The following is a 72,089-nucleotide window of genomic DNA, read 5'->3' as shown; positions in this document are numbered from 1 at the left end:
ATTAGAGAGATGTCTATCTAAGTGGGAGTTCTTAAGTAATATGATTAATTGAACTTAAATTTATCATGAACTTAGTCCTGATAGTATTTTGCAAATTATGTTGTAGATCAATAGCTCGCGTTGTTGCTTCCCTGTGTTTATTTTTTGTTCCTAGAGAAAAATTATGTTGAAAGATGTTAGTAGCAAAGATGCGGATTGGATCCATGATCTGAGGATTATCCTCATTGCTGCACAGAAAAATTATGTCCTTGATGCACCGCTAGGTGACAGACCTATTGCAGGAGCAGATGCAGACGTTATGAACGTTTGGCTAGCTCAATATGATGACTACTTGATAGTTTAGTGCACCATGCTTAACGGCTTAGAATCGGGACTTCAAAGACGTTTTGAACATCATGGACCATATGAGATGTTCCAGGAGTTGAAGTTAATATTTCAAGCAAATACCCGAGTTGAGAGATATGAAATCTCCAACAAGTTCTATAGCAAAAAGATGGAGGAGAATCGCTCAACTAGTGAGCATGTGCTCAGATTGTCTGGGTACTACAATCGCTTGAATCAAGTGGGAGTTTATCTTCCAGATAAAATAGTGATTGATAGAATTCTCTAGTCACCATCACCAAGTTAGTAGAACTTCGTGATGAACTATGGTATGCAAGGTATGACGAAAGTAATTCCCGAGCTCTTCGTGATGCTGAAATCGACGAAGGTAGAAATCAAGAAAAACATCAAGTGTTGATGGTTGACGATACCACTTCAAGTGTTGATGGTTGACGAGACCGCTAGTTTCAAGAAAAGGGCAAAGGGAAAAAGGGGAACTTCAAAAGAACGGCAAGCAAGTTGCTGCTCAAGTGAAGAAGCCTAAGTCTGGTCCTAAGCCTGAGACTAAGTGCTTCTACTGCAAAGGGACTGGTCACTGGAAGCGGAACTACCCCAACTATTTGGTGGATAAGAAGGATGGCAAAGTGAACAAAGGTATATTTGATATACAGATTATTGATGTGTACTTTACTAGTGTTTATAGCAATCCCTCGGTAATTGATACTGGTTCAGTTGCTAAGAGTAGTAACTCGAAACGGGAGTTGCAGAATAAACAGAGACTAGTAAAAGTGAACAAAAGGTATATTTGATATACAGATTATTGATGTGTACTTTACTAGTGTTTATAGCAACCCCTCGGTAATTGATACTGGTTCAGTTGCTAAAGAGTAGTAACTCGAAAACGGGAGTTGCAGAATAAACAGAGACTAGTAAAAGGCGAGGTGACGATGTGTGTTGGAAGTAGTTCCAAGATTGATATGATCATCATCGCACACTCCCTATACTTTCGGGATTAGTGTTGAAACTAAATAAGTGTTATTTGGTGTTTGTGTTGAGCATGAATATGATCTGATCATGTTTATTGCAATACGGTTATTCATTTAAGTTAGAGAACAATTGTTGTTCTGTTTACATGAATAAAACCTTTATGGTCATACACACCAACGAAAATGGTTTGTTGGATCTCGATCGTAGTGATACACATATTCATAATATTGAAGCCAAAAGATGCAAAGTTAATAATGATAGTGCAACTTATTTGTGGTACTGCCGTTTAGGTCATATTGGTGTAAAGCGCATGAAGAAACTCCATACTGATGGGATTTTGGAATCACTTGATTATGAATCACTTGATGCTTGCGAACCGTGCCTCATGGGCAAGATGACTAAAACGCCGTTCTCCGGAACTATGGAGAGAGCAACAGATTTGTTGGAAATCATACATACAGATGTATGTGGTCCGATGAATATTGAGGCTCGTAGCAGGTATCATTATTTTCTGACCTTCACAGATGATTTGAGCAGATATGGGTATATCTACTTGATGAAACACAAAGTCTAAAACATTTGAAAAGTTCAAAGAATTTCAGAGTAAAGTGGAGAATCATCGTAACAAGAAAATAAAAGTTTCTACGATATGATCGCAGAGGTAAAATATTTGAGTTACGAGTTTGGCCTTCAGTTAAAACAATGTGAAATAGTTTCACTACTCACGCCACCTGGAACACCATAGTGTAATGGTGTGTCCGAACGTCATAACCATACTTTATTGGATATAGTGCAATCTATGATGTCTCTTACCAGTTTACCACTATCGTTTTGGGTTATGCATTAGAGACAGCTACATTCACGTTAAATAGGGCACCATCAAAATCCATTGAGACGACGCCTTATGAACTGTGGTTTGGCAAGAAACCAAAGTTGTCGTTTCTTAAAATTTTGGGGTTGCGATGCTTATGTGAAAAAAATTCATCCTGATAAGCTCAAACCCAAATCGGAGAAATGTGTCTTCATAGGATACCCAAAGGAGACAGTTGGGTACACCTTCTATCACAGATCGGAAGGCAAGACATTCGTTGCTAAGTATGGATCCTTTCTAGAGAAGGAGTTTCTCTCGAAAGATGTGAGTGGGAGGAAAGTAGAACTTGATGAGGTAACTGTACCTGCTCCCTTATTGGATCATAGAAATCTGTTCCTGTGACTTCTACACCAATTAGTGAGGAAGTTAATGATGATGATCATGTAACTTCAGATCAAGTTACTACCAAACCTCGTTGGTAAACCAGAGTAAGATCCGCACCAGAGTGGTACGGTAATCCTGTTCTGAAGGTTATGTTACTAGACCATGACGAACCTACGAACTATGAAGAAGCGATGGTGAGCCCAGATTCCGCAAAATGGCTTGAGGCCATGAAATCTGAGATGAGATCCATGTATGAGAACAAAGTGTGGACTTTGGTTGACTTGCCCGATGATCGGCAAGCAATTGAGAATAAATGGATTGTCAAGAGGAAGACGGACACTGATAGTAGTATCACTATCTACAAAGCTAGAATTGTCGCAAAAAGGTTTTCGACAAGTTCAAGATGTTGACTACGATGAGAGTTTCTCAGTCGTATCTATGCTTAAGTCTGTCCGAATCATGTTAGCAATTGCCGCATTTTATGAAATCTGGCAAAGGGATAAACAAAACTGCATTCCTTGATGGATTTATTAAAGAAGAGTTGTATATGATACAACCAGAAGGTTTTGTCAATCCTAAAGGTGCTAACAAAATATGCAAGCTCCAGCAATCCATCAATGGACTGGTGCAAGCATCTCGGAGTTGGAATATACGCTTTGATAAGTTGATCAAAGCATATAGTTGTATACAGACTTGCGGTGAAGCCTGTATTTACAAGAAAGTGAGTGGGAGCACTACAGCATTTCTGATAAGTATATGTGAATGACATATTGTTGATCGAAAATAATGTAGAATTATTCTGCAAAGCATAAAGGAGTGTTTGAAAGGAGTTTTTCAAAGATAGACCTCGGTGAAGCTGCTTACATATTGAGCATCAAGATCTATAGAGATAGATGAAGACGCTTGATAAGTTTTTCAATTAGTACATACCTTAACAAGATTTTGAAGTAGTTCAAAATATAACAGTCAAAGAAAAGAGTTCTTGCCTGTGTTACAAGGTGTGAAATTGAGTAAAGACTCAAAGCCCGACCACGGCAAAAGATAGAAAGAGAATGAAAGTCATTCCCTATGCCTTGGCCATAGGTTCTATAAAGTATGCCATGCTGTGTACCAGATCTATTGTATACCATACACTGATTTTGGCAAGGGAGTACAATAGTGATCTAGTAGTAGATCACTGGACAGCGGTCAAAATTATCCTTACTGGAATAAGGATATGTTTCTCGATTATGGAAGTGACAAAAGGCTCGTCGTAAAAGGTTACGTCGATGCAAGTTTTGACACTAATCTAGACGACTCTAAGTCTCGGTCTAGATACATATTGAAAGTGGGAGCAATTAGCTAGAGTAGCTCCATGCAGAGTATTGTAGACATAGAAATTTGCAAAATACTTACGGATCTGAATGTGACAGACCCGTTGACTAAAATTATCTCACAAGCAAAACATGATCACACCTTAGTGCTCTTTGGGTGTTAATCACATAGCGATGTGAACTAGATTACTGACTCTAGTAAATCCTTTGGGTGATGGTCACATGACGATGTGAACCATGGGTGTTAATCACATGGTGATGTGAACTATTCATGTTAAATCACATGGCGATGTGAACTAGATTATTGACTCTAGTGCAAGTGGGAGACTGAAGGAAATATGCCCTAGAGGCAATAATAAAGTTATTATTTATTTCCTTATATCATGATAAATGTTTATTATTCATGCTAGAATTGTATTAACCGGAAACATAATACATGTGTGAGTACATAGACAAACAGAGTGTCACTAGTATGCCTCTACTTGACTAGCTCGTTAATCAAAGATGGTTATGTTTCCTAGCCATAGACATAAGTTGTCATTTGATTAACGAGATCACCTCATTAGGAGAATGACGTGATTGACTTGACCCATTCCGTTAGCTTAGCACCCGATCGTTTAGTATGTTGCTATTGCTTTCTTCATGACTTATACATGTTCCTCTGACTATGAGATTATGCAACTCCCGTTTACCGGAGGAACACTTTGTGTGCTACCAAACGTCACAACGTAAATGGGTGATTATAAAGGTGCTCTACAGGTGTCTCCAAAGGTACTTGTTGGGTTGGCGTATTTCGAGATTAGGATTTGTCACTCCGATTGTCGGAGAGGTATCTCTGGGCCCACTCGGTAATGCACATCACTATAAGCCTTGCAAGCATTGTGACTAATAAGTTAGTTGCGGGATGATGTGTTACGGAACGAGTAAAGAGACTTGCCGGTAACGAGATTGAACTAGGTATCGAGATACCGACGATCGAATCTCGGGCAAGTAACATACTGATGACAAAGGGAACAACGTATGTTGTTATGCGGTCTGACCGATAAAGATCTTCGTAGAATATGTGGGAGCCAATATGGGGATCCAGGTCCCGCTATTGGTTATTGACCGGAGAGGTGTCTCGGTCATGTCCACATAGTTCTCGAACCCGTAGGGTCCGCACGCTTAAAGTTACGATGACAGTTTTATTATGAGTTTAGGTATGTTGATGTACCGAAGGAGTTCGGAGTCCCGGATGAGATCGGGGACATGACGAGGAGTCTCGAAATGGTCGAGACGTAAAGATCGATATATTGGACGACTATATTCGGACTTCGGAAAGGTTCCGAGTGATTCGGGTATTTTTCGGAGTACCGGAGAGTTACGGGAATACGTATTGGGCCTTATTGGGCCATACGGGAAAGAAGAAAAAGGGCCTCAAGGGTGGTCGCACCCCTCCCCTTGGTCTGGTCCGAATTGGACTAGGGAAGGGGGGCGCCCCCTTCCTTCCTTCTCTTTTTCCCTTCCTCTTTTCCTATTCCATATGGGAGGTGGAATCCTACTAGGACTAGGGAGTCCTAGTAGGACTCCACACTTGGTGCGCCCCCTCCTAGGGCCGGCCTCCTCCTCCCTTGCTCCTTTATATACGGGGGCAGGGGGCACCCCAGAGACACAACAATTGATCCTTGAGATCTCTTAGCCGTGTGCGGTGCCCCCCCCTCCACCATATTACACCTCGATAATACCGTTGCGGAGCTTAGGCGAAGCCCTGCACCGGTGGAACATCATCATCGTCACCACGCCGTCGTGCTGACGAAACTCTCCCTCAACACTCGGCTGGATCGGAGTTCGAGGGACGTCATCGAGCTGAACGTGTGTAGAACTCGGAGGTGCCGTACGTTCGGTACTTGATCGGTCGGATCGTGAAGACGTACGACTACATCAACCGCGTTGTGATAACGCTTCTGCTATCGGTCTACGAGGGTACGTGGACAACACTCTCCCCTCTCGTTGCTATGCATCACCATGATCTTGCGTGTGCGTAGGAAAATTTTGAAATTACTACGTTCCCCAACAATATGGTCAAGACATGATGCTGAATTTTATTGTATGAGATGATAATGTTTTGTAACCGAGTTATCGGCAACTGGAAGGAGCCATATGGTTGTCGCTTTATTGTATGCAATGCAATCGCCATGTAATTGTTTTACTTTATCACTAAGCGGTAGCGATAGTCGTAGAAGCAATAGTTGGTGAGACGACAACGATGCTACGAAGGAGATCAAGGTGTCGCGCCGGTGACGATGGTGATCATGACGGTGCTTCGGAGATGGAGATCACAAGCACAAGATGATGATGGCCATATCATATCACTTATATTGATTGCATGTGATGTTTATCTTTTATGCATCTTATCTTGCTTTGATTGACGGTAGCATTATAAGATGATCTCTCACTAAATTTCAAGATAAAAGTGTTCTCCCTGAGTATGCACCGTTGCCAAAGTTCGTCGTGCCCAGACACCACGTGATGATCGGGTGTGATAAGCTCTACGTCCATCTACAACGGGTGCAAGCCAGTTTTGCACACGCAAAATACTCAGGTTAAACTTGACGAGCCTAGCATATGCAGATATGGCCTCGGAAAACTGAGACCGAAAGGTCGAGCGTGAATCATATAGTAGATATGATCAACATAGTGATGTTCACCATAGAAAACTACTCCATTTCACGTGATGATCGGTTATGGTTTAGTTGATTTGGATCACGTAATCACTTAGATGATTAGAGGGATGTCTATCTAAGTGGGAGTTCTTAAGTAATATGATTAATAGAACTTAAATTTATCATGAACTTAGTACCTGATAGTATCTTGCTTGTCTATGTTAATTGTAGATAGATGGCCGTGCTGTTGTTCCGTTGAATTTTAATGCGTTCCTTGAGAAAGCAAAGTTGAAAGATGATGGTAGCAATTACACGGACTGGGTCCGTAACTTGAGGATTATCCTCATTGCTGCACAGAAGAATTACGTCCTGGAAGCACCGCTGGGTGCCAGGCCTGCTGCAAGAGCAACACCAGAGGTTATGAACGTCTGGCAGAGCAAAGCTGATGATTACTCGATAGTTCAGTGTGCCATGCTTTACGGCTTAGAACCGGGCCTTCAACGACGTTTTGAACGTCATGGAGCATATGAGATGTTCCAGGAGTTGAAGTTAATATTTCAAACAAATGCCCGGATTGAGAGATATGAAGTCTCCAATAAGTTTTACAGCTGCAAGATGGAAGAGAATAGTTCTGTCAGTGAGCATATACTCAAAATGTCTGGGTATAACAATCACTTGATTCAACTGGGAGTTAATCTTCTGGATGATAGCGTCATTGACAGAATTCTTCAATCACTGCCACCAAGCTACAAGAGCTTCGTGATGAACTATAACGTGCAAGGGATGAATAAGACAATTCCCGAGCTCTTCGCAATGCTAAAGGCAGCGGAGGTAGAAATCAAAAAGGAGCATCAAGTGTTGATGGTCAATAAGACCACTAGTTTCAAGAAAAAGGGCAAAGGGAAGAAGAAGGGGAACTTCAAGAAGAACAGCAAGCAAGTTGTTGTTCAGGAGAAGAAACCCAAATCTGGACCTAAGCCTGAGACTAAGTGCTTCTACTGCAAGCAGACTGGTCACTGGAAGCGGAACTACCCCAAGTATTTGGCGGATAAGAAGGATGGCAAGGTGAACAAAGGTATATGTGATATACATGTTATTGATGTGTACCTTACCAGAGCTCGCAGTAGCACCTGGGTATTTGATACTGGTTCTGTTGCTAATATTTGCAACTCAAAACAGGGACTACAGATTAAGCGAACACTGGCCAAGGACGAGGTGACGATGCGCGTGGGAAACGGTTCCAAAGTCGATGTGATCGCCGTCGGCACGATACCTCTGCATCTACCTTCGGGATTAGTATTAGACCTAAATAATTGTTATTTGGTGCCAGCGTTGAGCATGAACATTATATCTGGATCTTGTTTGATGCGAGATGATTATTCATTTAAATCAGAGAATAATGGTGGTTCTATTTATATGATTAATATCTTTTATGGTCATGCACCCTTGAAGAGTGGTCTATTTTTAATGAATCTCGGTAGTAGTGACACACATATTCATAATGTCGAAGCCAAAAGATGCAGAGTTGATAATGATAGTGCAACTTATTTGTGGCACTGCCGTTTAGGTCATATCGGTGTAAAGCGCATGAAGAAACTCCATAATGATGGACTTTTGGAATCACTTGATTATGAATCAGTTGGTACTTGCGAACCGTGTCTCATGGGCAAGATGACTAAAACACCGTTCTCCGAAACTATGGAGAGAGCAACTAATTTGTTGGAAATCATACATACAGATGTATGTGGTCCGATTAAAATTGAGGCTCGTGGCGGATATCGTTATTTTCTCACCTTCACGGATGATTTGAGCAGATATGGGTATATCTACTTAATGAAACATAAGTCTGAAACATTTGAAAAGTTCAAAGAATTTCAGAACGAAGTTGAAAATCGTCGTAACAAGAAAATAAAGTTTCTACGATCAGATCGTGGAGGAGAATATTTGAGTTACGAGTTTGGCCTAAATTTGAAACAATGCGGAATAGTTTCGCAAATCACGCCACCCGAAACACCACAACGTAATGGTGTGTCCGAACGTCGTAATCGTACTTTACTAGATATGGTGTGATCTATGATGTCTCTTACTGATTTACTGCTATCGTTTTGGGGTTATGCTTTAGAGACGGCTGCATTCACTCTAAATAGGGCACCATCGAAATCCGTTGAGACGACGCCTTATGAACTATGGTTTGGCAAGAAACCAAAGTTGTCGTTTCTTAAAGTTTGGGGTTGCGATGCTTATGTGAAGAAACTTCAACCTGATAAGCTCGAACCTAAATCAGAGAAATGTGTCTTCATAGGATACCCAAAGGAGACTGTTGGGTACACCTTCTATCACAGATCCGAAGGCAAGACATTCGTTGCTAAGAATGGATCCTTTCTGGAGAAGGAGTTTCTCTCGAAAGAAGTGAGTGGGAGGAAAGTAGAACTTGATGAGGTAACTGTACCTGCTCCCTTATTGGAAAGTAGATCATCACAGAAACCAGTTTCTGTGACACCTACACTAATTAGTGAGGAAGTTAATGATAATGATCATGAAACTTCAGATCAAGTTATTACTGAACCTCGTAGGTCAACCAGATTAAGATCCGCACCAGAGTGGTACGGTAATCCTGTTCTGGAGGTTATGTTACTAGACCATGACGAACCTATGAACTATGAAGAAGCGATGGTGAGCCCAGATTCCGCAAAATGGCTTGAGGCCATGAAATCCGAGATGGGATCCATGTATGAGAACAAAGTATGGACTTTGGTTGACTTGCCCGATGATCGGCAAGCCATTGAAAATAAATGGATCTTCAAGAAGAAGACTGACGCTGACCTGTTTATAAAGCTCGACTTGTTGCGAAAGGTTTTCGACAAGTTCAAGGGATTGACTACGATGAGACCTTCTCACCCGTAGCGATGCTCAAGTCTGTCTGAATCATGTTAGCAATTGCCGCATTTTATGATTATGAAATTTGGCAAATGGATGTCAAAACTGCATCCTGAATGGATTTCTGGAAGAAGAGTTGTATATGATGCAACCGGAAGGTTTTGTTGATCCAAAGGGAGCTAACAAAGTGTGCAAGCTCCAGCGATCCATTTATGGACTGGTGCAAGCCTCTCGGAGTTGGAATAAACGCTTTGATAGTGTGATCAAAGCATTTGGTTTTATACAGACTTTTGGAGAAGCCTGTATTTACAAGAAAGTGAGTGGGAGCTCAGTAGCATTTCTGATATTATATGTGGATGACATATTGCTAATTGGAAATGATATAGAATTTCTGGATAGCATAAAGGGATACTTGAATAAGAGTTTTTCAATGAAAGACCTCGGTGAAGCTGCATATATATTGGGCATCAAGATCTATAGAGATAGATCAAGACGCTTAATTGGACTTTCACAAAGCACATACCTTGACAAAGTTTTGAAGAAGTTCAAAATGGATCAAGCAAAGAAAGGGTTCTTGCCTGTATTACAAGGTGTGAGATTGAGTAAGACTCAATGCCCGACCACTGCAGAAGATAGAGAGAAGATGAAAGATGTTCCCTATGCTTCAGCCATAGGCTCTATCATGTATGCAATGCTGTGTACCAGACCTGATGTGTGACTTGCTATAAGTTTAGCAGGGAGGTACCAAAGTAATCCAGGAGTGGATCACTGGACAGCGGTCAAGAACATCCTGAAATACCTGAAAAGGACTAAGGATATGTTTCTCGTTTATGGAGGTGACAAAGAGCTCATCGTAAATGGTTACGTTGATGCAAGCTTTGACACTGATCCGGACGATTCTAAATCACAAACCGGATATGTGTTTACATTGAACGGTGGAGCTGTCAGTTGGTGCAGTTCTAAGCAAAGTGTCGTGGCAGGATCTACGTGTGAAGCGGAGTACATAGCTGCTTCGGAAGCAGCAAATGAAGGAGTCTGGATGAAGGAGTTCATATCCGATCTAGGTGTCATACCTAGTGCATTGGGTCCAATGAAAATCTTTTGTGACAATACTGGTGCAATTGCCTTAGCAAAGGAATCCAGATTTCACAAGAGAACCAAGCACATCAAAAGACGCTTCAATTCCATCCGGGATTTAGTCCAGGTGGGAGACATAGAAATTTGCAAGATACATACGGATCTGAATGTTGCAGACCCGTTAACTAAGCCTCTTCCACGAGCAAAACATCAGCACCAAGACTCCATGGGTGTAAGAATCATTACTGTGTAATCTAGATTATTGACTCTAGTGCAAGTGGGAGACTGAAGGAAATATGCCCTAGAGGCAATAATAAAGTTATTATTTATTTCCTTATATCATGATAAATGTTTATTATTCATGCTAGAATTGTATTAACCGGAAACATAATACTTGTGTGAATACATAGACAAACAGAGTGTCACTAGTATGCCTCTACTTGACTAGCTCGTTGATCAAAGATGGTTATGTTTCCTAGCCATAGACATGAGTTGTCATTTGATTAACGGGATCACTTCATTAGGAGAATGATGTGATTGACTTGACCCATTCCGTTAGCTTAGCACTCGATCGTTTAGTATGTTGCTATTGCTTTCTTCATGACTTATACATGTTCCTATGACTATGAGATTATGCAACTCCCGTTTACCGGAGGAACACTTTGTGTGCTACCAAACGTCACAACGTAACTCGGTGATTATAAAGGAGCTCTACAGGTGTCTCCAAAGGTACTTGTTGGGTTGGCGTATTTCAAGATTAGGATTTGTCACTCCGATTGTCGGAGAGGTATCTCTGGGCCCACTCAGTAATACACATCACTATAATCCTTGCAAGCATTGTAACTAATGAGTTAGTTGAGGGATGATGTATTATGGAACGAGTAAAGAGACTTGCCGGTAACGAGATTGAACTAGGTATCGAGATACCGACGATCGAATCTCGGGCAAGTAACATACCGATGACAAAGGGAACAACGTATGTTGTTATGCAGTCTGACCGATAAAGATCTTCGTAGAATATGTGGGAGCCAATATGAGCATCCAGTTTCCGCTATTGGTTATTGACCGGAGAGGTGTCTCGGTCATGTCTACATAGTTCTCGAACCCGTAGGGTCCGCACGCTTAACGTTACGATGACAGTTATATTATGAGTTTGATGTACCGAAGGTTGTTCAGAGTCCCGGATGTGATCACGGACATAATGAGGAGTCTCGAAATGGTCGAGACATAAAGATTGATATATTGGAAGCCTATGTTTGGATATCGGAAGTGTTCCGGGTGAAATCGGGATTTTTCCGGAGTACCGGGAGGTTACCGGAACCCCCCGGTAACTTAATGGGCCTTAGTGGGCCTAGGTGGAAGAGAGGAGAGGAGGCCAGGGCAGGGCCGCACGCCCTCCCCCCCCCCCAGTCCGAATAGGACAAGGAGAGGGGGGCGGCGCCCCCCTTTCCTTCCTCCCCTCCACCTCTTCCCCCTCTCTCTCCTAGTCCAACATGGAAAAGGGGGGGAGTCCTACTCCCGGTAGGAGTAGGACTCCTCCTGGCGCGCCTCTCCCCTTTGGCCGGCCGAACCCCCCTTGCTCCTTTATATACGGGAGCAGGGGGCACCTCTAGACACACAATTGATCATTGATCTCTTAGCCGTGTCCGGTGCCCCCCTCCACCATATTACACCTCGATAATATCGTAGCGGTGCTTAGGCGAAGCCCTGCGTCGGTAAAACATCATCATTGTCACCACGCCGTCGTGCTGACGAAACTCTCCCTCAACACTCGGCTGGATCGGAGTTCGAGGGACGTCATCGAGCTGAACGTGTGCTGAACTCGGAGGTGCCGTGCGTTCGGTACTTGATCGATCAGATCGTGAAGACGTACGACTACATCAACCGCGTTGTGTTAAACGCTTCCGCTTTCGGTCTACGAGGGTACGTGGACAACACTCTCCCCTCTCGTTGCTATGCATCACCATGATCTTGCGTGTGCGTAGGAATTTTTTTGAAATTACTATGTTCCCCAACAGCACCCACCCCCCTCTCACCCATACCCACCCCACACATCCCCACCCCACACAAACCCGAAGCTCAGTGCCTCTCCTCTGCCCTCCTTTCTCCCCCTCTCAAATCCTTCTCAGATCCAGAGATATTGTCCGTGGATATCAAAGCCAACCCCTCCCTTAAGGTAATCTCCTCCGATCCCCTCGTTTTCATCCATAGGGATTGTCACATTTGATCAAATCTTGCAAGTTTGGGGAAACCCTAGTTTTGGCTTGGATTTGGAAATTTGTGTTGAATCATGTTATGTTTCTTTGCTAATTTGGCATGGTTAGGCCTCATACTATGCTAGGGTTAGGGTTATGTGTGTTTGATGTTGGTGTTAGGGTTATGCTATGGTTAGGATTGTGGTTATTGTTAAGTGGGGGTTAGGGTTTTGTAGGCATGGCTTCATCCGGTTCCATGACGATGCCATCGTGTGCTAACCAAGAAGACATGCCGAACAAGTGGGAGGACGCATCTTTGGACAAGGTGAAGGAGAAAGATGTCCACATCCCGCCATGTTGGTGTGGAGATGTTTGCAAGGTGAAGGTGTCCACCGACCGAAAGAAATCATGGATGGAAGGGCGGAGATATTTTGTATGCCCGAACTATGCTTATGATCGTGCACTTCCAACTAACGCCTATGACCAACCACCGGTAAGCTCGAGAAGTAAAATGTTACTCTCAAATGTGTGTCAACACTAACAAAATTTTTGTATGCAGTCACCGCCTCCTCTATGCAAGTACTTCACGTGGATAGATCATGAAGTGCCAGAAGATGTCCAAAAGTACCAATACCAAGATTGTCTTAGGCGGCAGCAGCGGTTCGAAGAATCATTTCGAAGAGGCATGGAGGAAGAGCGTCGTCAGAAGGAGAGGATGGAGCGGAAGAAACGAGAGGAGGAGAGGGCACGCCAAGCGAAACTTGCTCGTGAGGGGGAGAGGGCAAGAAAGCTTGCAATAGCTCGCAAGGCGCAAGAGGAGGACTCGGCACATGACAAGAAGGGTAAATGACCTCGCTCTACTCAATAGTTCGCTTTGGTGCACTTGTCGTCAACTATCTTCTAATGAATGTGTCGTGAACTTGTGAGGTTATGTGAGATGTTGGTGAACTTTCTTCTAGGACAAGCTGCCATTTGTCATTTGTAATGAATGTGTCGTGAACCATGTCGTACTAATGTTTGAATTGTCTTAAGTTATGAACTCATCGGCATAAAATTTGTGTTTGTTCAAATTGTTGTGATGCTCCAGTTATTGTAAGTATTATGGTGTTCCGGTGAATTGAAATTGTTGTAAACTCTGTTTTTCCAGTAAACAAAAGTGCAACGCCTAGAACACAGGCGCTGCACTCTACGGTGCAGCGCCAAAGAGATAGGCATCACACAGTATAGTGCAGCGCCTGTTTCTTGGGCAATGCACACTAACTTAGCAATTTTCGGGTATGGTCAGTGCTGCAAGTCTTCTGTGGCTCTCTGGATAGCCATGGCCAGTTGTCCAGCGCCTAGGGGACCGGCGCTGCACTGTATATTGCGGCGCCTCTGTGTTGGACGCTGCACAGTACAGTGCAGCGCCTCACTGTTGGGCGCTGCAGTGCTGTTAACTGCTAAACTGCAGAAACAGATGCCATTTTGGCTGCAAACTTAACTCACAAGTATGAATGTAGTGCTGTAAACTGCAGAAACTGAACAAAGAGAACTAATAACTTGAACATCACATAATTTAGGACAATTCAACATCACTACAAGTTCGCAAACACAAGTACCACACTAGTAAAAGTTCACCAACATATGACATAACCTCACAAGTTCATCAACCTAATGAGACGGCTAGAATAGCACTTCCATAGTAAAAAAAACACAAGCACTAATGCTTTCCGCGCGTGTTCCTGGTGCCACGCCTGCAGGCAATCTTCTTCTTCTTCCTGTTAGGACGAGCCTCCTCTTTCTCCACTTCCTCCAACGCCTCATCATCCAAGCTAGCCATCCGCAAGGTCCCTACGACCACCTTTGGGTTGCCTCTGTTGTCAAAGTCGGAGGGCATGTATCGGCGTATGGGCTGCCTAGGCTTCAACATATATGCGGACCGAACTTGAGCGTCCGCCAAAGTCATGTCATCATCAAGCTCATGGCCCTATCACACAATCAAACAATATGGTGAAGACCAGCATCGTAATCAAGTGAGAATCACATCTAAAGGATTAGTCATACCTCTTGGGTGACCGCACCCTCATCATCTAGATAAGCATATGAGGAACTCACATCGTCCCCCTGATGGTGAGATAAGGGGTCTGATGGTGTACCAGACCTAGAGGTAGATGGTTCATCAAATTCGGGATCACGACAACCTAGAAGATTCGATAACCGCCTTAACTTCTTGGCCTGATGTTGTAACATGAATAAGTGTATAAGATATCAAACTCCGCAACATATGTAACATGGACACCTGAATGCGATATGTACCTTGAGGAATGCTCGTAGTGAACCATCATCATTGCCTTCTCCAACTGGTGTCTTCTCTAGAATAGACTGGCTTTCAGCAGCTGCGTTCTTGATCTCGTTGCGCTGCGGATGAGAACGAATGAACACGTTAGCCATTCAAACATGTGTAATACGGCCAACGGGAAAGTAAAGAAGGGAACACTTTACCACATAGTTAATCACCGGAACAGCAGGTACTCCTTGCCCTTCCCTGACATCTCTGTTGTACTTCCCCTTTGATAGATCCTCAAAGTTTACGGGTTCTTCAAGAATATCCTCATTGTATGCCGGCGGGCATATCTCAACTCGAGTATTTTCAAGAAGCCATCGTATGTAGTTATCAAAAGCAAGTGATTTATGCTCATGAAGCTGGGCTCGTGCACTGCTACGAGCTTGCTCCACACAAAGATGGAAGCGGGTAACATACGAAGCATGATACTTGTCCCTGTCCTTTATCTTCCGCTGCCTTCTCCTGTCCAACCTGCATGGTACAAAACCAAACATTAGCAGAATCAAGAAGGAGTGGCGATGCTTAGTCAATATGGTTCATGCTCTCTTACCTATGAAGTGCTTTGTCCGTATCCACCCATTCCGGCGGAGGTTGGAACAGACCAAACTGACGATACACGTGATGTGGCAAGTGAAACTCAACCGCCCAGTTGCATATCGGTGGGCACCGCATGAGCCAGAGATCCCTATCCCCCAAGCACATCGGGTTGGTGGTAAACTCTAGAGTGTACCCTAATGTGTCATTCATGCCATATGGCTGCCATACCACCTATGAAATAGGGCAACAACACAACATTGATGACTATTTTTCAGGCAAGCATGAGAAATGACTGTAGTAATGTCCTTGTTACCTGCTCAGGCGTAATCGTGTCCAACTCGGCAATGTACTTTTGGTACATGAGATTGACATCGTTCGTCATCTCGGATACCACATCCCACTTGTAAGCCCAAGTGGGGAGCCGTAATGCCTCTTCTTCATCCCAAGGATTAAACTTGACGCTCTTCGGGCATCCAATAGGCAGACGCCCCCAGCTCCATACAGAAAGTATAAGCATATTACCACCAATGCCTGCACTATCTGTGATCCTGCAACACGCATCATCCAACTGCATATGAAAGAAAACAATGTTAACTTGACAACAAGCTTGCATTGCTAATGAAGAAATGACTTGATAACAAAACAGACCAACTACCTGTTGGTACAAGTAGGCAAGAGTCGCTGAACCCCAGCTCCATCCGCTATCGAAGACGGTCAACGCCTTCAGCCACATCCATGGAGCGTTCTTGCCCGTGTAGTCAGGAAACAAAGTCCTCGAGACAACGTACCACATATAGACACGAGCATGTGTCTGGATCACATCATCAGTGGCATCCGCAGGGCAAGTGGCAAAGTGTTCCTGAATCCACGTGAAAGCAGCTCCGGCTGCTTTCCTTTCCTTCTTCTTCTTCTCTTCTCCCTCCTCTACATCAGCCTCAGCCTCGGTAGGAGCCATACCGATAAGAGCAACCATCTGCTCGCGCCACCCATCGGAATTGGTGCTCATACATAGAGGCTTCCCGTCGATAGGAAGCCCGGTGATCAAGGCGACATCCTCGAGCTTCACGGTCATCTCCCCAGTCCGAAGATGGAAATTATGTGTCTCCGGCCTCCATCGATCAGCAAGAGAGGACACTAGTGGAGCGTTGAGGTTCGGCGTGGACCGGCTGACCAACTGAATCCACGGGAGGAGTCCTGCCTGCTGGATGTAGGGCGTGTACCGCTCATCATAGAGCATGGCACGACCAGAGACCCCGTGATACCGAATCTTCAGAGGTTCAAGCTTCTGCAAAAAAAACAAGTAATCACAAATCTTAGGGCATGTCAGTTTCAACTAAAGGCAAATTTGCAAACTATTTAGACTACTCATTATTACTATCTCCTTCTCGCGCATCATGTAGGTCCGGTGTCGTGTGTTGTAGGCATTGTCGAGAAGCCAAACCATCCTTACAAAGTTCAAAAAATAAACATATATGAGTTCATCTTCATCTCAAATATTGGTATACACTAAACATCTAATATGTGTCCAACTACAAGAAGCTCAACATCTCCTTCTCACACAATGAATATGTCATATGTGTTCAAATAAACTCAACATCTCATATTTTAAATAAACTCAACATCTAATTGTTGGGGAACGTAGCAGAAATTCAAAATTTTCTACGCATCACCAAGATCAATCTATGGAGTTTACTAGCAACGAGAGGGAAGGAGTGCATCTACATACCCTTGTAGATCGCGAGCGGAAGCGTTCAAGAGAATGGGGTTGATGGAGTCGTACTCGTTGTGATCCAAATCACCGATGATCCTAGCGCCAAACGGACAGCACCTCCGCGTTCAACACACGTACGGAGCAGCGACGTCTCCTCCTTCTTGATCCAGCAAGGGGGGAGGAGAGGTTGATGGAGATCCAGCAGCACGACGGCGTGGTGGTGGAAGTAGCGGGATTCCAACAGGGCTTCGCCAAGCGCTGCGGGAGGAGGGAGATGTGTCACGGGAGGGAGAGGGAGGCGCCAGGGCTTAGGGTTTGCTGCCCTCCCTTCCCCCCACTATATATAGGGCCAAGGGAGAGGGGGGGCGCAGCCTTGGCCCTTCCTCCAAGGAAGGGTGCGGCCAGGGAGGAGTCCATCCTCCCCAAGGCACCTAGGAGGTGCCTTCCCCTTTAGGACTCTCCCTTTATCTTATCTCTTGGCGCATGGGCCTATTGGGGCTGGTTCCCTTGGCCCATATAGGCCAAGGCGCACACACCACAGCCCATGTGGCCCCCCGGGGCATGTGGACCCCTTGGTGGACCCCCGGACCCCTTTCGGCACTCCCGGTACAATACCGATAATGCGCGAAACCTTTCCGGCGACCAAAACAAGACTTCCCATATATAAATCTTTACCTCCGGACCATTCCGGAACTCCTCGTGACGTCCGGGATCTCATCCGGGACTCCGAACAACTTTCAGGTTACCGCATACTAATATCTCTACAACCCTAGCGTCACCGAACCTTAAGTGTGTAGACCGTACGGGTTCGGGAGACACGCAGACATGACCGAGACGACTCTTCGGTCAATAACCAACAGCGGGATCTGGATACCCATGTTGGCTCCCACATGCTCCTCGATGATCTCATCGGATGAACCACGATGTCGAGGATTCAATCAATCCCGTATACAATTCCCTTTGTCAATCGGTATGTTACTTGCCCGAGATTCGATCGTCGGTATCCCGATACATTGTTCAATCTCGTTACCGGCAAGTCTCTTTACTCGTTCCGTAACACATCATCCCGTGATCAACTCCTTGGTCACATTGTGCACATTATGATGATGTCCTACCGAGTGGGCCCAGAGATACCTCTCCGTTTACACGGAGTGACAAATCCCAGTCTCGATTCGTGCCAACCCAACAGACACTTTCGGAGATACCTGTAGTGCACCTTTATAGCCACCCAGTTACGTTGTGATGTTTGGTACACCCAAAGCATTCCTACGGTATCCGGGAGTTGCACAATCTCATGGTCTAAGGAAATGATACTTGACATCAGAAAAGCTCTTAGCAAACGAACTACACGATCTTGTGCTAGGCTTAGGATTGGGTCTTGTCCATCACATCATTCTCCTAATGATGTGATCCCGTTATCAACGACATCCAATGTCCATGGTCAGGAAACCGTAACCATCTATTGATCAATGAGCTAGTCAACTAGAGGCTTACTAGGGACATGGTGTTGTCTATGTATCCACACATGTATCTGAGTTTCCTATCAATACAATTCTAGCATGGATAATAAACGATTATCATGAACAAGGAAATATAATAATAACCAATTTATTATTGCCTCTAGGGCATATTTCCAACAGTCTCCCACTTGCACTAGAGTCAATAATCTAGTTCACATCACCATGTGATTAACACTCACAGGTCACATCACCATGTGACCAACATCCAAAGAGTTTACTAGAGTCAACAATCTAGTTCACATCACTATGTGATTAACACTCAATGAGTTCTGGTTTGATCATGTTATGCTTGTGAGAGAGGTTATTAGTCAACGGGTCTGAACCTTTCAGATCTGTGTGTGCTTTACGAATATCTATGTCATCTTGTGGATGCTACCACGCGCTACTTGGAGCCATTTCAAATAACTGCTCTACTATACGAATCTGGTCTACTACTCAGAGTCATCCAGATTAGTGTCAAAGTTTGCATCGACGTAACCCTTTACGACGAACTCCTTTTCACCTCCATAATCGAGAAAATTCCTTAGTCCACTAGATACTAAGGATAAGTTCGACCGCTGTCATGTGATCCATTCCCGGATCACTATTGTACCCCTTGACCAACTCATGGCAAGGCACACTTCATGTGCGGTACACAGCATAGCATACTGTAGAGCCTACGTCTAAAGCATAGGGGACGACCTTCGTCCTTTCTCTCTCTTCTGCTGTGGTCAGGTCTTGAGTCTTACTCAATACTCACACCTTGTAACACAGCCAAGAACTCCTTCTTTGCTGATCTATTTTGAACTCTTTCAAAATCATGTCAAGGTGTGCGTTCTTTGAAAGTATCATCAGGCGTCTTGATCTATCTCTATAGATCTTGCCCAATATGTAAGCAGCTTTATCCAGGTCTTCCTTTGAAAAACTCCTTTCAAACAACCCTTTATGCTTTCCAGAAATTTTACATCATTTCAGATCAACAATATGTCATTCACATATACTTATCAGAAATGTTGTAGCGCTCCCACTCACTTTATTGTAAATACAAGTTTCTAACAAACTTTGTATAAACCCAAAAACTTTGATCACTCCATCAAAGCGTAAATTCTGACTCCGAGATGCTTGCTCTAGTCCATGGAAGGATCGCTGGAGCTAGCATACCTTTTAGCATCCTTAGGATTGACAAAACCTTTCTGGTTGTATCACATACAACCTTTCCTTACGAAAACTGGTAAGGAAACTTGTTTTTGACATCCATCTGCCAGATTTCATAAATGCAGCTAATGCTAACATGATTCCGACGGACTTAAGCATCGCTCGGACACATGGATAGCAAGCTTCCACGCACCCCTGTCCATAGCTAGCTCTTTGGTGATACTCCAATCCTTCAGGTCTCTCTTAACGGACTCCTCCCATGTCAAAATCGGTCTACCCCGCTCTCTCTTGACATTCACCGCACGCTTTAGCTGTCCGCTATGCACTGGAGCTTCTGGAGGCCTGCGCTGAATATGCCCAAACCATCTCAGGCGATGTTGGACAAGCTTCTCTTCAATTGATGCTACCCCAGCTCTATCTCGTATATCATCATTTCGGACTCGATCCTTCCTCGTGTGGTCACACATCCATCTCAACATACGCATCTCCGCCACACCTAACTGTTGAACATGTCGCCTTTTAGTCGGCCAACACTCAGCGCCATACAACATTGCGGGTCGAACCGCCGTCCTGTAGAACTCGCCTTTTAGCTTTTGTGGCACTCTCTTGTCACAGAGAATGCCAGAAGCTTGGCGCCACTTCATCCACCCGGCTTTGATTTGATGGTTCACATCTTCATCAATACCCCATCCTCCTGCAACATTGACCCCAAATACCAAAAGGTGTCCTTCTGGGGTACCACCTGGCCATCAAGCCTAACCTCCTCGTCCTCCTCACACCTAGTAGTACTAAAACCGCACATCATGTACTCGGTTTTTGTTCTACTAAGTCTAAACCCTTTTGATTCCAAGGTTTGTCTCCATAACTCTAACTTCCTATTTACCCTCATCCGACTATCGTCAACTAGCACCACATCATCCGCAAAAAGCATACACCATGGGATATCTCCTTGTATATCCCTTGTGACCTCATCCATCACCAATGCAAAAAGATAAGGGCGCAAAGCTGACCCCTGATGCGGTCCTATCTTAATCGGGAAGTCATCAGTGTTGACATCACTTGTTCGAACACTTGTCACAATATTATCGTACATGTCCTTGATGAGGGTAATGTACTTTGCTGGGACTTTGTGTTTCTCTAAGGCCCACAACATGACATTCCGCGGTATCTTATCAATGGCCTTCTCCAAGTCAATGAACACCATATGCAAGTCCTTCTTTTGCTCCCTATATCTCTCCATAAGTTGTCGTACCAAGAAAATGGCTTCCATGGTCGACCTCCCAGCATGAAACCAAACTGATTTTTGGTCACGCTTGTCATTCTTCTTAAGCGGTGCTCAATGACTCTCTCCCATAGCTTCATTGTATGGCTCATCAGCTTAATTCCACAGTAATTAGTACAACTCTGAACATCCCTCTTGTTCTTGATGATTGGTACTAATATACTCCGTCTCCATTCTTCTGGCATCTTGTTTGCCTGAAAAATGAGGTTGAAAAGCTTGGTTAGCCATACTATTGCTATGTCCCCGAGACCTTTCCACACCTCAATGGGGATACAATTAGGGCCCATCGCCTTGCCTCCTTTCATCCTTTTTAAAGCCTCCTTGACCTCAGACTCCTGGATTCGCCGCACAAAACGCATGCTGGTCTCATCAAAGGAGTCGTCCAGTTCAATGGTAGAACTCTCATTCTCTCCATTGAAAAGCTTGTCGAAGTACTCCCGCCATCTATGCTTAATCTCCTCGTCCTTCACCAAGAGTTGGCCTGCTCCATCCTTGATGCATTTGACTTGGCCAATATCCCCCGTCTTCCTCTCTCGGATCTTGGCCATCTTATAGATGTCCCTTTCGCCTTCCTTCGTGCCTAACCGTTGGTAGAGGTCCTCATATGCCCGACCCCTTGCTTCACCAATAGCTCGCTTTGCAGTCTTCTTCGCCATCTTGTACTTCTCTATGTTGTCTGCACTCCTATCCAGGTATAGGTGTCTGAAGCAATCTTTCTTCTCTTTAATCGCCTTCTGGACATCATCATTCCACCACCAGGTATCCTTATCTTCGCTTCTCCTTCCCCTGGACACTCCAAACTCCTCCGAGGCCACCTTACGAATGCAAGTCGCCATCTTCATCCACACATTGTCCGCATCCCCTCCTTCCTTCCAAGGGCCCTCCTTAATGACCATCTCCTTGAACGCCTGAGCTACCTCCCCCTTGAGCTTCCACCACTTCCTTCTAGCAACTTTCGCACGCTTATCCCGCTGGACACGAATCCGAAAGCGGAAGTCAGCAACCACCAGCTTATGCTGGGGTACAACACTCTCTCCAGGTATCACCTTACAGTCTAGGCACGCACGCCTATCTTCTCTTCTCGAGAGGATGAAATCAATCTGGCTAGAGTGTTGGCCACTACAAAAAGTCACCAGATGTGATTCTCTCTTTCTAAAGAGGGTGTTAGCTACAATCATGTTGTAGGCTAGAGCAAAGCTTAAGACATCTTCTCCTTCTTGATTCCTGATGCCATAGCTAAAGCCCCCATGCGCCCCTTCAATACCTGTGTTAGATGTACCCACGTGGCCATTGAGGTCTCCTCCTATGAAGAGCTTCTCACCAATCGGTACACTCCTAACCATGTCTTCCAGGCCTTCCCAGAACTCCCTCTTGGTGTACTCATTGTGGCCTACTTGCGGGGCATACGCGCTGATGACATTGAGAACCAAGTCCTCAACTACCAGCTTGACCAGGATAATCCGGTCCCCACGTCTCTTGACGTCTACCACTCCATACTTGAGGCTCTTGTTGATCAAGATGCCTACGCCATTTCTGTTTGCAGCCGTCCCCATGTACATAGCTTGAAGCCGGTATCCTCCACCTCCTTCGCCTTCTGTCCTCTCGATTTGGTTTCTTGGACGCAAAGGATATCGACACCTTTCCTCACCGCTGCATCAACTAGCTCCCGAAGCTTCCCTGTCAGAGACCCTACGTTCCAGCTACCTAAGCGAATCCTCCTAGGCTCGGCTAGCTTCCTTACCCTTCGCACTCGTCGAGTCAAATGCGAAGACCCTTGCTCATTTTCCACTACATCCGGGCGCCGATGTAGCGCGCCACTAAGGATGCGACGACCCGATCCTCGCTCACTTGCCACCGTATCCGGATCAAGATACGGCGCGCCATCTGGGGGGTGACGGCCCGGCCCTTGCCCATTTTCCACCACACCCGGGTTTCGATGTGGCGCGTCGCTGAGAGAGTTACGCCCCAACGAAAATCTTTTGGATTTCATCTCCATAAGAGTGGCTTAGTTTTTACGCTGGCTCGACAAGCCTATCACAACCCTCCTCCTTTACCCGGGCTTGGGACCGGCTATGTTGAGACAGCATAGGCGGAGTTTCAAAAAGAATGCCAATGCATTTTGAAAATCAAATATACAATTTAAAAGTGAATGGGTGTATGAGAGATGGTCTATGTACTAGGTGCAGGCCATAGCTCGGGAAGGGCACGTCCAGCTCGACGAGATTAGTTCTGAACTGCTAGACATTCACTTGCGACGATGTTGTTCAATGGCAAGTGTGTGTGGGTTTAGCGTTTAGGTAGTGGCCGAGACCATCACCTTGGGATTGGCCACGTTCAGATACATTGCGATTAGGTGGACACCGCGACCATGGTTGGCAGGAAAGAGGATAAGCGACAACACAGATATGGGCAATGTTGAAATATATAAGGTGAACCTGTGGAGGGATCTTAAATTATGCTTCTACTATACTAGAAGCATGCATTTCTTTTTCTTCCGTTGCAACGCACGGGCATGTTTGCTAGTAGCGCTAAAGTCTCCATCTGATTTAACCGTCAAAGTATGTTGATCCAAAGACACAGGCTGCCTTATTAGTGTTTAACATGGAAGTAGTTACCTCTTAATAGGTGTCTATAATGAAAAGCGGTGTTTTGACTCTCTAGTGAACAGTAAAATTGTTTTAAATAGCAAAAAAACAGAAAAAAAAAACTGATTTTTTTATGCGATATACTCACGTGCGTGAAGTCCATGCAAAGTTTCATGAAGTTTGGACATTTCAGTAGCTCTCAACAAAAAACACAAATTTAGGGTCTGTGAGAAAGTTTACTGTTCACGCACTGTTTGAACCGATTTTATTTTTTGCCACGGGCTTCTCAGATGTCCGAACAAGCTGAAATTTGACACGGACATCACGCACTTGAACATCTTGCGTGCAAAAAGGAATCTTTTTTTAGTTTTTATTCTTTTAGTTTACTTTTTACTAGGAGCAGATGAGCCCCGGCTCAGGAATGAATAGTCGTTGATAATTAGGCCTCATAATTCTTCTAGAATCTGCTCCATCCCCCCAAAGACTACACCAAAAATACTGAAAATGTAGGACAATAATCGCCTGGACCAAGGAAAAGTTCTTATTGAATATAAGTTGAATTCTCGAAAATTCTATTGTTAAGGTGACCCAAATCTTGTGATTTTAAACTATGGTTGTTGAATATTTTTTATAATCACGTTGTATGACGTACCGTGCGGTGGTAACTAGTGATAGATAGGAAAAGAAGAAGATTAACCGATTGGATCTAGATGTGGTGGACCGATTCACCAGCCAAAGTGTGCAATTTATCATCCAAATGCATGATGCATACCAACATGCGAATAACTTAATGAACGAATTTAACTTGAATGAATGAGGAAAAAACAGGCGCATCGTTTTACTAGTTGTTACACACAGACCCTCCATCTCCATCACAAAGGTGGACAGACGGGGACGCACTCAAGCACGTACTAGCACTAATTTCACGGCTCATCTGTAGAGCAGTAGAGCGTCTCCCGTACAATGTCGAGGGTGGAGGCATTCAAATCATTGCCATCTTGGGCGCGACGACGAGCGGGTTCTGGCGCGCGATCTGCTCGCGGCCGGCTGCCCTGTAGTCGAAGAAGCAGCCGTGCGCGTCGGCGTGGCGGTGCGCGCCGCAGTAGATGGCCCCGCACCGGCACACGAACCCCAGCAGCCCCACCTTCCTCTGTCACGCGCTGCATCGCTTCTTCTTCTTCGTCGACGACGGCGTCTCCTCGCCTCCGGCTTTCGTCAGCGTGATGGTCAGCGACCGGAGGCCGGACATGACGGCGTCATCAAAGGCCACGACGTCCAGCAGCTGCTGCTCCTTGTAGCATTTGGAGCAGAGATCGCTGGTCGTGGCGCCGCCGAAGAAGCCGCAGCCGTTGGCCTGCTGCTTCGCGTCCATGTTCCTGGTCGTCGAGCAAGAGGTCGATCGATTTACGATCAGGCCTCGCGCTCACGCACGTACGTACCCACTCTCACCGAGACGATTAACTGCTCGCCGAGCACGGCCTCGGTCTGTTGGAGATTTCGTCCAGCAGCGAAAGCCGGGATTGGCTCTTGGATGATTACAGGGCGTACGTGTGTCTATCGGTGGCCTTTTATACTGCCGAGCCCATCGACGATGATGTTTGGGATCGGGCAGACCTTCTCACTCTCGTGTTCGCTGCCCGCGGAATCCGACGAGTGCGAGGAAGCCACTGCTAGACGACAGCGCCACCCAGGCAATCCGGTTTCACCACGGGCCGTCTTCTTTCTCAACGCCAAGAAACACTGGCTGGTTCTTCGATGTTTTTTTTTTTTGAACAGACTTCGATGTTCTTTGTAATGCTATATGATGTTTGATGTATAGATATAAAATTCCTGCAAAAACGAAAACGCATGCCATATTTCTTAATGGAAACATGTTAGTGTCTCAGTTAGCGGCAATAAATAGGGCCACAGTTAGTGCTCTGCCTAAGAGCATGTGCAGACTATAGCCACGGACATCAAATTCAGGCTTTCTGACGGGCACATCTAAGTACCTCAAGCTTGATACCTCAAATTCATACAAACCATGCAGAATAAAAAGCAACGTAGTATGTAGATGCCGTATCTACCTAGACTACTCATCATCGGAGATGTTTACCGTCTCCGTGTTGGGCTTCGGGTAGATGGGCGCCTGCGGCAGCTCCAGCTCGTCGTTGGACTCAGTGCAGGCGAATATTTCGTCAATCTCCGGCCTTTGCTGGCAGATGAAGCGCCAGTTGGCCTCCACCGTGGCCTCATCCAAGATGGGCTCCAGAATGACGATCTACTCTGCCATCTCCTTTGTTTGGGCGACCTCAAACTCCGCCATGGTGTCCTCCATGGTGAAGCCCGCAACCGGCTCTGCCTCCTCCTACAGACCAGCACCATGGGTTGGGGCTCTTGGTCCGCCTCCGGCTGCTGCTCTCTGTCCTCCTCCTTATCTGGCTCCGGCGAGTCCGGAGGCAGGTCAGTTCGATTGGGGCGACGCGCCTAGCCCGGATCTCCTCGAGCAGCTGGAGGTGACGCTCTGGTATCAGCACAACGTAGGTGGTCACCCTCTGCCGGGCCATGGCTTTCACGGGCGGCAAGCGAAGAGAGAGGCCGGGAGGGAGAGAAGTGGATGCGGCTCGGGCTAGAGGCACGGGAAGGGAGGAAGCGAATGTGGCTAGGGCTGGGGGTCGCCGTCCGACTTAAATAGCCGAATTTTGGCCCTCGGGAGGCGAGCCAGAGCGGAGCCACGTGACGTTAAGACACTCATGGAGGAGACGATCATCAGACCGTTACGTTTCCAAGTGATATTGTGTGAGACTCGAACGTCAGTCCGACGTAACACGCCCGGACCGCCCCATATCCGCGTGAGATTTTGGATGGATATGAGGTGTGCCGGTCAGCTCGGGCGTTTGAGGCCGGTCGGATTTTTTTGATCGGTCTGTGGCCGGGCTGCCCGCCCGGACGTTTGAGACCAGTTTGAGGCGCCGACTGTAGATGCTCCGAATCCTAGCAATTCCGCTAGCCGGTCCAATAAATCCGGAAGGAAGAAGTAATATAGACCGATGGTTGCATCTCATGCACAAACAAGTTAATGTTCTAATAGGGTCCTTTTTTTTTTACCCCCTTAACTGGCAAACGTTCGCCAGGAGGGTTGGCATTTGTGAATGATTTTGCTGGCAGTTTTAGTTGTGAAGGATGACAGTTTCTTCACAGCAACATGGTAGTTTTTCTCAGAGAAGGCAATTTTTTGTTTAAAACTGCACGGTTTGATCTCGTCTCAAAACTAAAACAACCATCAAAATGGGTTCATTTGCCATCACTCTCCCAGCGAACGTCAGCTACGTAAGATTTTGCTTTTTTTGCAGAACGTGGCAACACGGGGGTGAGATGAAATTTTCTTTTTCAAAGGAAGGGATGGTTCGTATATGTGAACTTATCTAAAATGGGCGGCCACTAGATCACACTGCATAGCGCACGCTATAGCAGCGTCTTTTTGGTTACCAAGCCAATTGCTTACCCAAGGGTGTAGGTTCAAGTCCCATGCCATGTGTTTTTTTTCTTCGATACACCATGAGCTAGGTTGTGATTGGCCAATTTTCAGAAAACACTCTACACATTAATTCAAGTGTCAGCGGTCCAAGACACGCTGATGTGGCAGCCACATGGCCGGTTTTCCCCCCCGGAAACCGGTTTTGACCCTATATGATATAATAAACTTGTTTATGGACCAAATTGATCACTTTTTAAGTTGTTGGTCTGAAGCGTGCATCTAGTTTGAGTTAATGAAGTAATGGCACATTTCACTTGGCAGTTTTGAAAGGAGCCCACTTAGCCCCATTCCCTCCACAGGACCCAAGAGACGACATGGTCAAAATGGAAAGACCAAAATCCAAATGAGTAGCCTCAATTGATTGGAGCTCTTTTACAGTACCCTTAGTTTAATATGGTCCATCCATTCTCTCAGATCCGACGGATATACCTAAAGGGTACTCCATTGTAAGCATGAAGGAGTACTACAACCGAAAATCAGGGAGTACCTAATTCGAAGGGTAGATTCGTCATTTAGGAGAGCCAAACTCAGGATCAAGATTTATGATATTTTTGAAAATAAATTAATGACTATGATATCCTATTCCCGCAATCAGATCTATATCTTGCATGCATGCACCGATCCGATAATTGTGGCAAGTTATTTGCGTGGGAGAGAGTTACGATACATCCATTATCACGCAGATCTGGAGCGACCTGATTTTGGAATTAGTATCATTCGACTTTATTAATCCCTATTTCTTTGCGTTGTTAGTTTAGAGAAACACCAAATCATGCAGCCAAGAACAATCCAAAATAAGGATTTCTTAACCAGGTCAGCTGCGATCAATACTCTTGATTCTATCGTTGCAACACCCTTGATTGAAAATGGGAAATTACAAATTAGTAATAAGTAACAGGCAACGAAGGCTGATTCAATCGCAGCGGCGCCGGCCGATTAGTCGTAACGGTGATAGCAGATTCAGGACATAGCTGGCGACGGCTGATTGGATCGTTGTGGAGCAGACCGGTTTCAGAAATTGAGTAGGCTTAGGTTAAACGAAACACCAACATAAATTGTAAAATATCTATAATACCCTTTAATATCCACGGTTGGATTTACTTGGTACTCCACAGGACCCTTAGGGAGTACCAGGGTACTGTAAAATAATCCATTGATTGTGAGGCTTTTAAAATTAGGGAGTATAGTGATTTTAAGGATGACCCTGCAATCCTGTTCCAATGTTGGTAAAATTTGCTTCATCGTATTCTCCAGACAATCCATACTCATGCACAGGTTATTTTTGGCCAATGTATAGAATTAAAAGGAATGTTAGAGGAGCTCAGATAAACCTTCTGAACAGGAAAAAATAAAACCTGTTCTGTACAATCTCTCAATAAATAATCGATGGTAGAACAAAAAGATTGTTACATGGCAACATATAGCTACACCTGATTCCTACTAGAGAGGGAGAGAGATGAACTTTCAGCTTTATCTACAGCTAATCCTAGTTCTATGTTACACAATAAATGCCAGCAATATTTCCCCGAAAGAAAGGGCACCCATGCTCTCATGGATCTCCCATTCATCAGCATTCAGTTGTCACCATACTTTGAGTCTTGACAGCCTGACAAAAACATCTAGTCTTTGCTACTTATTATATATACATCAACCCGATAAACTGTGGGGTATCATACATGCAAGTGCAACTGCTGCTCAATTACTAGAAGTTCAGACGGCGTCTGCGAAATATTGATGTTTTCTGTCACATGACTGTTGGTGTAGGAAGGGATCTGCATGGATGCGGTGTTCCTTCCACTATTACCACGTGCAGCTGATCCTTATAAAGTTTCTAGCTGCGCGAGATTTCATCTCCCTCTCTTATATTTCCTTTCTTTCTCTGTTATGCTTTAATCAGTTCTTGATTGGTATTGTGCAAAGGAGCTGTGCACCTGAACAAGATCCCAGATATCAGTGGCATTACCCATTGCATGCAGCACCTTTTTTTTTTGAGACAATGCATGCAGCACCTTATATGCTTAGAAGAGAACCTCCTTTCCATTGGGCCTTGGCAGTGGGCTAGGCTGAGGGTTCGCCATCGGAAAATGCATGGGGTTCGTTGAGATGGCAAAGGAACCAGGATTGGAGGCTAAACCAAACGGTTGAGGGGCGAAATTAGGTGCGACTTCCTGGATTGTTAGTGGCGTCAGTCGAAAGGCTGACGATTCGAATGGCCTAGAATTGTTTGGTTCACTGGCAATGAAAAGAATTAAAGTATCTTAGGATCTCTAGCAAATGAAACTGGAAACGGTTTATTAGGTACTAACAGAACAATAAATAAAAGGAAGCTACTCACCCAATAGTATTTCTTCCTTTCACATATGGTTCACTCTTGGAGGATGTTTTGTCCCTGAAACCGTATCCGTTATCCTGTCATTCAACAGTGATATCAGTTATATTTACGCCAATCTCGGGATCTTTATAGAGGGGGGATGCCATGCAGGAAGAGACAGACTTACATGGACTTTAATCCCCGCAAACGCATGTATGGAACCATGTTTGCTGTAGTGACTTGAATTCCGGATAAATGGATGGTCCAACAACTCACTTGCGGTCGGCCTCTCTGCTGGATTCCTCTTGAAACAGCATTGCAGAAAATCTTTTCCCTCTAGGGATAAATTCTCAGGAATTGGTGGGTCTTTATGCAAAACCTTAAACATTGCAGCAGGCTGTAGTACAGATAAGGTTCCTTAGAATAACGTTTTAGAATATAAAGTTGTGATGTTCATACCCAGATTACCAAGTTATGGATTCCGATAAACTAATAACATCATTTTTGTTAACTTCTGTAACTATTTATGTGATCTGGTGCTACTCCTATAAAATTAAGATTATACTACCACAGAAACACAGGCCTTCTAGCCACATTTTTTCTTGTTACAGCCCCAAAATGAGACTATGAGAAGTAAAGCTTCAAACTTTCAAAACTCACAATTTGTGTAACATGGACCTTTTCTTTGAGAATATCATGCATTTATTTGCATGCCAATTTCACAAATTCAGTGAGCAATCACATGGCTGCATCTATACCACATAAACATGTAAGAAGGGTTATACATATAATGACCATGTATGTGAAACTAACGCGAAAAATCTTTACTTTCAAACCAATATTTTCGTTGGGTGAAGCTCTTCCGTTTTGGTTAATTTTATCCTTGGCAAATGAAAATGATTTTATGCATACTAGGAAAAGTCATGAAATGCATGTTAGTAAGCTTACTGTAAAGCTAAACGCTCCAAGTTATTACCCCTTCAAGATCACTCCAAGGAGGTTTTCCATCGAACATCTCAATGATGGTGCAACCAAGACTCCAGATATCAACAGCGAGATCATATCCTACATCTTTAGCTAGTGTAGCCTGAACCATCTGCAGAAGAAGAAACAAACCAAAATGCAGTCAGAATCAGCTGAATTTGTGTAGCCTCAAGAATGCTAATTAACTCGATTCTGCTGAATAAAGAGTCACCAAAATACTTTATCAGTATTGTTTGTAACATGGTAATTTAATTTCCATAAGGGACCTAATAACTTGCATTGTGCACTAGAGAAATGCAGTGCTATTGAGGTTGTTTCAGCCTTTCAGGTCACATATCGGTTGTCTACTTTTGTTAGGGGAACCATCTTCCCCGTGACGAGATAGATATAACAAAAATTACTGCTAAGGTTGTTGCTTTAACTGCTTTCAGGCAAAGAAATGACAACTAATCCCATCTACTTAAGAACAGTTCACATTTCTTTTGTTACATAAACCGAGTTTGGAGCTGTAGCGGCCCATGTAAGATGTAATAGACACATGCTTTGGATAGTGTACTTTTACTTTGCAATGTCATTACATATTGCAGGTCTGCAAGCAAGCAATCGTATGTATGCAATCCAGAAGTAAAGTGAGCTTGAAGAACCACGACAGTGGTATAAGGTTAAAGAAAAACATTGTGTGCAAGAACTATCTAGGCATACCTCTGGGGCCATCCAGTATGGTGTTCCCTTCAATGAAAGATTTGGGGCTGCAGTACTTAACTGGTAAAACAGAAAAGTGTCAACAGGGTATAATGAGAGGATATTTAGGATATGTTTCCAACTATTTAGCAGAGTGAGCTTTCAAAAATTTGTGGAGTGGCCTTTCTCTTAACAAAGTTATTGCGGATGATACGATAGCACAACAAAAGATGACAATATACCAAATAATTGTGCAAACAATGAACACGATTAAATTAATAGCATCTTTAGTTTTAGCTGTTCGACTCAAAAACAAGTCCATACATCTGTAATTATTGGTTCTGATGAAAAGGCAGTGCTCCTGCCAGTTTCCCAAAAATAAATCAACCAATAGGACTATGCAAAATGCTACCAAACACAATTCTATTTGTTTGTAGTGATCAATAACATGCAGCAGACGAGAGATATGCACTCAAACTACTTTTAAGCACATCCAACAACTAGCCACTAATCGTAATGCTAGACATATTTAGATGGTTGCCTCAGTTGGTATTCAACTAATATTTTTGCCAATGCGCCTCTAAAAGTTAAAATGGATAGACATAGCACAGTACCATGTGAAAAAACTGCTATGCAAGGATATACTCACATGCTTGGCCATTCCAAAATCGGCCAATTTCACTACACCATTGATATCAACTAGCAGATTTGCTCCTTTGATATCCCTGTAAGAGTAAATTCACTTACTTTTACATACATGCCACAGAGTGATATCAAATGCAGGAGTGCATATCAACAAAAAATAATCAAGAAGTTGACCATAAAGACTTGGCAGAATGAAAAATTCATCCAAGTCCTCCTCCAATGTAAATTCATCTAGAGCAAGTACAAAAGCGAATGAACATTCACACAACCATTCTACCTAGTAATTAAACTCAGCCAGAACAAAGTAAAATAAACAGACAAGGGTAAGTCGTGCATGATGGTTGATGCGTGAAAATCTAAAATAGCAGAAGGATAAGGATACAGAAAATCACATGCAGTGGTGAGAGGCAAACCATGAGTTCACATAACAGCTGATCTAGCAATAAAAAATCGTATAAACAAGTATATGTATGAGCACACACCTATGCATAATCTTTTGGCCATGCAAAAAAGCTAGGCCTCTAAGAATATGTCGGGTGAAGTTACGGACAACTGATTCTGTTATTGCTCCATAATGTTGTTTGACATACTTATTAATCGAACCCGGATGTACATATTCCAGGTAAATGTAGAAACGATCTTCAATCTGCAAGGGTCTCCAAGAATAAGATGTCGTTACGGAAGCACAAGAAATACTTAGCTCAGCATACTGGGGAACTTACAGTGTCACTGCCATAATACTGAACTATGTTTTCATGTTTAAATTGACTTAGGAACTTTATTTCCTGAAATATATGAATATAGATCAGCAAAGGCAGCTTGTAACTTGCATGTAAATCATTATCAAGGATAAAAGGCAAATACTACATTGTAATAATAAACACCAATTCTCAGAAAGGTGCTACACTAGAGTGTTCTAGATACTAAGTTCGTCTGTGTTGAAGATCACAAGTATTTCAATGAGCACATGGCATACTACTGTCATATTTAATTGTTGGAAGAAGCACAATAAACTGAAGCAGCTAAGACTTGATTATCAGAATAAGAAATTCAATAGGAAAAATAACATATGAAAGATTCCCAAAGAACCAATGGAACTGATTGAAAAGAGGGTCAAATTCCCTGTTTTTGCAACAAAATCCAGCATGCACTTTCTTCAGATAATAAGTCAAATTTGATAACCTGCTCCAGTTGATTCAACGACTCGGCAGATTTAGCATCATCAGGAATTATGTTGACCTCTTTCATTGCACAAAGAGCTCCAGTGTTCCTACAAGCAAATGTCAGTACACAAACATCCAGAAGTCAACGAAGTAATAGTCACAATGATATGGAGAATACACTTCCATACCTATTGGTAGCTTCATATACACAGCCAAATGTACCACTACCTAGAAGTTTTCCTTTTTGCCACTGACAAGACACCGAAGGCATTTCAACTTTTGGAGCAGGCTGGTTGCTGAAAGATGTTTGCATTGGGCTTATAGCACTAGGAGGAAGTGGTAATGGATGCAAACTAGCACTTCCATTGACTTCAGTACGTGAAATTTGGTTTTCTGGGAATAACTTTGGGAGTGGCGATGGAGGGGCACTGGTATTCCTTGGCATAAGAATAGGACTTCTGAATGTACTAGAGTAAGGAGATGGCTCTGAAGCCCCTGTAAGTTTTTCAGGCGAAGTCCGAGGAGATAAAGCTCCCAGAAAATCAATAGTGTGGATCGATGGAGCTGACCATGCTTGAGGAGCATGAGAAGATGCCACAGTAGATGAGACGTCAGCATTGCTCAATCTTGGAGGGCTGCCTACGGGACTGGAAAATCCACTGGTTGGAGCACTTCTAGTTGGAATGTTCAAACGGAAGTTCCCTGTTTCAGCTGAACTCTTATCCTGGAACTTGTCACGGAGTGCTTTTCGGTGGTGACTAGAGGTAGACCGCTTTGTACCATTTGAGCAGAAATCATTATGTTCAGGGAACTTTTGCACAGTCTGACCTGTCACCCTGCAACCACATGATTAGTAAGAACCCGGAAATGATGCAAGGAACAATGCAAGTTTAGATACAGATTTCTTTCAAGCTTAAAAACAATATGGAGTATATCATTAAAAGTAGAGAGGGAAAGGACCGGTCAGCAAATGAGACTTAATAATGCAACTAATTTGCTAGTAACAGCAGCGGATCCTACCACCCAAGTCATTCTGGTTACCCCACAATTTTTGTTCTTCAGTCAGATGTCATAGCGTACGAACGGAGGTAAACCATTGATAAGAACTGCAATAACACCATCTCCCAACCAGGAACATTCTAGTTCAGAGAATGTTCTGACTTCTGAACCCCTGTCCCTTCATTTCTAACCTACAATAAATACAAGCAGTGGCCAAACAATCATAGCAGGCTTTCGACTATTAGCTACTTCTACCTGTAGATGGTTGGATTGCAACCCCACCTATCTTTCACCTCAATGTAAATCGTGAAGAGATTCATCTATATTGCAATGGCTGGATGGTGTAATGAAAAAACAGAAGGTAGTATAATTCACTGCAATCCTTGTACTAGCTTCCTACACATGTCAATCCCATTAACAGGTCGCAAATTGTTTACGTGATAAAAGATCATAATTCTACCGTCGTTTCCTCAGCTCAGCGATCACGTTCAATCACACGACGGCACACAATTCGGAGCAGTCGACGATAGGGAAAATAAGATATCGTAAGTTGCAACGATTTTTATTTATTCATGATGAATCAACATTACCTCGGTATTTGCAACGACGCCCTCTCGTTCCCGCCTTCCGCGACCCCCGCCGAGTCCGTCGTCTCCAGCTCTGCGGGGGGCTTCGGTGACGGTGACGGCAACGGCAGCGGGTGCAACACGGGGGACGACGCGGACCTCGGAGGCGGAGCTACCACCCCGTCCGCGGCGTTGGAGGACCTCGAGATCGGGGGACCGAGGCCGACGGCATCGGATGCGGAGGCGCGCCCCCTGGCGTGCGGCGGCGAGGAGGAGGACGCGACGTCGATGCCGAGGTCGGCGAGCAGCGCGTCGATATCGTAGACGTGGCGCAGCTTCCGCTGTCGCGTGAGCTGGCGCGGCTGGCGGTGTGGCCGCGCGAGGAGGAGGTCCCCGGCGTCTTCGGACCCCGCGCGTCGCGTCTGTGAGCGCGAGGTGGACGCCCGCGCGGGGGAGGCCGGGGCGGAGGAGGCGGCGGTGGTGGCGGAGCGGCGGAAGGCGGTCTTGGAGCGCTTCCACCACGACGGCATCACGGGGGCTCGCGACGAGAGGCTGGCCGTGGGAGTGGGGTTAATGGCATCGGAGGCGGAGAGCAGGTAGACGGAGACGACGACGACGACGACCACCTCCTCCCAGAAAAAAAAAATCAACTTTTTTTTTGGGTGGTCTGTCGTTGTGATGTGCGGCGTTTTCGGGAGGGAAAAGAATGGAACGCACGCGGCATCCAGGAAGAAGGAAGTCTTTTCAGTCAACTCGCGCCAGGGAACCCGTCCACTGCTTTTTTCCATTTTTGCCACTGATGGCTAAGAGAAGCTAGATATATGAAATGAAAGGAGGGTCCGCATGAGTTTGGCGATTGGCCACTGCTAGGCGCCGGCGCACCGGTCCAACCTTTCGGCCGGTCGGCCCCTAGCTGTCTGATTGCCTTCCGTGGAACCGTTCGATGTAGCCTATTGGTTTTCTTTCTCCTCCTCCACCACACTGGGTCAACGCATATCGCTCCTCTCTCTCTCCGCTAACCTTAACTCATCTCACATGTGTCGTCCGCACGCCTAGCCTCCCGTCGTCGGTTACAGCACTGTCGCGAGCCCCGCAGCCTCTCGCCGCTCGGCCGTCGGGGATTGCAACACGGATGCGGCAGGGACTCGATCTTCTGCTCTCTGTGATTGCAGCTCTACCCCGGTTCCGGCGCGTGGCGCCATGATTGCAATACTTCCGACAACCATCCACATCTGCTTCGCCCTCGCTGGCTTCCACCGTCGGTGGTCAGCAAAAAAGAACAAAACTCACAACAAGAAAAATGGTGTCTCTGGTCGTAACAAATCACAAACACGGTTCCAACAAAACACATCGCAGGTTCCAGAAAAAAATTCATGCCTCCGCCACCGGCGGTCCACAAAAATACATCTCGATGATCCAGCAAAAAATGTACCTGTTGTAGCAAAATAAAAAGGCAGCTGTAGGAAAAATGATTGTTCTTGCCACCGCCCAAAAAATCATGTCTCACCGCCGGCGGTCGCAACAAAAAATACATCTCGACGATCCAGCAAAAAAACTTACCAGATGTAGGGAAAAAAAGGCGGTTGGAGCAAATTGACTGGGCTGGTCGTCCGCATCATGTTGATGTAGCTTTTTTGCCAGCCGGTTCTAGCAAAAATCCACGCTGGTTGCAGCACTGGTCACCTCCGGTTGAAGCTCGTCGTTGAGCTCCACCTCGCCGCTTGTAGCAGCTAGTCACGCCGTTTTGCAGCTCGCGCCGTGCTGGTTGCAGCTCGCTAGGCATGGTTGCAGAAGCCCCTGCTCGCCACCGTCGTAGCACTGTCGTCATGGGTTGTAGCACTCGCCGCCGTGGTTGTAACACCTCCTTGCACGGCCGCGCAGGAGGAGGGCGGCGCTCGCCGGAGCAGCGCGCGGGGGGGGGGGGGGGGGGGGATGGGTAGAGATGGCCGTTCGCCGGTGCAGTGCGGGGCAGGTCGTGGGCGAACGCTCGCCGGAGAAGCGCAAGTTTGTTCTGATTTGGGGGAAGAGATGTGCGGCGTTGCCTGACTGAAGAGATAAGGAAGAAGATGTGGCACGATCTGCGGGCCCAGAAGGTACGCGCGAGGGACGTGGCACAGGTGGAGCCGAGAGATCGCGAGGCATCGAACGATACGTGTGCGTCCGGCCGAAACTTCAACCGGCATGCCGGCTCCAAACGTTTTCCTTGGCATTTTGGAGCTCGGCATTTATGGAGGCTGGATTTTTTTATTCTTGAATACGCAGAACTGTGCGTATCATTTCCGCAGCACCGGGTAAGAATTCCATACTTTAACAATTAGTGGATGATATTTTGAAGGGAGAAATCCGCTTTAAAGAAAAAGATCTTTACTTTACACAATCTCGATTTGAATTATCATTTGGTGAACCGAACATCTCGGAAAAAGACAATAACAAGAAGAGATGTATAGAAGAGGGGAAAGACTTCCCATGCACAGTTTTTTACAACGGCAGTTGCACGGCTATCCCGACCATATCCGCCTATATATGAAGTAACTACTCTCCCAATCCCCACCTTGCTAGACCCGCAAACACTCGTCCGGGTCCCCTTTCAAGAGCCCTACTTGCCTAAGTCCTCCCTTCGCTTTCAATCCGTCTGAGACCCTGGGAAGCGAAGGGAATCGCGCAATTAAAGACGATATCATTCAGGTGCTTCTAGAGCACCCACATGCCAAGTAGGCACAATGCTCGCATTGTTCATCGATGGTCTCGTTGTTGCTCTTGCCTCATGCACCATGAGCCCAAGGTGTCGTCAGTACCAGGCTCCAACTCCGACCGACCAGTCGCCACACTAATCCAGTGCCACACCTCCTTAGAAAAGGCGCAATTCACCATGAGATGATTCATTGTCTCGTCTTGTTGATCGCAGAAAGGACATGTGTCGTGGTGAGGTAGCCCACGCCTAGCAAGTCTGTCGGATGTCCATCAACGATTCTTGAGGACTAACCACGCAAAGAACTGGCACTACAATGGCGCTCTCGATTTCCACGTGAATGAGGCCATCGGCGAGACCTCAAGCCCCGCAAACCTTGCCGCGTAAGCCGAGTGTGCCGAGAACATACCATCATTTCCCACGCCCATATGACCAAGTCTGGCGCGTCAGCATCCAGCTATACAGTCTCCACTCTCGACCAGAGGAGCTGGAACTGCTGCAACACGGCCTCACTTATGTTTGGTCCAATGTCTCCTGCCCAAATTACGCCCTCCAGAGCTACTGAGACTGTTCTTGCCAATCTTATTCTCTTGGGAACTTGGTCATAAATCAACGGTGCAAGCTCACATATGCGGAAGCCCTATAACCATCGGTCCTCCCAGAACAACATTCCATTCCCGTCGCCCAGAAAGGCCCTAGTCGCTGCATGGAACAAGGCCATTGAGTATTTTGGCACTTTGATAGGTAGGCCTGACCATGCCCTCAACTTTTCCATCCTCTGCAGCTAGGTGAGGGTGTCCTAGACTAAGGGGTCCTCAGGTTGCCGGCCTATTTCTTGTAGGCCAGACTAATGATTTGCTTGTTGTTCATCAGGGCAAGACCGGACTTCGGACGATCCCGTGCTCCAGAAGGAAGCCTCCGAAGACTTGACGTATCCTCCAAGTCTTGTTTGATGTGATTTACTTGCTTATCCTTTGTTGGTAACCGACATGTGTAACCCTAGGTACCCCTGGTGTCTATATAAACCAGAGGGTTTAGTCTGTAGAGGCTAGAACCATCATCCTACTCATCTAGGGTTTAGTTCATCCGATCTCGTGGTAGATCAACTCTGTAACCGTCATACAAACACATCAATACAATCAAGCAGGACTTAGGGTTTTACCTCTTCGAAGGGCCCGAACCTAGGTAAATACTATCTCTGCGTTCCTTGTTCCCCATCGATCCAAGATCTACAACTCAGGACCCCCTACCCGAGATCCGCCGGTTTTGACACCGACATTGGTGTTTTCAATGAGAGTTCCATTGTAGGATCGTTGAAAGATCGATGGCTCGCTTAGTCATCAGCGATAGCATCCGCGATGGGGATGTCTTCGTTCCCGGACAGCCTTTTGCTTTCGGCAACATCGTGTTGCATGCTAGCCCGACCGGCCGCCTTGGCCGAGTTGGCAGTCTCACCCCGACCAGGAGATCAGGTTTGGAAGCTCAAAATTCTTCGCCAACTCCCGGGGAGATCTTATTCTGACACGGTACTCAGCCTCGCCTGAAGAGCCCGTAAATCCTGATGCCTTAACTTCGGTGCGGTGTACCCCGTCACGGAGGTGGCCACCACCTCGGATCCGGCCATAAGCACGGATCTAGTCTCCACCTGTGATGGCCCGGAGCCAGCCTTGGCCGGACACTGCCCCGACGCGATCTCAAACGCCCCCGAAGCGGCAATACTATGAACCGACCTCGAGTACTCCCGGAACATGGACCCGACAGATCTCTGGCTATTAAATGAGTTACTAGACCGGATCCAAGCCATGGGGATTACCGATGGCCACTCCTCGATTTACGATCGGATTGGGCTTAAACCCAACGACAGGGAAATCTATGTCCCACCCATCACCCACTTAGTCGCCACCATCGAAGACCTGGCCAAAAACTCACCCCTGTGATCTCCGGAGCCAGGAACGGATTGTGTGCAAGTCTCGGACCGCCAGGTTCTGTCGTCTAGTCTGAATCCGACCTCTCTGGAAGGATCCCGAAGTCGAGCTCTGATCCAGCACACGACCTCGAGTCTATGCAACTGTGCCTAGTTAATAATCCGGATTATGAGCCTAGCACGTCGGATTCCGTGAAGCCGCAGGACACAGCCGCAAAAACTCTGGACTCGCACCCTGTCGGGACACAAAGTTTTTCCCACCCTTCCCCCACGTTGAATACTCTCCAGGCAACTCAAGGTCACCTAGCATATGGGATCTAATGTACATCAAACAACAGCCGGAGAAACGGTCTAGCAATTCTGGACTAGATTCCTCCTAGTCAAAAACAAAATGGAAGATTGCAGCAGCTAGGAAATTCCAGCGACATTCTGACATAACTGCCGAGATGAAGGAATCCTGAACGCCCTCGCCCGCCGTCATGTTCAAAACTTCACGAGCTATTGATACGTCTCCAACGTATCTATAATTTATGAAGTATTCATGCTGTTATTTTATCATTCTTGGGTGTTTAACAATCATTTTATAGCAACTTTATATCATTTTTTGGGACTAACCTATTGACCCAGTGCCCAGTGCCAGTTGCTGTTTTTTGCTTGTTTTTACATCGCAGGAAATCAATATCAAACAGAGTCCAAACACCATTAAACTTTTTGGAGTTTTTTTTGGACCAGAGGGAACCCAATGGGCCAGAGTTGCACCTGGGTGGTGCCCCAAGGGGGGCACAACCCAGCAGGGCGCGCCCAAGTGGGTGTGCCCACCTCGATGGCCTCCCGCACCCCCTCTTTGCACTACAAATTCCCAAATATTCCGAAACCCTTCGGGGTTAACCTAGATCGGAAGTTCCACCGCCGCAAGCCTCTATAGCCATCGAAGACCAACCGGGAGCCCGTTCCGGCACCCTGCCAGAGGGGGAGATCATGACCGGTGGCCATCTTCATCATCCCGGTGGCCACCACGATGAGGAGGGAGTATTCCACCCTCGGGGTTGAGGGTTTGTACTAGTAGCTATGTGTTTCATCTCTCTCTCTCTCTCTCTCTCTCTCTCTCTCTCTCTCGTGATCTATATCATGGGCTTTGTTAACATAGATGGATCTTCTTCCCTCTATACTCTTGTTGTGATGAATTGAATCTTTACCCTTTGAAGTTTTGTCATGTCGGATTGAATGTTCAGATTTGGGAACACATGATGTATGTCTTGCGGTATGAATACTTGAGGTGATAATGGGGTATCATATTGATTCACTTGATATACGTTATGGCACTCAACTTGCGGATTCCCGCGGGGACATTGGGGTAATCTATGCATAGGGGTTGATGCACATTTTTATTATATTTTCTCCGATAGAAACTTTGGGGTCTCCTTGTAGTTCTTTGTGTGGATTGAGTATTATGAATTATGAATTTGCTTTGGTGTTATTTTAGTACGAACTCTAGGATAGATTGAACGTAAAGAATAGATTTGTGTTATTTTAGTACGAACTCTTGAATAGATCGAACGGAAAGAATAGCTTTGAGGTGGTTTCGTACCCTACAAACAATTTCTATCTTCTGTTCTCTGCTAATAGGAACTCGGGAGTGATTCTTTATTGCACTTTGAGGGATAATCATATGATCCAACTATGTTAGCATTGTTGAGAGGTTGCACTAGTGAAAGTACAGACCCTAGGCCTCATTTTTTCAAGTATTGCAATACCGTTTTTGTGCCCGTTTACTATTTGCTACCTTGTTGTTTTTATTTATTCAGATTATAAAAATATATTTCTACCATCCATATTATACTTTTATCACCATCTCTTCGCCGAACTAGTGCACCTATACAATTTGCCATTGTATTGGGTGTGTTGGGGACACAAGAGATTTCTTGTATTTGGTTGCAGGATCGTTTGAGAGAGATCATCTTCATCCTACACCTCTCACGAATTGATAAACCTTAGGTCATCCACTTGAGGGAAAATTGCTACTGTCCTACAAAACTCTGCGCTTGGAGGCCCAACATGTGTCTACAAGAATAAAGTTGCGTAGTAGACATCAAGCTCTTTTCTGGCGCCGTTGCCGGGGAGGTGAGTGCTTGAAGGTATATCTTTAGATCTTGCAATTGAATCTTTTAGTTTCTTGTTTTATCACTAGTTTGGTTTATAAAAAAAGAAAACTACAAAAAATGGAATTTAGGTCGCATCCCATTATTGATCATCTTTATAATATCTTTCTTTAAAATGATGGTTCAGAAAATTGTGCTCAATTGTTAGAAGAAGAAGTCAATAAAATGCTTGGTACAAAATATTTGAATGATGAGCATGATTGCAAAGTTTTTAGTGTGAATTCTTTGAATATCCAAAATGCTAATGATGATTGCACAAGTCATGACAAAAATGCTCTTGAAAATATATTGATGGGGGATGATGATATTGAGTATGATTTTGTGATACCTACTACTTTTTGTAATGATTATGATTGGAAAGACAATGGTATCCCTTATGATCTTGAAAATATTTTTAGCACTTGCTTGGAAGAATATGGTAATAATGTTTGCTATACTATTGGTGCCATTCATGATATTGATAAGAATGATTGTGATGATATGCAAAACCACAAGCTTGGGGATGCTATGTTTAATGAGTATGACATGTTTGAAGATTTTTTGCTGGAAATAATGCTTGTCCTAAGCTTGGGGATGCTTTGCTTAATGATATGATCCTTTGATTCCTTCTACTTCGATAAGAAAATTTATTATGATGATAGCATGCCTCCTATTTATGATGATTACATTGATAAAAGTGGGTTTGGAAGAGTGTCAACTCTAGGTAGTAGTGATCCCACTATTTTGGAGGGTGTTGAATCTTATACAATATTGATGAAAGTGGATTTGGAGAGGTCATGACTTTATTTAGTAATACATCCACTATTTTGGAAGAGGTTTCAATTGACTATGACAATAAAGTTGCTATCTATGATGATTATTATGATGACATGTATGCCATAAAGAGCAATAAATCTTCTATGCTTGTGCATCATGAAAAGAGTGCTGTATGTGATAGTTATATTATTGAATCCATTCATTATGCCTCTGAAAATTATTATGAGGAAGGAACTTACGCTCTTTCATATCTCAATAATATCAAGTTTCTTCTCTTTGTGTTGATTGTTTTGAAGTTGCACTTGTTTTGCCTTCCTATGCTAGTTGATTCCTGCTCCCATAAGTTGTTTGCTCACAAAATCCCTATGCATAGGAAGTGGGTTAGACCTAAATGTGCTAGTCATATGCTTCATGATGCTCTCTTTATGTTTCAATTCTTATCTTTTATGCGAGCATCATTCAAATCATCATGCCTAATGTAACGCCCTGAGACCGACGCTCCAGATGCCTTCCTTGTTTTTCGTTATCGTCACGTGTATTTATTTGTTTGTTGCATTTCATCATGGCATCATCCGCATTGCATCGGCACCTCGTTGCCGTTATTGTTTTTAAAACTTGCATCCGCTCGTAGTTGCCGTGTTCCCCCTTGCTTTCGTTGACCGTTCCGAGTCAAACCTTGTTATTCGTTTGGCCTCTTGCCTAAACCGGAGTCTCTCTGTACAGTGCACAAACCCCCTTGTGTGCGCGTCCGAAGCTGTCCCGAACCTGAACGGGACTTTCGTTACCGTTGGGTCCGGATCATCCCCAAACATCTATAAAACATCACAGTTTTCTTTGTTGGACTCTCCTAGCTTATTTTTCTCAACTGTCCGATTTCAATCGGAGGGACTAGGTAGCCCCTAACCTAACCCACTCGCTATATATAGTCTAAACCGAGACCAAATCCCTAATTTCTAGGGATCCTCCTAGCCGCCGCCGCCACTCTCTCCCGCATCTTCCTCGGGATCTTCCCCGATCCAAAATTCCCACCAACCAGAGCCCTCCCATGGCTCCCCTCGACTCCTCCCGAGGCCAGTCACCGAACCAGCAGCTGCTCCAGGACGTCGCCCCCAGTCATCCTCGACCTCCACGGCCTCCTCCCCGTCCCGTTCGTCTGCACCGCTGCCGTCACGCCAAGGCCGGCGCCCCTCTGCTCAGCTCGCCTCGGACCAACAGCAGGTCCATGCCACCCTACCTTAGCTTCTCCTCCTTTTCTCCGCTCGCCGGACCGACTGACCCTGCTGTCACCACCGTTTTGTGCAAGTCTGGACGACCTTAAGCAGGCAGGGCCACCCGAGAGACCTAGCCCCGAGGAGACCCCATGTCGCCTTCGTCCTTGCCATCTCCGGCCAGATCCGGAGGTTCGCCGCCCCTCTCCGTCCCCGCAGTCCCGTGTCGCCGCCGACAACCACTCCCAGCAGGCCTCGTCGCCTCTCCTCCCTTTCTTCTCTTTCTCTCAGTTTTTCTCTCTGCCCCGCAGGAACCAGGAGCTCCACGCCATGGCCGCCCCTTGGTGCTTCGTGCAGCGCCTGGCCTGTTCCTTCCTGTGCCCTCAGCCTCGCGCGCCGCGCCAGCGCAGCAGCACCTTGTCCACTCGCCGTCTTCGCCGCCCGTGGGCCTCCCTGCCCGACGCCATGGATGGCCGCCGCCCCGCTGCCCCGAGACCCAAGTCCCGTCGATCTGTAGCCCGAGCTCGCGCCTGTCCTCGCCGGAGTCCTTCTCCTCGCCGCTGCCTTCGCCAAGTCACTCGCCGGAGCGCTCGTCCTTAAGTCCCACGCCTGCTGGCTTCCTCTGCTTCGAGCGACAGGATGAGCGCCTCCCTGTCGTTGACCCGATCTGGCGCCAGCGTGGAGAAGCGCCAGGCCCAGCGGCCTCCCCCCAACTCCTGGGCCGAGCCCATGGGTGAGCAGCCCCAGCCCTCCCCTGTGCACTTTGGGCCAGCCAATTTCGGCCTGTTTAGTTTTTTTTCATCAGTCCGGCAAATTTGTCTAATATTCCAGTGAATTACAGTTTGCAGAAAAAACCCTAGAGTTCATGCATTTAATAACTCACAAGTGGTGCATCATATGTAAAGACTTCATATATGAAAAATGCTTAGATTTCTGTCTAGTCTCATAATATGCAACTTTCATCCATGTTTAAAATGTTTAAAATGCTGTTTGTTTAAATTTGCTCGAATGCCATGTTAAAATGATTTATTTCATAACTAAATAACCGTAGCTCCGAATTTAATAAACTTAATATGTAAATGGGGTGGAAAAATGCATAGATTAACATGTTGCACTTTATTTTCCTGTTTAACAACAATAAAATATGGTTTTAGGCAGAACAGTACCAAATCTAAAATATGCGTGTGGGGATTTTTCCGGGTTTGTTGTTTGTTGTTCCGGTCTCATTTAAACTTGCCTAGATAGATAGTCTTACTATGCTTCACCTCTTGCCATGTTTAACAACATTTAATATTGTTGAGTAGCTTAAATGGGAGTGAACTAAATAATCCGAATGTGGTGTTTCGTCAATATGCAATTCATTGCATATTGAGCTCCACTTAATTTGTAGTGTTGTTTGTTGCATTTGCCATGCCATGAATCATTAAACCGGACATGCATCATACTTGATTGTGCATCATGCCATGTGTATGTGGTGGTTGTTTACTATGTTGTTTGTTTCTTTCCGGGTTGCTTCTCTCATTAACTTCGGTTTCGTTCCGGAGTTGTGAGGATTCGTTCGACTTCGTCCGTTTGTCTTCTTCATGGACTTGTTCTTCTTCCTTGCGGGATCTCAGGCAAGATGACCATACCCTCGAAATCACTTCTATCTTTGCTTGCTAGTTGTTCGCTCTATTGCTATGCTGAGCTACCTACCACTTGCTATATCATGCCTCCCATGTTGCCATGTCAAGCCCCTAAGCATCCTTTCCTAGCAAACCGTCGTTTGGCTAAGTTACCGCTTTTGCTGAGCCCTTCTTATAGCGTTGCTAGTTGCAGGTGAAGTTGAAGTTGGTTCCATGTTGGAACATGGATATGTTGGGATATCACAATATCCCTCATTTAATTAATGCATCTATATATACTTGGTAAAGGGTGGAAGGCTCGGCCTTATGCCTGGTGTTTTGTTCCACTCCTGCCGCCCTAGTTTCCGTCATACCGGTGTTATGTTCCTTGATTTTGCGTCCCTTACGCGGTTGGGTGATTTATGGGACCCCCTTGACAGTTCGCTTTGAATAAAACTCTTCCAGCAAGGCCCAACCTTGGTTTTACATTTGCCTCGCCTAGCCTTTTTTCCCTTGGGAGTCGCGCATCCCGAGGGTCATCTTTATTTTACCCCCCCGGGCCAGTGCTTGTCTAGGTGTTGGTCCAAACTAGAGCACCGTGCGGGACCATCCCTCGGCAACTTGGGTTACGTCGGTACGTGTACGCTTCGCTTATCCGGTGTGTCCTGAGAACGAGATACGTGCGACTCCTATCGGGATTGTCGACACATCGGGCGGCTTTGCTGGTTTTGTTTTACCATTGTCGAAATGTCTTGTAAACCGGGATTCCGAGACTGATCGGGTCTTCCCGGGAGAAGGAATATCCTTCGTTGACCGTGAGAGCTTATAATGGGCTAAGTTGGGACACCCCTGCAGGGTATTATCTTTCGAAAGCCGTGCCCGCGGTTATGTGGCAGATGGGAATTTGTTAATGTCCGGTTGTAGAGAACTTGACACTTGACTTAATTAAAACGCATCAACCGCATGTGTAGCCGTGATGGTCTCTTTTCGGCGGAGTCCGGGAAGAGAACACATCTTTTGGGTTATGTTTGATGTAAGAAGGAGTTCAGGATCACTTCTTGATCATTACTAGTTGACGACCGTTCCGTTGCTCCTCTTCTCGCTCTTATTTGCGTATGTTAGCCACCATACATGCTAGTGCTTGCTGCAGCTCCACCTCACTACCCTTTCCTACCCATAAGCTTAAATAGTCTTGATCTCACGGGTGTGAGATTGCTGAGTCCTCGTGACTCACAGATTCTACCAAAACAGTTGCAGGTGCCGACGATACCAGTGTAGGTGATGCAACCGAGCTCAAGTGGGAGTTCGACGAGGACCTTGGTCATTACTATGTTTCGTTTCCTGATGATCAGTAGTGGAGCCCAGTTGGGACGATCGGGGATCTAGCATTTGGGGTTATCTTCTTTTTATCTGGATTTGACCGTAGTCGGTCTATGTGTATATCTTGAATGATGTATGAATTTATTTATGTATTGTGTGAAGTGACGATTGTAAGCCAACTCTTTATCCCATTCTTGTTCATACATGGGATTGTGTGAAGATGACCCTTCTTGCGACAAAACCTACAATGCGGTTTTGCCTCTAAGTCGTGCCTCGACATGTGAGAGATATAGCCGCATCGTGGGCGTTACAAGTTGGTATCAGAGCCATCCCCGACTTAGGAGCCCCCTGCTTGATCGAATCGCTGACGTTGTTGAGTCTAGAACAAAAATGTTTTGAGTCTTAGGATTATATATATCGGAGAGTAGGATTCTTTTTACTCCTCAGTCCCTTCGTCGCTCTGGTGAGGACTCCTGACGTAGATGTTTTGACTCTCCTCTCCCCAAATTTCACTAAAAAAAATTTTTAGGATCACGCGGGTATCTTGGAATCGTTTCGATGGTTTTGTGACGAGAACATTGTTCTTGGTGCCTCCTGACATTTAGGGGTTGTGGCAGTGTCCCGGGGAGTTGAGCTCCGAGGTGTTGTCGTCACAATTTTATCGTTGCAGTTATGGAATACCTGAGTTTCACCGACATCGAAAATCTCTTTTATGTAGTTGTTGGTGAGATCACCTCGATGCCACCCAGTACTGGGGCGGGAGTTCGGGAGTATTGCCATAACTCATATAACGGATGCTTTTCGAAGGTTGAGGTACACGATTTCCGAAGGTTTCTTGGTTATGTGTTGACGGATGGATACAGCTGGATCTAGGGATTGTTAGTTTGGGTGATATATTTTGTGTCCCCTGTATCCCCAACACCAGATTGCATAACCAGAAAGTTTCGGGAGTTTATAAGTGGGAATTCAAGTATCTCGTAGGATATCTTTCCAACACACACATGATACGATATGGGATCTATCATATGTTTGTTTCCGACTTATTCTGCAAGCCAAATCCTTTGTTTTGTTTTGTTTTGTTTTGTGGTATTCGAGTTGCTTCAATGCCAAGTGTTGATTCCATACCTTTCCTAAACGGTGTTCTCATATTGCTATGTGAATACTAATCCTTCTTGATCATCGAGGTCGCCATGTTAATTCTTTTCCAATCGGCGTGCTTCTCTTCAAGTGGATCCGATCATTTCAACATTCGCAAGATCATCCCGCAGTTTTTTCTCAATGGTGTTCGTTTCATCCGACCCAAGTTGCCTTTGTTTTCCCTCCCTCCCACCCTTTTTCCTCAAGGACGCGGATTTCTTAATCAAGTATCCTTTTTATTGATGTGAAGTCTCTTCATTTTTTGTTCAATCAATGTTTTACCCGGTGTTTCTTATGAAGATGCTAAAGGATTCATCAAGTTCGTCACTCTTCACTCGTTTTCTTTTCCGATGGATTCAATTCAAGCTTTTAGTGTTGATCATATTCCTTTCCTCGCTTCAATGCTTTCTCATGCCGGTGCACCTCTCACTATTTTCATTGGTTCCGGAGTGTACAAGATATCTCAGAAGATTCACATTTCCATTCCCAATCCGTTCAAGCTATCTCGAGGTTGTTATCTCTTTTGAGCCATTTAATTCTACCGGCGCAATCTTTCTTTTAATCATTCAACGGTGTATCTTTTGAGTGGGCCCTAACCCACAGGTCTTTTCCCAGGATCTTACCTGACTCTTCTAATTCTTTTCGGAGCTATTCCCAAATTCATTTCAATTTTGACGTAAGAATGAATTATCATCAGTCAAATGTCTTTCTACAAGATCTTCCAAATTCTTTTCATTGTTGGTTCAATCTTTCTAATTTTCATTTCGGAGTGCCTCAACAATTCATGGTGGTGTTTCTCATCGTCATTCTCGGATTTTGAAGACCGAAGAAGAGTTTCTCTTAAATCTTGCTCCATTCTCTTCAAGATTCATGGTTATAGCTTGATGCCATCCTCTCATAATTGTTTTCGATTGTGAGAATTCTTTTCACCCATCCGGAGCAATTCATGAGTCTTTTCAGTTTGATTCTCCGGAGCCCATCATCTCAGAATTATTCATTCAAGCTTTCAGTTCTCGTTCTCCAAATCATATCGGTGCATCATTCAAGTATTATCTAATCAGCTCGGGATCTCTGCGTTCACTTGTATCTAAATTCTCTCAAGTATCTTCGTTCATTTTCTAATTCTTCCTGGTGTTTCTTTATCTTTTCTTCTTTCATTTCAATTCTTACGGTGGTTCGTTCAAGATTTCTCTTCCTTCGTTATCATATCAATTTATTCGTTGTTTCAATCCTACTGGTGGTTCGATGAAGACCTTCCCAAGTTTGCGCAATATCTATCTTAATCCTTTCTACGAGAAATAAGTGGCATGCCAAATCCGTTGCTTGTCATCAATTTAAATTGGTGAAGGATATGCATAACATAATTCTTATTCTTGTTTCATCCAAGTGATTAATTTCTTCTTTCCGGAGTTGTTCATCATATCACATTCTTGGTTCGAGTTGCTTCATCTTTCTTTTCCGGAGTTCTAAGTTTTTCCGCATTATATCGTCGCTAAGCTACATCTAAATCATTGCAAGGCTTCACCTTGTGTTTTCAACTTCTCTTTCCTTTTATCATCCTTTCATTACCGGAGTTCTTCATGGAGGCTCTAAATGGTGGTGCATCAAAGATTCTTTTCATTCTTCAATTGTTCTTCAAGATTTCTCTCGAAGTTATGATCCGCCAAGCTATACTCAAAGATAAACATGGTGTTCTACACATGTTTTGTTTTGTGGAGTCCAAGCATTATTCATCTTGCATTCTAAAGTGCAATTCGTTCTACCTTATCATTTGAGGTGGTGTTATGTCATTCTTGACAATTTGAGTTCGCGTTTCATGATTCACATGTTGTCAAGAATGAGATATTTGAAATCCACCAATCTCTTTGTTGGAGTTATCTTGGTATAGATTTCACTTAAAAGCCTTGTCGAAGGAATGTTGCTAATTGTGGTGTCTATCAATGATCCAAATTTTCTCCTATCCTCTCGGCGAGAGAAGTTTTCATCTCTTCGTTGATCTCAAGCAAGCAATTGTTTTCGTTAGTGGCAGAAGCTCACCTCATAATTTTGAGATGTTTCCATAAGCCCGCTACAAGCTTATTCTTACCGTTGTTGTTTTTCAAACAACTCCGTTCAATCCTACTTCTTAAGGATGCTCTTTCAAATTCATTTATGGTAGGAGATGTTGGTTTCATTCTTCGTTCTATTCATTCCAACTATCTAACTATCATGCATTGTTTCCGGAGGCATTGTGAGGTTGCTCCCTTCACCCATCACCTCGTTTTGTGAGGATCGTGTTCTTTTCGTGCTTATCCATTTAACCGGAGTGTTGTGATATCTTTCAAATTCTTTTGATCTTATCAAGTTTTCCTTCTCTTTTCTACCGGAGTGCTGTCTGAATTCTTTTCGCTCTCATTCCTTCTCTATTTCGTTTAAACCGGAGTGGTTTCAAAGTAATTCTCGTTCATTGATTTTTCCATTCATGTATTTCAACCTACAAGGTTCTCGTGATGTTCCTTGTTCCTCTTTGCCAATAGAGTGTTTGCAATCTTGTTTGTCTCTGTTGTATTCTTTCTTTCAAGTTGTCCAACCTCTCAAGGTTCGTGGTTTCACTCGTTTGTCGAAGAAGCAACTTTGTTTTACCTCTTCCTCTTCCGTTTCTCTCCGGTGCTGTCCTTAGATCTCGGGACGAGATCCTCTCGTAGTGGTGGAGTGTTGTAACTCCCCGAGACCGACGCTCCAGATGCCTTCCTTGTTTTTCGTTATCATCGCGTGTAGTTATTTGTTTGTTGCATTTCATCATGGCATCATCCGCATTGCATCGGCACCTCGTTGTCGTTATTGTTTTTAAAACTTGCATCCGCTCGTAGTTGCCGTGTTCCCCCTTGGTTTCGTTGACCGTTCCGAGTCAAACCTTGTTATTCGTTTGCCCTCTTGCCTAAACCGGAGTCTCTCTGTACAGTGCACAAACCCCCTTGTGTGCGCGTCCGAAGCTGTCCCGAACCTGAACTGGACTTTCGTTACCGTTGGGTCAGGATCATCCCCAAACATCTATAAAACATCACCGTTTTCTTTGTTGGACTCTCCTAGCTTATTTTTCTCAACCGTCCGATTTCAATCGGAGGGACTAGGTAGCCCCTAACCTAACCCACTCGCTATATATAGTCTAAACCGAGACCAAATCCCTAATTTCTAGGGATCCTCCTAGCCGCCGCCGCCACTCTCCCGCATCTTCCTCGGGATCTTCCCCGATCCAAAATTCCCACCAACCAGAGCCCTCCCATGGCTCCCCTCGACTCCTCCCGAGGCCAGTCACCGAACCAGCAGCTGCTCCAGGCCATCGCCCCCAGTCATCCTCGACCTCCAGGGCCTCCTCCCCGTCCCGTTCGTCTGCACCGCTGCCGTCATGCCAAGGCCGGCGCCCCTCTGCTCAGCTCGCCTCGGACCAGCAGCAGGTCCATGCCGCCCTACCTTAGCTTCTCCTCCTTTTCTCCGCTCGCCGGACCGACTGACCCTGCTATCACCGCCGTTTTGTGCAAGTCTGGACGACCTTAAGCAGGCAGGGCCACCTGAGAGGCCTAGCCCCGAGGAAACCCCATGTCGCCTTCGTCCTTGCCATCTCCGGCCAGATCCGGAGGTTCGCCGCCCCTCTCCGTCCCTGCAATCCCGTGTCGCCGCCGACAACCACTCCCAGCAGGCCTCGTCGCCTCTCCTCCCTTTCTTCTCTTTCTCTCAGTTTTTCTCTCTGCCCCGCAGGAACCAGGAGCTCCACGCCATGGCCGCCCCTTGGTGCTTCGTGCAGCGCCTGGCCTGTTCCTTCCTATGGCCTCAGCCTCGCGCACCGCGCCAGCGCAGCAGCGCCTTGTCCACTCGCCGTCTTCGCCGCCCGTGGGCCTCCCTGCCCGACGCCATTGGATGGCCGCGCCCCGAGACCCAAGTCCCGTCGATCTGTAGCCTGAGCTCGCGCCTGTCCTCGCCGGAGTCCTTCTCCTCGCCGCTGCCTTCGCCAAGTCACTCGCCGGAGCGCTCGTCCCCAAGTCCCGCGCCTGCTGGCTTCCTCTGCTTCGAGCGACAGGACGAGCGCCTCCCCGTCGTTGACCCGATCTGGCGCCAGCGTGGAGAAGCGTCAGGCCCAGCGGCCTCCCCCCAACTCCTAGGCCGAGCCCATGGGTGAGCAGCCCCAACCCTCCCCTGTGCACTTTGGGCCAGCCAGTTTCGGCCTGTTTATTTTTTTATCAGTCCGGCAAATTTGTCTAATATTCCAGTGAATTACAGTTTGCAGAAAAACCCCTAGAGTTCATGCATTTAATAACTCACAAGTGGTGCATCATATGTAAAGACTTCATATATGAAAAATGCTTAGATTTCTGTCTAGTCTCATAATATGCAACTTTCATCCATGTTTAAAATGTTTAAAATGCTGTTTGTTTAAATTTGCTCGAATGCCATGTTAAAATGATTTATTTCATAACTAAATAACCGTAGCTCCGAATTTAATAAACTTAATATGTAAATGGGGTGGAAAAATGCATAGATTAACATGTTGCACTTTATTTTCCTGTTTAACAACAATAAAATATGGTTTTAGGCAGAACAGTACCAAATCTAAAATATGCATATGGGGATTTTTTCCGGATTTGTTGTTTGTTGTTCCGGCCTCATTTAAACTTGCCTAGATAGATAGTCTTACTATGCTTCACCTCTTGCCATGTTTAACAACATTTAATATTGTTGACTAGCTTAAATGGGAGTGAACTAAGTAATCTGAATGTGGTGTTTCGTCAATATGCAACTCGTTGCATATTGAGCTCCACTTAATTTGTAGTGTTGTTTGTTGCATTTGCCATGCCATGAATCATTAAACCGGACATGCATCATACTTGATTGTGCATCATGCCATGTGTATGTGGTGGTTGTTTACTATGTTGTTTGTTTCTTTCCGGGTTGCTTCTCTCGTTAGCTTCGGTTTCGTTCCGGAGTTGTGAGGATTCGTTTGACTTCGTCCGTTTGTCTTCTTCATGGACTCGTTCTTCTTCCTTGCGGGATCTCAGGCAAGATGACCATACCCTCGAAATCACTTCTATCTTTGCTTGCTAGTTGTTCGCTCTATTGCTATGCTGCACTACCTACCACTTGCTATATCATGCCTCCCATGTTGCCATGTCAAGCCCCTAACCATCCTTTCCTAGCAAACCGTTGTTTGGCTAAGTTACCGCTTTTGCTCAGCCCTTCTTATAGCGTTGCTAGTTGCAGGTGAAGTTGAAGTTGGTTCCATGTTGGAACATGGATATGTTGGGATATCACAATATCCCTCATTTAATTAATGCATCTATATATACTTGGTAAAGGGTGGAAGGCTCGGCCTTATGCCTGGTGTTTTGTTCCACTCCTGCCGCCCTAGTTTCCGTCATACCGGTGTTATGTTCCTTGATTTTGCGTCCCTTACGCGGTTGGGTGATTTATGGGACCCCCTTGACAGTTCGCTTTGAATAAAACTCTTCCAGCAAGGCCCAACCTTGGTTTTACATTTGCCTCACCTAGCCTTTTTCCCTTGGGAGTCGCGCATCCCGAGGGTCATCTTTATTTTACCCCCCGGGCCAGTGCTTGTCGAAGTGTTGGTCCAAACTAGAGCAGCGTGCGGGACCATCCCTCGGCAACTTGGGTTACGTCGGTACGTGTACGCTTCGCTTATCCGGTGTGTCCTGAGAACGAGATACGTGCGACTCCTATCGGGATTGTCGACACATCGGGCGGCTTTGCTGGTTTTGTTTTACCATTGTCGAAATGTCTTGTAAACCGGGATTCCGAGACTGATCGGGTCTTCCCGGGAGAAGGAATATCCTTCGTTGACCGTGAGAGCTTATAATGGGCTAAGTTGGGACACCCCTGCAGGGTATTATCTTTCGAAAGCCGTGCCCGTGGTTATGTGGCAGATGGGAATTTGTTAATGTCCGGTTGTAGAGAACTTGACACTTGACTTAATTAAAACGCATCAACCGCGTGTGTAGCCGTGATGGTCTCTTTTCGGCGGAGTCCGGGAAGAGAACACGGCTTTTGGGTTATGTTTGACGTAAGAAGGAGTTCAGGATCACTTCTTGATCATTACTAGTTGACGACCGTTCCGTTGCTCCTCTTCTCGCTCTTATTTGCGTATGTTAGCCACCATACATGCTAGTGCTTGCTGCAGCTCCACCTCACTACCCTTTCCTACCCATAAGCTTAAATAGTCTTGATCTCGCGGGTGTGAGATTGCTGAGTCCTCGTGACTCACAGATTCTACCAAAATAGTTGCAGGTGCCGACGATACCAGTGTAGGTGATGCAACCGAGCTCAAGTGGGAGTTCGACGAGGACCTTGGTCGTTACCATGTTTCGTTTCCTGATGATCAGTAGTGGAGCCCAGTTGGGACGATCGGGGATCTAGCATTTGGGGTTATCTTCTTTTTATCTGGATTTGACCGTGGTCGGTCTATGTGTGTATCTTGAATGATGTATGAATTTATTTATGTATTGTGTGAAGTGGCGATTGTAAGCCAACTCTTTATCCCATTCTTGTTCATTACATGGGATTGTGTGAAGATGACCCTTCTTGCGACAAAACCTACAATGCGGTTACGCCTCTAAGTCGTGCCTCGACATGTGAGAGATATAGCCGCATCGTGGGCGTTACACCTAACTTAAAAGGCATTAAAGAAAAGCGCTTGTTCGGAGACAACCCAACACTTTTACCTACTGTTTTTGTGTGTTCACATGATTAGGCTACTGTAGTAATCATGTTTTATAGCTTTTGTTTCAATAAATCCCAAGTAAAGCCTTTAGGATCTTGTTGGGTGACAGTTGCTTTGATCTTGCTGAAAACAGAAACTTATGCGCTCACAAAAATAATTCTTATTTTTAACAGAAGGGTGCTTTTGAGTTGATTCTTTTTGAAGAATATTAATATACAAATTGCTCACGTGGTCCTAAATTTTCAGAATTTTTGGAGTAACATAAGTATGGTTTGCGTACAGATCACTACATACTGTTCTGTTTTTGACAGATTTTGTTTTCAATGCATAGTGTGCTTGTTTCCTAGTTTCTATGGCTTATATTGCTCAATATAAATTGTGGAAATGATATGCTACAGTAGGCATTGTGTGAAAACAATTATGAATCTTGTATTTGACAGTACCAAAGTGAAATGGTTTGCTCTTTATCATACTAACCTATCTCATGAAGTTCCGTTAAGTTTTGTGTGATTGAAGTTTTCAAGTTCTGGGTGAGATATCGATATGAGGAGAATAAGGAGTGACAAGACCCTAAGCTTGGGGATGCCCAAGGCACCCCAAGGTGATATTCAAGGAAGATACAAGCAACTAAGCTTGGGGATGCCCCGGAAGGCATCCCCTCTTTCGTCTCCAACATTATCGGTAACCTCACTTGGAGCTATGTTTTCATTCGTCACATGATGTATTTTGCGTGGAGCGTCAATTTATTTTGTTAGGATTTGCTTTCTGTTATTTAGAATAATGTTTTTCATCTCTTATTTCAATAAAAGTGGCATTGATAGCCTTTACTATGCTTATTTTGCAAGTCTACATGTTGCTGTTTGAAAACAGAAAGTTTACCGCTGTTGCAAAAATTCCCAAGAAAAGTCAGAATGTGATAAAATGTTGAAACTTTTTGCATAATAAGATCTGACAAATTTTATATAGTGTGGTAAAATTTTATAGTTTTTGGAGTTAGGGAAGTATTGATGCTCTTGCATCCTTTACAGACTGTATTGTTTTGGCAGATTGCTGTTATGTTTGCATTGTTTGCATATGTTTGCTTGTTTAATAATTCTATTTGAGGATAGGAGTATTAAATATGCGGAGGCATTCAGTATGCAATGTTGAATAATAATTTTAGTGATTTGCTACATGCTACTTGGCATAATTTCAATGTAATTCTTCTTAATTGTGGTATGAATATTCAGATCCGAAAGCTTCAAGATAAAAGTTCATATTGACATAAAAATAATAATACTTCAAGCATACTAACTAAGCAATTATGTCCTCTCAAAATAACATGGCCAAAGAAAGTTCATCCCTACAAAATCATATAGTTTAGTCATGCTCCATTTTCGTCACACAAGAATGCTCTCATCATGCACTACCCCGATGACTAGCCAAGCAATTGTTTCATACTTTAGTAATCTCAAACCTATAAACTTTCACGCAATACATGAGCACGAGCCATGGACATAGCACTATGGGTGGAATAGAGTATGATGATGGGGGTTATGTGGAGAAGACAAAAAGGAGAAAGTCTCACATCAGCGAGGCTAATCAATGAGCTATGGAGATGTCCATCGATTGATGTCAATGCAAGGAGTAGGGATTGCCATGCAACGGATGCACTAGAGCTATAAATGTATGAAAGCTCAACAAAAGAAACTAAGTGGGTGTGCATCCAACTTGCTTGCTCACAAAGACCTAGGGCACTTGAGGAGGCCCATTGTTGGAATATACAAGCCAAGTTCTATAATGAAAAATTCCCACTAGTATATGAAAGTGACAAAACAAGAGACTCTTTATCATGAAGATTATGGTGCTACTTTGAAGCACAAGTGTGGTAAAGGATAGTAGCATTGTCCCTTCTCTCTTTTTCTCTCATTTTTTGGGCCTTCTCTTTTTTATGGCCTTTCTCTTTTTTTATATATTCCTCACTTGGGACAATGCTCTAGAAAATGATGATCATCACACTTCTATTTATTTACAACTCAATGATTACAACTCGATACTAGAACAAAGTATGACTCTATATGAATGCCTCCGGCGGTGTACCGGGATATGCAATGAACCAAGAGTGACATGTATGAAAGAATTATGAACGGTGGCTTTGCCACAAATACTATGTCAACTACATGATCATGCCAAGCAATATGACAATGATGAACGTGTCATGATAAACGGAATGGTGGAAAGTTGCATGGCAATATATCTCGGAATGGCTATGGAAATGCCATAATAGGTAGGTATGGTGGCTGTTTTGAGGAAGATATAAGGAGGTTTATGTGTGAAAGAGCATATCATATCACGGGGTTTGGATGCACCGGCGAAGTTTGCAACAACTCTCAATGTGAGAAAGGGCAATGCATGGTACCGAAGAGGCTAGCAATGATGGAAGGGTGAGAGTGCGTATAATCCATGGACTCAACATTAGTCATAAAGAACTCATATACTTATTGCAAAAATCTACAAGTCATCAAAAACCAAGCACTACACGCATGCTCCTAGGGGGGTAGATTGGTAGGAAAAGACCATCGCTCGTCCCCGACCGCCACTCATAAGGAGGACAATCAAAGAGCACCTCATGTTTCAAATTTGTTACATAACGTTTACCATACGTGCATGCTATGGGACTTGCAAACTTCAACACAAGCATTTCTCAAATTCACAACTACTCAACTAGCACGACTTTGATATTATTACCTCCATGTCTCAAAACAATCATCAAGCATCAAACTTCTCTTAGAATTCAAAACACTCATAAGAAAGTTTTTACTAATCTTGAATACCTAGCATATTAGGATTATTTAAGCAAATTACCATGCTATTTAAGACTCTCAAAATAATCTAAGTGAAGCATGAGGGATCAATAGTTTCTATAAAACAAATCCACCATCGTGCTCTAAAAGATATAAGTGAAGTACTAGAGCAAAGCTATATAACTCAAAAGATATAAGTGAAGCACATAGAGTATTCTAATAATTCCCGAATCATGTGTGTCTCTCTCAAAAGGTGTGTACAGCAAGGATGATTGTGGTAAACTAAAAAGCAAAGACTCAAATCATACAAGACGCTCCAAGCAAAACACATATCATGTGGTGAATAAAAATATAGCTCCAAGTAAAGTTACCGATGGAAGTAGACGAAAGAGGGGATGCCTTCCGGGGCATCCCCAAGCTTTGGATTTTTGGTATCCTTAGATTATATTGGGGGTGCCATGGGCATCCCCAAGCTTAGGATCTTGCCACTCCTTGTTCCATAATCCATCAAATCTTTCACCTAAAACTTGAAAACTTCACAACACAAAACTTAACAGAAAATCTCGCGAGCTCCGTTAGCGAAAGAAAACAAAAGACCACTTCAAGGTACTGTAATGAACTCATCCTTTATTTATATTGGTGTTAAACCTACTGTATTCCAACTTCTCTATGGTTTATAAACTATTTTACTAGCCATAGATTCATCAAAATAAGCAAACAACACACGAAAAACAGAATCTGTCAAAAACAGAACAGTCTGTAGTAATCTGTAACTAACGCAACCTTCTGGAACTCCAAAAAATCAGCCACAATAGGAAGACCTAGAAAATTTGTTTATTGAACATAAGAAATTGGAATCAATATTTTATCACGTTCTGGTGATTTTTAACAATTATTTTCATGAACAGAAAGTTCCTGGAAATTTCTGTAAGATCAAATAACTATCATCCAAGAAGATCCTATAGGTTTAACTTGGCACAAACACTAATTAAAACATATAAACACATCTAACCAGAGGCTAGAACACAGATTTATTCCTAAACATAAGCAAAAAGCAAAAAAAAAACTAAAAATAAAATTGGGTTGCCTTCCAACAAGCGCTATCGTTTAACGCCCCTTGCTAGGCATAATAGCAAGGATAGATCTAGGTAGTGCCATCTTTGGTAGGCAATCCATAAGTGGCTCTCATGATAGATTCATATGGTAATTTTATTTTCTTCCTAGGGAAGTGTTCCATGCCTTTCTTTAACGGAAATTGGAATCTAATATCCCCTTCCTTCATATCAATAATTGCACCGATCGTTCTAAGGAAAGGTCTACCAAGAATAATAGGACATGGAGGATTGCAATCTATATCAAGAACAATAAAATCTACGGGCACATAGTTCCTATTTGCAACAATACGAACATCATTAATTCTTCCCATAGGTTTCTTAATAGTGGAATCCGCAAGGTGCAAGTTTAAAGAGCAATCATCAAAATCACGGAAACCTAGCAAATGGTACAAAGTTTTGGGAATAGTGGAAACACTAGCACCCAAATCACATAAAGCATAGAACTCATGATCCTTAATCTTAATTTTAATAGTAGGTTCCCACTCATCATAAGGTTTTCTAGGGATAGAAACTTCCAACTCAAGCTTTTCTTCATAAGATTGCATCAAGGCGTCAACGATATGTTTGGCAAAGGCTTTATTTTGACTATAAGCATGAGGAGAATTTAGCACGGATTGCAACAAGGAAATACAATCTATCAAAGAGCAATTTTCATAATTAAATTCCTTGAAATCCAAAATAGTGGGTTTATTAACATCTAGGGTTTTGATTTCTTCAATCCCACTTTTATCAATTTTATCATCAAGATCTAAAAACTCCGAATTTTTAGAACGCCTTCTAGGTAAAGGTGGATCATATTCAGTCCTATCATTATCAAGATTCATATTGCAAAACAAAGATTTAATAGGGGACACATCAATAACTTTTAGATATTCATCTTTATTTTCATAGAAATCCGGTTTAGCGGCCATCTTATTAACTAAGATAGCTTGCTTGTCCGATATTTCAGCTACCAACTTTTCAAGACGAGCAATTTGGGATCTCAAACCATCAAATTCTTTAGACATATCATCGAGCTCTTTATTCATATAAATCATAAAGCTTTTTTGTTCCTTAAGCTCGTTTCTGAAGAAATTATTATGCTCAAATTGCAAAACCATAAAACTCCTGACGTTACTTTCGATCTCTTCTAACCTTTTAAGGTGAAGATCACCAAATCTAGGTAGAGTCATCGTGACAAACAAGCAATCCAACACACGAGCAAACAAAAAGCAAGCGAAAAAGAGGCGAACAAAAAAGAGAGGGCAAATAAAACGGCAAGGGTGAAGTGGGGGAGAGGAAAACAAGAGGCAAATGGCAAATAATGTAATGCGGGAGATAAGGGTTTGTGATGGGTACTTGGTATGTTGACTTTTGCGTAGACCTCCCCGGCAACGGCGCCAGAAATCCTTCTTGCTACCTCTTGAGCACTGCGTTGGTTTTCCCTTGAAGAGGAAAGGGTGATGCAACAAAGTAGCGTAAGTATTTCCCTCAGTTTTTGAGAACCAAGGTATCAATCGAGTAGGAGGCTACGCGCGAGTCCCTCGCACCTACACAAACAAATAAATCCTCGCAACCAACGTGATAAGGGGTTGTCAATCCCTACACGGTCACTTACGAGAGTGAGATCTGATAGATATGATAGGATAATATTTTTGGTATTTTTGTGATAAAGATGCAAAGTAAAAAGCAAAGGAAATAACTAAGTGTTGGGAGATTAATATGATGAAGATAGACCCGGGGGCCATAGGTTTCACTAGTGGCTTCTCTCAAGAGCATAAGTATTTTACGGTGGGTGAACAAATTACTATTGAGCAATTGACAGAATTGAGCATAGTTATGAGAATATCTAGGTATGATCATGTATATAGGCATCACGTCCGAGACAAGTAGACCGACTCCTGCCTGCATCTACTACTATTACTCCACACATCGACCGCTATCCAGCATGCATCTAGAGTATTAAGTTCATAAGAACAGAGTAACGCCTTAAGCAAGATGACATGATGTAGAGGGATAAATTCATGCAATATGATAAAAAACCCATCTTGTTATCCTCGATGGAAACAATACAATACGTGCCTTGCTGCCCCTACTGTCACTGGGAAAGGACACCGCAAGATTGAACCCAAAGCTAAGCACTTCTCCTATTGCAATAAAGATCAATCTAGTAGGCCAAACCAAACTGATAATTCGAAGAGACTTGCAAAGATAACCAATCATACATAAAAGAATTCAGAGAAGATTCAAATATTGTTCATAGATAAACTTGATCATAAACCCACAATTCATCGGTCTCAACAAACACACCGCAAAAAGAAGATTACATCGAATAGATCTCCACGAGAGAGGGGGAGAACATTGTATTGAGATCCAAAAGAGAGAAGAAGCCATCTAGCTAATAACTATGGACCCGAAGGTCTGAGGTAAACTACTCACACTTCATCGGAGAGGCTATGGTGTTGATGTAGAAGCCCTCCGTGATGGATGCCCCTCCGGCGGAGCTCCGGAACAGGCCCCAAGATGGGATCTCGTGGGTACAGAAGGTTGTGGCGGTGGAATTAGGTTTTTGGCTCCGTCTCTGATCGTTTGGGGGTACGTAGGTATATATAGGAGGAAGAGTACATCGGTGGAGCAACAGGGGGCCCAGAAGGGTGGAGGGCGCGCCCCCCTACCTCGTGGCTTCCCTGTTGGTTGCTTGACATAGGGTCCAAGTCTCCTGGATCTTGTTCGTTCCAAAAAATCACATTCCCGAAGGTTTCATTCCGTTTGGACTCCGTTTGATATTCTTTTTCTGCGAAACTCTGAAATAGGCAAAAAACATATAAAAGTGGATAATAAAGCCCAATAATGTCCAAAACAGAAGATAATATAGCATGGAGCAATCAAAAATTATAGATACGTTGGAGACGTATCACTACAGCAGAGAATGATAAGATTTTTTCATTGGTTTATACTAACTTATCTCACGAGTTCTTGTTGAGTTTTGTGTGGATGAAGCTTTTGAGATTTAGGAAAACCGTGATATGAGAAGAATTAAGGAGACACAAAACATCAAGTTTGGGGATGCCCAAGGCATCCCAATATGATATTCAATAAGTCTCAAGCATCTAAGCTTGGGGATGCCCTGGTAGGCATCCCACCTTTCTCATCAACAATTATCGGTTAGTATCGGTTGAGCCTAAGTTTTTGCTTCTTCACATGATGTGTGCTATCCTTGGAATGTCATTTTATTTTGTTTTGCTTGCTGTTTTAATAAGATACTTTGATCTGAAAGTTTTTAAATAAAATAGAGTCCTCAAATAGTTGCCAAGGAGGCTAAGTAAGCGGCATTCACATCCCGTCAACGAGGCTCTTTTCTTTGGAATTTCTCTTGTGCTTCACTTATATCCTATGAGTAAATTGTTGAATAGATTGAATGTCATGAAGTTGAAATCATATCATGCCTACTGGTAGCTTCACATTGGGTTTAGAAAGTGAAATCTTTTGAGGCTTGACAATCACAATTTAATTTGGTCATACAAGCAATTCACGAATAATTAGTATAAGGAAGAGAACTTTCACATGCAAATACACTATCTTGGAAATCTTTTGTGATTGTCATCCCCCATCAAAATATTATATGCCAAAATTGTTGACGTTGGATAAGGAAGACAACGTAATGATTTATGTTTGTTCATATTCACATAAAAGTTATATTGTCGTAGATCCTTCAACATGTGGTGCTTGCCCCCATCTTTGCTAGCCAAATACTCTGTACCAAGTAGAGATACTACTTGTGCATCCAAAAACCCTTAAACCCAAATCTTATTTTCAAGAGTCCACCATACCTACCTAAGGATTGAGTAAGATCCTTCAAGTAAGTTGTCATCGGTGCAATAAGGCAATAAAAATTGCTTCTAAAAGTGTAAGATCATTTAGTGTAAAAGAAAATTGAGCGTTGTACGAACTTGTGATGGCAAAGAATAAAAGCGACAGACTACATAATAAAGGTTGCTATCATAAGGGGCAATATAACATGACGTTCTTTTGCACTAAGGGGTTGAGCATACAAACAAATAAGCGCATGTCAACCTCTGCTTCCCTCTGCGAAGGGCCTATCTTTTACTTTTATGTATTTAGTTTTATGCAAAGAGTCAAAGTTTTTCTCTCTATTCCTTTTTATTTTTCTCTTTTGGCAAGCATCATGTGGTGAGTAAAAATCTAGGCACATAAGTCCAGTTGAATATGGGTAGCATGAGTTATTATTGTTGACAACACCCTTGTGGTGAATACGTTGGGAGGCAAAACAATTGAAGGAAATATGCCCTGGAGGCAATAATAAAGTTGTTATTTATATTTCCTTATATCATGATAAATGTTTATTATTCATGCTAGAATTGTATTAACTAGAAACTTAGTACATGTGTGAATACATAGACAAACAGAGTGTCACTAGTATGCCTCTACTTGACTAGCTCGTTGAATCAAAGATGGTTAAGTTTCCTAGCCATGGACATGAGTTGGCATTTGATTAACGGGATCACATCATTAGAGAATGATGTGATTGACTTGATCCATTCCGTTATCTTAGCACTTGATCGTTTAGTACGTTGCTATTGCTTTCTTCATAACTTATACATGTTCCTATGACTATGAGATTATGCAACTCCCGAATACCGGAGGAACACTTTGTGTGCTACCAAACTTCACAACATAACTGGGTGATTATAAAGGTGCTCTACAAGTGTCTCCGATGGTACTTGTTGCGTTGGCATAGATCGAGATTAGGATTTGTCACTCTGATTGTCGGAGAGATATCTCTGGGCCCTCTCGGTAATGCACATCCCTATAAGCCTTGCAAGCAATGCAACTAATGAGTTAGTTGCGGGATGATGTATTACGGAACGAGTAAAGAGACTTGCCGGTAACGAGATTGAACTAGGTATTGGGATACCGACGATCCAATCTCGGGCAAGTAACATACCGATGACAAAGGGAACAACGTATGTTGTTATGCGGTTTGACCGATAAAGATCTTCGTAGAATATGTAGGAGCCAATATGAGCATCCAGGTTCCGCTATTGGTTATTGACCAGAGACATGTCTCGGTCATGTCTACATAGTTCTCGAACCTGTAGGGTCCGCACGCTTAACGTTCGGTGACAATCGGTAATATGAGTTTATGTGTTTTGATGTACCAAATGTAGTTCGGAGTCCCAGATGAGATCATGGACATGACGAGGAGTCTCGAAATGGTCGAGACGTAAAGATTGATATATTGGAAGGCTATATTCGGACATCGGAAAGGTTCCGAGTGGTTCGGGCATTTTTCCGGAGTACTGGGAGGTTACCGGAACCCCCCGAGAGAAGTTATGGGCCTTATGGGCCATAAGAAGGAAGCACACCAGCCCACATGGGGCTGGTGCGCCCCCCTTGGGCAGGAGGCCAAATTGGAATAGGTTTGGGGGGTGGCGGCCCCCCTTTCCTTCTCTCGTACTCCTCCTTCCCTTCCTCTCCTACTCCAACTAGGGAAAGGGGGGAATCCTACTCCCATTGGGAGTAGGACTCCCCTAGGGCGCGCCATAGAGAGGGCCGGCCCCTCCCCTCCTCCACTCCTTTATATACGGGGGAGGGGGGCACCCCATAGACACACAAGTTGATCAGTTGATCTTTTAGCCGTGTGCGGTGCCCCCCTCCACCATAATCCACCTCGGTCATATCGTAGCGGTGCTTAGGCGAAGCCCTGCGTCGGTAGCATCATCATCACCGTCATCACGCCATCATGCTGACGGAACTCTCCCTCGAAGCTCTGCTGGATCGTGAGTTCATGGGACGTCACCGAGCTGAACGTGTGCTGAACTCGGAGGTGCCGTGTGTTCGGTACTTGGATCGGTCGGATCGTGAAGACATACGACTACATCAACCGCGTTGTCATAACGCTTCCGCTTACGGTCTATGAGGGTACGTGGACGACACTCTCCCCTCTCGTTATTATGCATCACCATGATCTTGCGTGTGCGTAGGAATTTTTTTGAAATTACTACGTTTCCCAACAGTGGCATCCGAGCCAGGTTTATGCATAGATGTTATATGCACGAGTAGAACACAAGTGAGTTGTGAGCGATACAAGTCATACTGCTTACCAGCATGTTATACTTTGATTCGGCGGTATTGTTGGATGAAGCGGCCCAGACCGACATTAGGCGTACGCTTACGCGAGACTGGTTCTACCGACGTGCTTCGCACACAGGTGGCTGGTGGGTGTCAGTTTCTCCAACTTTAATTGAATCAAGTGTGGCTACGCCCGGTCCTTGTGAAGGTTAAAAAAACACTAACTTGACGAAATATCGTTGTGGTTTTGATGCGTAGGTAAGAACGGTTCTTGCTCAGCCCGTAGCAGCCACGTAAAACTTGCAACAACAAAGTAGAGGACGTCTAACTTGTTTTTGCAGGGCATGCTGTGATGTGATATGGTCAATACATGATGCTAAATTTTATTGTATGATATGATCATGTTTTGTAACCGAGTTATCGGCAACTAGCAGGAGCCATATGGTTGTCGCTTTATTGTATGAAATGCAATCGCCATCTAATTGCTTTACTTTATCACTAAGCGGCAGCGATAGTCGTAGAAGCAATAGTTGGCGAGACGACAACGATGCTACGATGGAGATCAAGGTGTCGCGCCGGTGACAATGGTGATCATGACGGTGCCTTGGAGATGGAGATCAAAGGCACAAGATGATGATGGCCATATCATATCACTTATATTGATTGCATGTGATGTTTATCTTTTATGCATCTTATTCTGCTTTGATTGACGGTAGCATTATAAGATGATCCCTCACTAAATTTCAAGGTACAAGTGTTCTCCCTGAGTATGCACCATTGCCAAAGTTCATCGTGCCGAGACACCATGTGATAATCGGGTGTGATAAGCTCTATGTTCATATACAACGGTTGCAAGCCAGTTTTGCACACGCAGAAATACTCAGGTTAAACTTGACGAGCCTAGCATATGCAAATATGGCCTCGGAACACTGGAGACTGAAAGGTCGAGCGTGAATCATATAGTAGATATGATCAACATAGTGATGTTCACCACTGAAAACTACTCCATCTCACGTGATGATCGGACATGGTTTAGTTGATATGGATCACGTGATCACTTAGATGATTAGAGGGATGTCTATCTAAGTGGGAGTTCTTAAGTAATATGATTAACTGAACTTTAATTTATCATGAACTTAGTCCTGGTAGTATTAGCATATCTATATTGTAGATCTATATCTCGCGTTTAGCTGCCGTGTTTTATTTTTGATATGTTCCTAGAGAAAACTAAGTTGAAAGATGTTAGTAGCAATGATGCGGATTGGATCCGTGATCTGAGGATTGTCCTCATTGCTGCACAGAAGAATTATGTCCTTGATGCACCGCTAGGTGACAGACCGATTGCAGGAGCAGATACAGACATTATGAACGTTTGGCAAGCTCGATATGATGACTACTTGATAGTTTAGTGCACCATGCTTTACGGCTTAGAATCAGGGCTTCAAAGGCGTTTTGAACGCCACGGAGCATATGAGATGTTCCAAGAGTTGAAATTAGTATTTCAGACTCATGCCCATGTCAAAAGGTATGAGATCTTTGACAAGTACTTTGCCTACAAGATGGAGGAGAATAGCTCAGCTAGTGAGCATGTGCTCAGAATGTCTGAGTACTACAATCACTTGAATCAAGTGGGAGTTAATCTTGCAGATAAGATAGTGATTGACAGAGTTCTCTAGTCACTATCACCAAGTTACTAGAACTTCGTGATGAACTATAATATGCAAGGGATAACGGAAACGATTCCCAAGCTCTTCGTGATGCTGAAATTGACGAAGGTAGAAATCAAGAAAAGCATCAAGTGTTGATGGTTGACAAGATCACTAGTTTCAAGAAAAGGGCAAAGGGAAGAAGGGGAACTTCAAAAAGAACGGCAAGCAAGTTGCTGCTCCCGTGAAGAATCCCAAAGCTAGACCAAAGCCTGAAACTGAGTGCTTCTACTGCAAAGGAAATGGTCACTGGAAGTGGAACTGCCCTAGATACTTTTGTGGATAAGAACGATGGCAAAGTGAACAAAGGTATATTGGATATACATGTTATTGATTTGCACTTTACTAGTGTTTATAGCAACCCCTCAGCATTTGATACTGGTTCAGTTGCTAAGAGTAGTAACTCGAAACGGGAGTTGCAGAATGAACAGAAACTAGTTAAGGGCGAGGTGACGATGTGTGTTGGAAGTAGTTCCAAGATTGATATGATCATCATTGCACACTCCCTATACTTTCGGGATTAGTGTTGAACCTAAATAAGTGTTATTTGGTGTTTGCGTTGAGCATGAATATGATTTGATCATGTTTATTGCAATACGATTATTCATTTAAGTTAGAGAATAATTGTTGTTCTGTTTACATGAATAAAACCTTCTATGGTCATACACCCAATGAAAATGGTTTGTTGGATGTCGATCGTAGTGATACACATATTCATAATATTAAAGCCAAAAGACGCAAAGTTAATAATGATAGTGCAACTTATTTGTGGCACTGCCGTTTAGGTCATATTGGTGTAAAGCGCATGAAGAAACTCCATGCTGATGGGATTTTGGAATCACTTCATTATGAATCACTTGATGCTTGCGAACCATGCCTTATGGGCAAGATGACTAAGGCTCCATTCTTCGGAACAATGGAGCGAGCAACTGACTTATTGGAAATAATACATACTGATGATGCAACCAGAAGGTTTTGTCGATCCTAAAGGTGCTAAGAAAATGTGCAAGCTCCAGCGATCCATCTATGGACTGGTGCAAGCATCTCGGAGTTGGAATATACACTTTGATCAGTTGATCAAAGCATATAGTTTTATACAGACTTGCGGTGAAGCCTGTATTTACAAGAAAGGGAGTGGGAGCACTACGACATTTCTGATAAGTACATGTGAATGACATATTGTTGATCGGAAATAATGTAGAATTTTCTGGAAAGCATAAAGGAGTATTTGAAAGGAGTTTTTCAAAGAAAGACCTCAGTGAAGCTTCTTACATATTAAGCATCAAGATCTATAGAGATAGATCAAGACGCTTGATAAGTTTTTTCAATAAGTACATACCTTGACAAGATTTTGAAGTAGTTCAAAATGGAACAGTCAAAGAAAGAGTTCTTGCCTGTGTTACAAGGTGTGAAATTGAGTAAGACTCAAAACCCGACCACGGCAGAAGATAGAAAAAAGAATGTAAAGTCATTCCCTATGCCTCAGCCATAGGTTCTATAAAGTATGCCATGCTGTGTATCAGATCTATTGTATACCCTACACGGAGTTTGGCAAGGGAGTACAATAGTGATCTAGGAGTGGATCACTGGACAACGGTCAAAATTATCCTTAGTGGAATAAGGATATGTTTCTCGATTACGGAGGTGACAAAAGGTTCGTCGTAAAGGGTTACGTCGATGCAAGTTTTGACACTGATCCAGATGACTCTAAGTCTCAATCTGGATACATATTGAAAGTGGGAGCAATTATCTAGAGTAGCTCCGTGCAGAGCATTGTTGACATAGAAATTTGCAAAATACATATGGATTTGAATATGGCAGACCCGTTGACTAAACTTTTCTCACAAGCAAAACATGATCACACCTTAGTACTCTTTGGGTGTTAATCACATGGCCATGTGAACTAAGATTACTGACTCTAGTAAACCCTTTGAGTGTTGGTCACAAGGCGATGTGAACTATGGGTGTTAATCACATGGTGATGTGAACTATTGGTATTAAATCACATGGCGATGTGAACTAGATTATTGACTCTAGTGCAAGTGGGAAAAGGAAGGAAATATGCCCTAGAGGCAATAATAAAGTTGTTATTTATATTTCCTTATATCATGATAAATGTTTATTATTCATGCTAGAATTATATTAACTGGAAACTTAGTACATGTGTGAATACATAGACAAACAGAGTGTCACTAGTATGCCTCTACTTGACTAGCTCGTTGAATCAAAGATGGTTAAGTTTCCTAGCCATGGACATGAGTTGTCATTTGATTAACGGGATCACATCATTAGAGAATGATTTCATTGGCTTGACCCATTCCGTTAGCTTAGCACTTGATCGTTTAGTATGTTGCTATTGCTTTCTTCATGACTTATACATGTTCCTATGACTATAAGATTATGCAACTCCCGAATACCGGAGGAACACTTTGTGTGCTACCAAACGTCACAACGTAAGTGGGTGATTATAAAGGTGCTCTACAGGTGTCTCCGATGGTACTTGTTGAGTTGTGCTACCTCTTGAGCACTGCGTTGGTTTTCCCTTGAAGAGGAAAGGGTGATGCAGCAAAGTAGCGTAAGTATTTCCCTTAGTTTTTGAGAACCAAGGTATCAATCCAGTAGGAGGCCACGCTCAAGTCCCTTGCACCTACACAAACAAATAAGAACCTTGCAACCAGCGCGATAAAGGGGTTGTCAATCCCTTCACGACCACTTGCAAAAGTGAGATCTGATAGAGATGATAAGATAATATTTTTGGTATTTTTATGATAAAGATTAAAAGTAAAGATTGCGAAATAAACGGCGCCAGAAATAGCTTGTTGATGGGAAATTAATATGATGGAAAATAGACCCGGGGGCCATAGGTTTCACTAGTGGCTTCTCTCAAGATAGCATAAGTATTACGGTGGGTGAACAAATTACTGTCGAGCAATTGATAGAATTGAGCATAGTTATGAGAATATCTAGGTATGATCATGTATATAGGCATCACGTCCGTGACAAGTAGACCGACTCCTGCCTACATCTACTACTATTACTCCACACATCGACCACTATCCAGCATGCATCTAGAGTATTAAGTTCATAAGAATGGAGTAACGCTTTAAGCAAGATGACATGATGTAGAGGGATAAACTCATGCAATATGATATAAACCCCATCTTTTTATCCTCGATGGCAACAATACAATACGTGTCTTTTCCCCTACTATCACTGGGATCGAGCACCGCAAGATTGAACCCAAAGCTAAGCACTTCTCCCATTGCAAGAAAGATCAATCTAGTAGGCCAAACCAAACTGATAATTCGAAGAGACTTGCAAAGATAACCAATCATACATAAAAGAATTCAGAGAAGATTCAAATATTGTTCATAGATAATCTTGATCATAAACCCACAATTCATCGGATCTCGACAAACACACCGCAAAAGAAGATTACATCAAAAAGATCTCCAAGAGAATCGAGGAGAACTTTGTATTGAGATCCAAAGAGAGAGAAGAAGCCATCTAGCTAATAACTATGGACCCGAAGGTCTGGTGTAAACTACTCACACATCATCGGAGAGGCTATGGTGTTGATGTAGAAGCCCTCCATGATCAATGCCCCCTCTGGCGGAGCGCCGGAAAAGGCCCCAAGATGGGATCTCACGGGTACAGAAGGTTGTGGCGGTGGAATTAGGTTTTCGTGGTGCTCCTCGATGGTTTCGGGGTACGTAGGTATATATAGGAGGAAGAAGTAGGTCGGTGGAGCCACGAGGGGCCCACGAGGGTGGAGGGCGCGCCCCCTGCCTCGTGGCCTCCTCGCTGGTTGCTTGACGTCCACTCCAAGTCCTCTGGATCACGTTTCTTCTAAAAATCACGCTCCCAAAGGTTTCATTCCGTTTGGACTCCGTTTGATATTCTTTTTCTACGAAACACTGAAATAGGCAAAAAACAGCAATTTGGGCTGGGCCTCGGTTAATAGGTTAGTCCCAAAAATAATATAAAAGTGTATAATAAAGCCCATTGAACATCCAAAACAGATAATATAATAGCATGGAACAATAAAAAATTATAGATACGTTGGAGACGTATCAAGCATCCCCAAGCTTAATTCCTGCTCGTCCTCATGTAGGTAAATGATAAAAACAGAATTTTTGATGTGGAATGCTTGTTAGCATAATTTTTAATGTAATTCTTTTTATTGTGGCATGAATATTCAGATCCGAAAGATTCAAGATAAAAGTTTAATGTTGACATAAACACAATAATACTTCAAACATGCTAACCAAGCAATTATGTCTTATCAAAATAACATAGCCAAAGAAAGCTTATCCCTACAAAATCATATAATTAGGCCATGCTTCAATTTCGTCACACAAAACGTTCTCATCATGCGTAACCCCGATGACAAGCCGAGCAATTGGTTCATACTTTTTAACGCGCTTCAGCCTTTTCAACCCTTACGCAATACATGAGTGCAAGCCATGGATATAGAACTATGGGTGGAATAAAGTATAATGATGGGGGTTATGTGAGAAGACAAAAAGGTAGAAAGTCTCACATTTACGCGACTAATCAATAGGCTATGGAGATGCCCATCAATTGATGTCAATGAGAGGAGTAGGGATTGCCATGCAACGGATGCACTAGAGCTATAAATATATGAAAGCTCAACAAAAGAAACTAAGTGGGTGTGCATCCAACTTGCTTGCTCACGAAGACCTAGGGCATTTTGAGGAAGCCCATCATTGGAATATACAAGCCAAGTTCTATAATTAAAAATTCCCACTAGTATATGAAAGTGACAACATAGGAGACTCTCTATCATGAAGATCACGGTGCTACTTTGAAGCACAAGTGTGGAAAAAGGATAGTAACATTGTCCCTTCTCTCTTTTTCTCTCATTTTCCCCTTTTTTTCTTTCTCTTTTTTTTGGGCCTTCTCTTTTTTAGTCCGAAATCTCATCCCGACTTCTGGGGGAATCATAGTCTCTATCATCCTTTCCTCACATGGGACAATGCTCTAATAATGATGATCATCACACTTTTATTACTTACAACTCAAGAATTAGAACAAAATATGACTCTATGTTAATGCCTCCGGCGGTGTACCGGGATATGCAATGAATCAAGAGTGACATGTATGAAAAATTATGAATGGTGGCTTTGCCACAATTATGATGTCAACTACAGATCATGCAAAGCAATATGACAATGATGGAGCGTGTCATAATAAACGGAACGGTGGAAAGTTGCATGGCAATATATCTCAGAATGGCTATGGAAATGCCATGATAGGTAGGTATGGTGGCTGTTTTGAGGAAGATATAAGGAGGTTTATGTGTGATAGAGCGTATCATATCACGGGGTTTGGATGCACCGGCGAAGTTTGCACCAACTCTCAAGGCGAGAAAGGGCAATGCACGGTACCGTAGAGGCTAGAAAATTGTGGAAGGTTGAGAGTGCGTATAATCCATGGACTCGCATTAGTCATAAAGAACTCATATACTTATTGCAAAAGTTTATTAGCCCTCGAAGCAAAGTACTACTATGCATGCCCCTAGAGGGATAGATTGGTAGGAAAAGACCATCGCTCATCCCCGACCGCCACTCATAAGGAAAGCAATAAAAGAACACCTTATGTGTCAAAATTGTCACACAATTTTTACCATACGTGCATGCTACGGGACTTGCCAACCTTAACACAAGTATTTCTCAATTTCACAATTACTCAACTAGCACACTCTAATATTACCACCTTTATATATCAAAACACTTATCAAGTATCAAACTTCTCATGATATTCAATGAACTCAATATGGAAGTTTTTATTATGCTCATCATGGATGCCTATCACATTCGGATTAATTTCACAATTAAATAAAATTACCATGCTGTTTAAGACTATCAAAATAATATAAGTGAAGCATGATAGATCAATAATTTCTATAAAATAAAACCACCACCGTGCTCTAAAAGATAGAAGTGAAGCACTAGAGCAAAAACTATATAGCTCAAAAGATATAAGTGAAGCACATAGAGTATTCTAACAAATTCCGAATCATGTGTGTCTCTCTCAAAAGGTGTGTACAGCGAGGATGATTGTGATAAACTAAAAAGGAAATACTCAAATCATACAAGACGCTCCAAGCAAAACACATATCATGTGGTGAATAAAAATATAGCCCCAAGTAAAGTTATCGATAGACGAAGACGAACGAGGGGATGCCTTCCGGGGCATCCCCAAGCTTAGGCTTTTGGTTGTCCTTGAATTTTACCTTGGGGTGCCTTGGGCATCCCCAAGCTTAGGCTCTTTCCAATCCTTGTTCCATAATCCATCAAATCTTTACCCAAAACTTGAAAA

The 72,089-nt window shown here is 43.9% G+C and overlaps 1 protein-coding gene across 6 annotated transcripts; it reads right to left on the bottom strand.

Moving 5' to 3' along the window:
* Window positions 1-28,515: 28,515 nt before the first annotated feature.
* On the bottom strand, window positions 28,516-35,368 carry LOC109759300 (mitogen-activated protein kinase kinase kinase 5). 6 transcript variants are annotated; one of them, XR_012202593.1, is made up of 12 exons: window positions 34,590-35,368; window positions 33,189-33,836; window positions 33,020-33,107; window positions 32,560-32,622; window positions 32,320-32,483; window positions 31,842-31,917; window positions 31,214-31,273; window positions 30,476-30,623; window positions 29,715-29,924; window positions 29,552-29,625; window positions 29,226-29,448; window positions 28,516-29,147 (listed from the first exon to the last, which is right to left on the bottom strand). XR_012202593.1 is itself a non-coding variant. In XM_020318121.4 (12 exons), the coding sequence occupies exons 1-11, from the start codon at window positions 35,351-35,353 to the stop codon at window positions 29,235-29,237; spliced, it is 2,481 nt and encodes an 826-aa protein (XP_020173710.2). In that variant the 5' UTR covers window positions 35,354-35,368; the 3' UTR covers window positions 28,516-29,147; window positions 29,226-29,234. The 6 variants fall into 6 exon arrangements, 4 of the variants coding, with proteins under 4 accessions (XP_020173710.2, XP_020173711.2, XP_073364609.1 ...); XM_020318121.4 differs by having other exon boundaries at window positions 30,504-30,623; XR_012202592.1 differs by having other exon boundaries at window positions 28,516-29,448.
* Between the last annotated feature and the right edge of the window lie 36,721 nt (window positions 35,369-72,089).

This window comes from Aegilops tauschii, chromosome 2 (genome assembly GCF_002575655.3).
Source record: "Aegilops tauschii subsp. strangulata cultivar AL8/78 chromosome 2, Aet v6.0, whole genome shotgun sequence".
In the NCBI taxonomy this organism is placed as follows: Eukaryota; Viridiplantae; Streptophyta; class Magnoliopsida; order Poales; family Poaceae; genus Aegilops; species Aegilops tauschii.
The sequence above is the reverse complement of the archived record's forward strand: the minus strand, read 5'-3'. Positions and strand labels throughout refer to the sequence as shown.

Coding starts and splice junctions, on each gene's coding strand:
- LOC109759300 (XM_020318122.4), bottom strand. CDS start 35,353: ATGGAAAAAAGCAGTGGACGGGTTCCCTGGCGCGAGTTGACTGAAAAG. Junction 33,837..34,589: donor GCGTCGTTGCAAATACCGAG/GTAATGTTGATT, acceptor ATGTGGTTGCAG/GGTGACAGGTCAGACTGTGC. Junction 29,626..29,714: donor TTGCGGGGATTAAAGTCCAT/GTAAGTCTGTCT, acceptor GTTGAATGACAG/GATAACGGATACGGTTTCAG.